The 60,948-nt window shown below is 33.9% G+C and overlaps 3 protein-coding genes across 3 annotated transcripts; 1 reads left to right on the top strand and 2 right to left on the bottom strand.

The window, feature by feature from the left end:
- Nucleotides 1-1,476: 1,476 nt before the first annotated feature.
- Nucleotides 1,477-2,211, bottom strand: LOC123905230. The gene has a single exon (XM_045954851.1). The coding sequence runs from the start codon at nucleotides 2,209-2,211 to the stop codon at nucleotides 1,477-1,479; it is 735 nt and encodes a 244-aa protein (XP_045810807.1).
- Nucleotides 2,212-16,123: 13,912 nt separating this feature from the next.
- On the top strand, nucleotides 16,124-21,504 carry LOC123905228. Its single transcript, XM_045954850.1, has 2 exons — nucleotides 16,124-20,055; nucleotides 21,468-21,504. The coding sequence occupies exons 1-2, from the start codon at nucleotides 16,124-16,126 to the stop codon at nucleotides 21,502-21,504; spliced, it is 3,969 nt and encodes a 1,322-aa protein (XP_045810806.1).
- Nucleotides 21,505-42,538: 21,034 nt separating this feature from the next.
- On the bottom strand, nucleotides 42,539-44,476 carry LOC123909611 (E3 ubiquitin-protein ligase BOI). Its single transcript, XM_045960484.1, has 3 exons — nucleotides 43,834-44,476; nucleotides 43,398-43,738; nucleotides 42,539-43,306 (listed from the first exon to the last, which is right to left on the bottom strand). Exons 1-3 carry the CDS (start codon nucleotides 43,925-43,927, stop codon nucleotides 42,776-42,778), a joined length of 966 nt encoding a protein of 321 aa, XP_045816440.1. The 5' UTR covers nucleotides 43,928-44,476; the 3' UTR covers nucleotides 42,539-42,775.
- Nucleotides 44,477-60,948: the final 16,472 nt, after the last annotated feature.

Here is a 60,948-nt window from a genome sequence, read left to right as displayed (position 1 = left end):
TATAAACTAACCTTTTAACAATCAACAAACTTATAACTTAATTTTACCAAAGAGAGTCTAATGACATATGCTAACATTTTCTGACTAATAAATTTATTTATTTACTCCTACTTATTTCTTTAATAGCAATATTTTGCTTCTTTAACTAATTTAGACTGTGAGTACACAAAATTAATTTAGAATGATTAAAAAAGTTAATTAATTGTACCAATTTTTATTAGTTAATTTTTGTGATTAAATTTAATTTGTTAATAAGTTATGCAATATTTTAAAGTTAAATGTATTTTTGTCCATAAAAAGAATTTTTTATATTTTGAAATGTTTATTTTTTTATTTCCAACTGATGACAGTCAATTATTTGATGTTTTTAGTAGTAATTTAGGGTAGTTCTGATAGCAATTGAAGCCAAAAAACAAGCAAATACCTGAAAAAGTGAAGTTACTTGGCCCAAAAGCAAGAAAAGTGAAAAAAGTAGCAAAAAAGGGCAAAAACGTAATAAACAGCGCAATTCATCGTACCTACGATGAGATCCAGCGTGGCGCGATGAGAAGGCGGTTTAAATTGAAAATAATCTGCAACAAATCTTTACCATCGTACCACGATGACTTGTGTCATCGTGGCACGATGAAAGACGGTTAAAGAAAGCATAAAATCTGGAGAAGATCTTCTACCGTACCACGATATGATCTATCGTGGCCACGATGAGGCAAAATTACACGCCATCGTGGCCATGATGGGTGCGATGGACGCGCGGAAAAAGTTCAAACCCAGCTGAAAAAGTATAAATAGAGTCTTCCTCATTCACTATTATTCATTCAGAAATCACTCAACAATAGTGATATTCAAAAGAGTTATGAGAACTCTAAGGAAGAGACGGGGAGGGCCAAGGAACTGCAAGGCCAATAAGGTTTTTTTCTTTGTTGTCTTTGTAGTTTATTTTTCCTAGGTTAGGTGGAGTCGATGAACTTCCTTACGAATGCTTGATTTTGTATAATTTTGGTATAAATTCAGTTGTTCCTATTGAAACTCTTTTATTGTCTGGTTTTTATATATATTTTAATAATGATCACTATAGAATAAAATCTAAGGAGCTAGTGGATATCGGATAGGAAACGAAGCTAGTTATCCCGAACGAATGACAGTGTGCTAAGGTCCAACATGAGACCATTAAATTCAGTATATGAGGTCTTAGTATAGGATTAAAAGCTTAGTCTAGAACGATAAATTCTGTCTGAAGTAAGAGTTAAGACTAGTTTGAGGAACACATGACAGCTTGAGCCTTAAGGGTAATGATACCAAAGTTTAAATGAGTAAGTGGAACAAATGTGCAGAATTGACTTCTATATTGTAATAGCCTCCCTCAAACTCATAGTAACAGAATTTTTAGTATGAGTTTGGAAAACAAAGGACCAAACAGAAGGCAAGAACAGCGGTTATTTCAACATCCACAATTATGCAGAACTGACTTCTAATATATCACTGACATAGGAAAGTTCCACCGGGATCGAAAGGGAAGAGTGAGATTGAATCGAAAATTGACATAATAGAGAGCATAGTAGCAGAACTGGAAATCACTGACATAATTCCACCGGGATCAAAATCGACGATGCACTCATCATGTAGTTCGAAAAGCCAAACCTGGTTGTTGATTGTTGTGCTACTGATTTGTTGTTTCTGTTTTCCGACGTAGAACCAAGAAGCGAAAGGCCTTATGGTCGAAACGTCGTAAACAGACCGTAACGGAACTCTACCTTTGACCTGATTCTCTGATTGCTTGATTTCTGCAGAAACGCGAAATTCAGATTCGTTGTGGTTCAATCCCTTGATTGCTTCAGAAGCCACAACTTCAGAATCAAGATTCTTCGATTTCTCGTCGTCTTCCGAAGCGGAAAACTCAGATTCTTGGAACGCAGATTCCTCGACAATGCTGCAACATGAATCCGCAAGAATACATGTTATCTTGCCAATCTTGATGGAAAATCCATCAATTGTTGGCTTGATTGGAGTGATCAAAGGAGATTGAATGGTAGTAAAATCTGAATTCCCGAAATTGCCGAAAATGATGTGATTGCAGAGGGTTGAAGGTTGAATTTCTGATGCAGAAACCTCCATAGCTGCATCACGAGAAAGATCTTCGTCTTTCTCAATGGCTGAATCGAAATCGGCAGCGGAATCTTCGTCTTCATCCCTTGGGTATCGCTCTGATACCATGTTATGAATCATGGAATCGAAGGGATAAAGATCATAGATGTCGGCAAGATAGAGTGCATAAGAGTATTCATGAGGAAGATACTCATAGAAATTCATATTGAATGAATATAGATTGATAAAGAATGAGTAAAATGTACAATAAAGTAGCTTATTTATAGGACAATTTGGAGTAACTAACTCCCTAACTAACTTTCTAACCTCCTAACTAACTTGGTAACCTATCAACTAACTCTAGTTGATTAACTAACTATCTATATTCTTAACAACCCTCCAAAAGGCTCCAACCATCAAAGAAATATTTTGGCATCATCCTTCATTTGACTGGATTAAATGTAACTTAAATGATGCAGCTATTGGTAATACATTGCTGCTTCTTGTGGTATTTTTTATTTAAAAATAATAATGTTGAGTACTTTGAATAATTTTGCAAATCATTTACCTCGTTCGTCCTATATATAAGAAAAATTATGTTTTTTAAATTTATTGTAAATTTAATGTATTTAGACTACAATATTGTCTAGATATATTAACTTTTCAATAAATCTAAAAAAACAAATTTTTTTATATATATATATATAGAACTGAAAAAAATAGTAGACAATATGAATACTTTTCATGGGGTGCAGAGCTCGGGGGCATGCTATATGTTGTTCTTCTTAGCTATTGAGCTACCCTATGCTAAAGGCCGTAAAACAAACTTTGGCTAGAAACAAAATTGGTGGCTATGGCATTTAACTCAACTTCACTACTAGTTTCTTGGATGCTAAGAAATCGATGGCTAAACTACATTCAGATCACGAAAAATATGTTAGAATATTTTCCAATATTATGTGGGCTGCAATCAATTGTAAGTTTTGGTTTTAATAAAAACGGGTTGATGTTGTTGTGATCCATTTGATGATGCTTAAGCCCGATAATTATGATCAGTAATAATGGGCTTGAACACTAATTCTGATTTGTGTAGAAACAAAGTGTAGGCCCAACTCTAGAGTCCATGATGGGTGGTACTAGGGTTGTGATCTTATATAAGATTGGCTAGGTCCCCTTTGCCATCACGTACAAACACAGTAAGCTCATTTGTTGTCTTCCCCATCAAAGATCTCAAGGACTGGAGCATGTGATTAGGCAAAGGAAGACCTTGTCTAGTATATCGATGTTTTCGATATTGGTGCGCTTCCGGTAACGATGGTTTGTGATTATGATTATAAAGTAAGTGTGTTCTAATTTCATATAATATATCGATCTCTAAATTATTAATTATTACAAAATATTTATTTAATTATTTGTCATTTTTTTTAAAGTAATCATTGTGCTGATAAATTGGATAATTTTGGGTTACATGTTGGATCCCCCTCATGAAGGGATGAGGATTCACTGCTATCCAATTTTGGTGCAGTTTCTGCATTTAACACACAAAACAATATTTTTATTATTTTGGTTGAAAATCTGTTTTCTCTCCCATGACAAATTTTTCTTTGTCCTTTCACATGTTATATGGAATGCACCGAACTGCATGATTTAAAACTGCAGCAAATCCAATTCCCTCATGAAGTAATACATGATTTTTTCATAAACAAATTGGAGTACTCCCTTGTTTTAAATTCTTTTAATTTGGCTATATATTCCCCATTTTCTTCTTTGGATTCCTTTTTTATTAAAAATAAATAAAAATAAAATCCTTTAATATGTTGTTTGTCCAAATAGGATTTAAATTAAGTCGGTTGAATTTTGCATGGATTTATTTTGTTTTAAATATTCAAAAGATTCAAGTCTAACTTGTCACCTAACTTGGCATGTAATTTAAGGCGGATTCTAGGGTGGGAGAGTAAGATAGGTCTCCCACCGTGGGCAAGTCATGTGAACCGTCGGATGAGAAATCTTATGATACACCAACTGTACGTTAATGTTTTTTCTCTTTCACTTTCTCATCAATCACGGTTCTGCAATCCTTGCTCTTTCTCAACGCCATTTTTTTCTCCCTTTACCTCCAAATCAAAAAACTTTCACCTTTAAAATTTTGGTGTTTTAAAGTTTTTTTTTTATCTATAAAATCTAAAGGCTTATTATTTATTAATTAACATACAAAATTGTTAGAATCTAAAACAAAAATGTGTGTTGTATTTTTTTTCTTTTCTCAAAAACTTTATAAATATTTAAATTGTTGAAGGTTTTTTATACTTCAGATCTAACCCAAATAAACCCATCAAATTGTTTGAGGGTTTCAGTTTTCCTTGCTAATTTGAATGAAATTAATAGGAGGTTAAATAGATAGATTTGTGTATAATAAAAGTAATTAAAGAGGATTTGGTTTGTGAGGTAGAAGAAAGGAATGAGAGACACAATTTGAAAACACAACAATGAGTCAATGAGAGAGATGATGGAAAGAGAGAGAGAAAAAATAGTAAAATATAAAATACAGGTGGTGCATCATAAGATTTCTCATCCGACGGTTCACATGACTTGCCCATGGTGGGAGACCTATCTTACTCTCCCACCTTAGAATCCGCCGTAATTTAATAGCTATTTAAAGAAGTGAAATTTTACCAATCTCTATTTACGTTCAAGTCTAACTTGTTATCTACTTATAGTTATAGTTATTCTTTTTCTCTTTCTTCTTTTCCTTTTTTTTTTTGTTAGTTATTTTTTTCTAATACAGTATTTATTTAACAAGTGAGTTTGTACGGCCTTTTTTCTTATTAAATTTTAAACTATAATGACATGAACCTACTATTGACTCTTGACTATATATTTATTTGATATAAGATTATTTAATATAAAAGTGTTTGTAAATTAACTCATGTAGCTTGTAAGAGTGGTTGTAGAGGTGGAGACATATAAAATTAATTTCAACTTCATGAATATCGTTTATCTCACCTCTCTCCATTCAGAATGAAATCATAAAAAATGAATGGAAGATTTGCTATTTCACTTTCTAAAATGTTTTATATCCAGTAAAAGAATTCTTAGATTGTAAGTTTTTTTTGGTCAAGTAATATTGTAACTTGTAAGCCTTTAAAAACTGTATATATATATTGACAATTTTTAATTTTTTAATCAATAGATGAAGTGATTGCTGCAATATTTTCATATCCAACTTTTATAATGAAAGTGCTCAATTTAATATTATCTTAGTACTACACCTATATAGACATATACTGACAATTTTTTATTATCATTCATATAAAATTTTCACCGTCGTTAGTGATATTAATCTTTGTCGGGGAATCGATGAGACATACAAGGTGAATTCTCTCATTTGTATCAATCTTTTTCATATACATGAATCAAGAATTGAATCTCATACTAGATACTTAAGGGGATTAAGATCCTTACCACTTTGAACAATTTTAAATACACACTTTTAATTATATTTCACCATTATATTATGTCACATCGTTATTTATTTCTCTAAAAGACCTAGACAATTTTGAGCAACAACCCTACTCACACTCAATCTAATATTCATGCTTTTCCAATTGAAACCATCCACATTTATTTTAGTCACGGGTATAGATCGGCTGATAGTGAACAAAATTTATAAAGTTTGAATAATTGAACACCTTGACTAAGCAAACAACTGTGATAGTTGAATTTTGCTTCACACCCTTCATGATTCACTATTTAGATAAATAATGGAGTATGTTGACATGGTTTTTATATTGTTTTCGTTAAGAAAGGTCACCCTTGAACTTAGTCCTTTTAAAGGTTACCCTTCATTAAGAGATCTAAGTTCAATTTTATTGGTCAAACCAATTGTATTATGCTGAGTCAAAGGTCATACTCGACATTGTATCTGACCTGAATTCAAAAGGACTAACTTGATAGACCCAATTCAAAAGTTTATGTTTAACAAACATAATATTTTCCTTCTACAATATTATCACGTACTATCAACAAATTGTCTTTATTAATGGACTAAAATCACTCATATCATTGATGAATAGTGCGTAATCATCTCCTCTTCATCAATGACCAAATGCTTCATGCCAAACATATAAATATTCCTTCTCATGAAGGACAATTAGGTATGCAATTTTTACCCTAAAACTCTCGCTTCATGTTCTTATTACCGAGTTGAACGTTAAAATGCTTGCAAGTACCTCCGCCACCAATTTCAATTTTAACGGTTCATTGCTCGTTGTTGGCCATCGGTTCTTATCACTTCAGATCACCAACAAAATAAAACATGAATAGAACAAAAATTTATATTGTATACTTTGTTAAAATATTTTTTACTTTTATTTTAAAAATCTGTGTTATTAATTTTTTTTTTTAAGAGTGTTATTTTCTTTCGTTAAGTAGAATAATGACCATACTGGTACTAAAAAAAATAATGACCATAATTGGACCACTTACGTGAGTAGTTGAAAAAATTCGAATTTTAATTTCAACCTTTACATATTATAGTGTTCTTATCAACTAAATTATGTCTATGGAAATTCATTTGTATTAATTTTACTTGTCAAAAAGGAAAAAAAATAAATTGAAGTTGATAATATAATATGATTAGACTAGCTGCAATGGGTGTTGAGAGGGGGTGTTTTAAACATGCAAAACCACTGCAATGGGTGTTTAAACAGGTGTTGAAATTGAGTTGGAGGAGAGAGGAGATTAAACCCTCCAACAGAGTTTAATGCCTGCAGAATGGCCCACACAGGGACACGCGTCCCGTTGCAATTTGGTCTTCTTCAGGCGCGTGGCATGCACGCGCGACAAGGGAGAGTGGCGCGCAGAATGGAAAGAGAGAGAAGGCAGCTTTGGATAAGGGGCGCCACGTGGCGTCTCCTGATTGGTTCGGTTGGATTTTTATCCATTTAATACTTTAAACTCAATTATTTCGGTCCAAATTAATTTTTTATTTTTTTATTTTTATATCAAAATTCATGATTTTTTTTTCTCTATAAATAGAGACTTGGTTCATTTCATTTGGACACAGAAAAAAAAATCATATTTTTCATCATCTTAATCTCATTATTACCTTTCTATTAGTGTTTAATTTGAAGTTAATTGTCTTTTTTGAGTGAAATGGATCCCAACAATGGTTTAAACACTCAAAACTCTTCTAATCTTCCATTTAACCAAAATCCCAACAATTACCAAAATCCCAACAATTATCAAAATCCACACTCGACCGAGGTGTTACCCGCTTTTGCGGATCATGTGCGTGCTAGATCGGAGTTCCATGATGCAAATGTTCATCATCAATTGCAAGCAGATCTAGTGAAGCACATATGGAATAAGTTTGGAATGTTGCGTGATTAAGAAGATTTGTATCGTAATAATTACGTTATTTGTGTGTTGTATTGTATTTTAAATTATTCGCATTGTAATAATTACGTTATTTATGTGTTTTTATTATAATTGTAACCGGGAGTTTAATTAATTATAATTGATAATTAATTTTAATCGATTATTTTTATCGTATAATTGTAATTTAATATTAATCGATAATTATAATTTTATGTAAAATGATAAAAACATAAATATAAATTTAAATAAGAATATGAAATAAAAAGTGGTGGGGTAGATAAAGTGGTGGGGTAGAGTGTTTAAAACAAAAACTATTGGAGTGGTAAAAGTTGAATGAGATGTTGAGGTATTATGTGGAAGAGAGAGAAGATGATGTGGAGGGTGTTTTAAACACCCACCATTGCACTTAGTCTTACAGTTGTTTTGACATAAAGAAAACTATATATCTTTAATAGATTAAAATCTATTTTTTTGGTTGCTTTTAAACTAATTTTTCTAAAGAAAGAAACATTGAAAAATATTAATCCTTTTGGAATTAAAAATAAATTCAAATGTATTCAGCCTATATTTTGTATGAAATACATTCGATTTTTTTATTTTAATTCTTGTTGCTCATACTTTATTCAAAAGAGGTGCTATATATCATTTTCAATTTAATTAATTAATCAGTGTGATTTACTACAAAAAATATGAACTTCAAATCACATCAAAGCAACGGTCCAAATAAACGAGGTAACAAAGGAGCAATAAATAATGTTGAAAAATCATCGACAAATGTCAATGGTGGAGATGGTACGAAAGTGTAGTCACGCGCTATGAATGCAAGTAGAAAATGTTAACCCAAACAACTACCCAGTAGTGCAAGTTGGCTGAGTTTGGGTCCAAAACCAAAACCCACGGTTCCGCTTTTTCACTGAACCTAACCTTGCTTCTCACTCCAGTTCCATGACATCACTGTCATTGATTTCATTAACTTTTTTCAGATTCTTTTGTCGTTTTCCTTTCTTAAAAACTCCAATGTGGGTCCCATTTCTCAAATCGTTGGGCCATACCAAGACTGACAACATAATCATGGTGATGGCGTGTTCTTTTCTTTTGTCAATTTTAAATTGGCTCATGTTACATCTAAAATTAAAAGGATGTTGTTGTTTTAAGTAACCTAAAATTAAAAGGAGAATGTTAACATGTGCATATATGGCACATGTTAAGGTAATAAAAATAGAAAGAAAAATGTTAACTTGTGCCCTAAGAGCACATGTTAAGGAGATAAATATGAAAATATTCTCTTGAAAATTGTGTATTCAACTTCTTAAACATTAAATACTCCCTCCGATCCTTTTTATAAGGAACACTTAGGACAAAAAATTTGGTCCTTTTTATAAGAAACTTTGACCAATTTTCAAATGTTTTAAATGTTCAATTTCACTTATGCCCTTATTTATTATGAGAGAGAATTTAAAAATAAGTAAGTTAGTTGAATAAAGAGTAATTAAATAAGGGTATACATGGAATAAATTTAAATTTATAAGAGTATTAAATGGAGTAGTATTCCTCCGTCTCATTTTAAATGACATTTTTTTGACTTTGATTTGTCCTAAAATAAATGACTTATACAACTTTCAAAGTCATTTTTTCCAATTTCACCATTTATGTGGGCCCCTGTTTATGTGTGACATACTCAACCAATTTAATCATTACTACTAGTAATGAAAAATGTAAGGGCAGTTTAGTAATCGTACAACTCTCTTTTTTATTTATGCATTTTTCTTAAAGTGTGTGAAATGGTCAAATAAGTCATTTAAAATGGTATGGAGGGAGTATAACTTTTAAAAGAATCGTAAAAAAAAAAATTTAAAAGATTTTTTTTTAAGTATTAAGTTGTTTATTATGTGTCATTGGAAGATATGGTAGATTGGTCTTTATGGAATAACCATAATAAGTGAATGTGAAACGGTACCAAGTTCGCGCAAAGTGAATGTGTGGCGCGTGCAACATACAACTGGATTGAATGGGACTGTTTACGCTGATTCAAGGTAACAGGGACATTGTCAATATAGTGTAGCAGCGCGCCTCTTCTACTGTTGCTATGCGCCCAAAACTGATGCATTGGCCGATAGCGGCCAGATTACGACATGTTAAAGTGCAATGTTGATGCCAGTTTTTTCACTAGTATAGGTTCGTTGGGATGGGGCTTGTATGTGCGGGATTGTCATGGTCATTACATCAGTGCCAGTAGTGGTTGGACTCAAACAACATTCACAACAATCGAAGGCGAACCTATGCCGTTATTTCAAGTTTGTCGTGAATCAGTTGCACAAGGATGGACCAAAGTGATGTTTGAAAGTGGTTATGAAATAACTGTTGATTCTTTACATTCAGATATTAGTGGTATATCTAAATTTAGCTTTATGGTTTCTTCTATTAAGTTGTTATTAAGGTTCATTTTAGCTTTAAGGTTTTAGTAAGCGTTTAGCAAATGTGGCAGTTCACTCTTTAGCTAACGGCACCTATGTCGTGGGCTAGCCACAATAATTTTAATTTTGTTCCTCGTTGTATTTAGAACATTATTATTAATGAAATGAGTTTAACTTGTTTATGTAAAAAAAAAAAGAAATACAAAAGAATTTAATATTTAAAAAACATAATGGATAAATTTAAAAGAACATTACTACATTTATATTTTTAACATGTACATTTAAAATACTTGTTAACATTTTATTTTTAGCAAAAAAAAAAAGAAGAAAGAAAGACATTTTCCTTTAAAATTTGTGTCGATGATTTTTTTTTTACTAAAAAAAAAACTATTAGAGTGAATTTGTCAAAAATGTTAGTGTGTTTGCAGCAAGTAAGCTCTTTAGCAAGCTAGGCACGCGTGTGAGCCAACTGCAGCTGCTAGGCCTGCGCGCGCGTTGGTTACTTAAGGGCCAAGTTAGTTGGTTTGAGTTAGTTAGATTGTTGTTAGTTTGTTGTAACCACTTTGCAATTACTATATAAGGTCTTGCCTATGAGTAATGAAGACGAGAGATTGCATTTGCTTTAACATTTGGTATCAGAGCCTGGTTGAAGATTCCATGGCGGAATCAAACAATTACCTGCAACCATCAATCCTTAGATTTGATGGACACTATGATCATTGGTCAATGCTTATGGAAAACCTGCTGAGATCCAAAGAATATTGGAATCTCATTGAAGATGGTGTGTTTGTTGCTCCTGCTGGGGCATCACAAGAACAAATTCAACGTGCACATGAGAGCAAATTGAATGATTTGAAGGCGAAGAACTTCTTGTTTCAAGCAATTGATAGATCAATACTTGAAACCATTCTTGCAAGAGGCACAGCTAAAGAAATATGGGACTCAATGCGACAGAAGTATCAAGGATCCACCAAAGTGAAGAGAGCACAACTTCAGGCTTTGAGGAAGGAATTTGAAACCCTCAATATGAAGATTGGTGAATCCATTGAAGAGTATTTTTCAAGAACTCTGTGCATTGCCAATAAGATGAGTAGTCATGGTGAGACTGTGACACAGTCTATGATTGTTGAAAAGATCTTGAGATCTTTAACATCTAGATTCAACTATGTTGCTTGTTCAATAGAGGAATCTAATGATACAACAACCATGACAGTTGATGAGTTGCAGAGCAGCTTACTTGTTCAAGAACAAAGAATGAAGAGTCAGAAAGATGAGCAAGAACAGATCCTCAAGGTCTCTAATGGTGGAAGAGGCTACAATGGTGGTAGAGGTGAGGGTTCTTACAGCATAGGTCGTGGTAGGGCCAGAGGAAGAGGGGGAAGAGGTGCTAGCATTAATAAAGAATCAGTAGAATGCTATAAATGTCACAAACTTGGTCACTATCAAGCTGATTGCCCAAGCTGGGAAGAAGATCATGCCAACTATGCACAATTTGATGAAACAAAAGAAATTCTTTTGATGGCTCAAGAAACTGCAGTCAACAATTCAATAGAGTCTGATGATAAGCTGGAATTGTGGTTCTTGGATTCAGGTTGTAGCAATCACATGGTGGGAAACAATAACTGGTTGTTTGATTATGATGACACATTCAAAGACTCAGTGAAATTGGGTGATGACTCAAAAATGGTTGTTGAAGGTAAGGGTAATTTGAAGCTGTACATTAAAGGTTTTGTTCAAACTCTCACAAGTGTGTATTATCTGCCTGGATTGAAGAACAATCTATTGAGTATTGGTCAACTGCAGCAGAAGAATTTGACAATTATATTCAAAGATGATACCTGCAAAGTGTTTCATGATGAAAAGGGGTTAATCATGGCCACAACAATGACTTTCAATAGAATGTTTGTGATCAAAGCACCTGTTATAGTCCCTCAATGTATGAAGATTTCAGGAGTTGATGACTCTACCCTGTGGCATCAGAGATATGGCCACTTGAGCTTCAAAGGTATGAATGTATTGACTCAAAAGCAAATGGTTATTGGCTTGCCTAAGTTGAAGGAATCAAATGAAAAATGCACAAACTGTATGAAAGGCAAACAACAGAAGCAATCTGCACCTAAAAAGAGTTCATGGAGAGCTAGCACAAAGTTAGAACTGGTTCATTCTGATATTTGTGGACCAATCAATCCTGAGTCAAATGGAAAGAAAAGATACTTTATCACCTTTACAGATGACTTGAGCAGAAAGACATGGATTTATTTCATGAATGAGAAGTCAGAGGCCCTAACCATGTTTAAAAAGTTCAAAGCATTAGTTGAGAATGAATGTAAGCAAGCCATTCAATGCTTCAGAACAGATAGGGGAGGTGAATATACTTCTTCAGATTTCAATGAATTCTGTGATGCTCATGGTATAAGAAGACAGCTTACAGCAGCTTACACTCCACATCAGAATGGAGTATCTGAGAGGAAGAATAGAACCATTATGAATATGGTTAGATGTATGCTCAGTGAAAAGAATGTTCCAAAAAATTTCTGGCCTGAAGCTGTGAATTGGGCTGCTCACATACTCAACAGATCTCCTACATTTGCAGTGAAAGATGTAACTCCTGAAGAAGCTTGGAGTGGAATCAAACCATCTGTAAGTCATTTCAAGGTATTTGGGTGTATTGCTTATGTACATGTTCCAGACAATTTGAGGAAAAAGCTAGATGATAAAACTACAGTCTGCATTCACTTAGGCATAAGTGAAGAATCTAAGGCTTACAAGCTTTATGATCTAATTAAGAAGAGAATTGCTGTCAGCAAAGATGTTAAGTTTGTTGAGAGCAAACAATGGAATTGGAATGATAAAAATACTGAGAATTCCAACAAGAATAAGCAGATAATTGACTGTGATGATATTGAAACCCCTTCAACAAGTAATCAAAATGAAGCAGGCAATGATGCTGAAGAACAAGCCAGCAATTCTCAGAGTGAAGATATGGATTTAGTTGTGACTGATTCAGAAGAGGAAGATGGTAATGATGAAAATCCATTGGGCAAGAGAGTTTCAAAGAGGCCTGATTACTTGAATGATTATGAAACAGGTGACATTGAGAGTGGAGAAAGTAGTAGCAGTCAAGCTTTCTTCAGTCCAAGTGAAGATCCTATTACATACAATGATGCAGCAAAGCATGATGTATGGAAGCAAGCCATGGATACTGAAATTACAGCTATTGAAAGTAATGACACATGGGAATTAACACATCTTCCTCCTGGAGCCAAGAAAATTGTAGTCAAATGGATCTATAAAACAAAGTATAATGAGCAAGGAAAGATAAACAAGTACAAAGCAAGACTAGTGGCAAAGGGATATACTCAGCAGCAGGGTATTGATTACAATGAAGTCTTTGCTCTTGTGGCTAGATGGGACACCATAAGAACTATTTTAGCTATAGCTGCAGCTAGAAACTGGTGTGTCTATCAACTTGATGTGAAAAGTGCTTTCCTACATGGTGAGCTAGATGAGGAAGTGTATGTAGAACAGCCTTTAGGCTATCAGAAAGCAGGAAAAGATATGGTATACAAGTTAAAAAAATCTCTCTATGGACTGAAGCAAGCCCCTAAAGCTTGGTATAGCAAAATAGAAGCCTACTTTTGCAGGGAAGGTTTCATGAAGTGTGCTCATGAACACACTCTCTTTGTAAAGAAAGAAGTAGAAAGTAAAGTAATCATTGTGAGTTTGTATGTTGATGATCTGATCTTTACTGGTAATGACCAAAAACTGTTTGATGAATTCAAAATATCCATGGAAAAGAACTTTGCTATGACTGATTTGGGAAGAATGAGGTACTTCCTTGGAGTTGAAGTAAAGCAGACCAAAGAAGGTATTTTCATGTCCCAACAAAAGTATGCTTGTGAAATTCTCAAGAGGTTCAACATGGAAAACTGTAATGGTGTGTGCAATCCAATTGTGCCAGGCAACAAATTGGTTAAAGATGAAGATGGAGTAGCTTGTGATGCTACAAATTACAAACAGACGACTGGATGTCTGATGTATATGCTTGCTACTAGACCAGATTTGGCTTTTTCAGTCTGCTTAGTTGCAAGGTTTATGGAGAGGCCTACAGAGATCCATGTTGCTGCAGTCAAGAGAATCCTCAGGTACGTGAAGGGCACCATTAGCTATGGTCTGTGGTATGAAAAGGGAAATGGTGAAGAATTATCTGGCTGGTCAGATTCTGATTTTGCAGGTGATTTAGATGATAGAAAAAGCACATCTGGTTATGTGTTTATGATTGGTTCAAAAGTAGTGTCATGGTCCTCAAAGAAGCAACCAATTGTAACACTATCCACCACTGAGGCAGAGTTCATAGCAGCAGCCAACTGTGCTTGTCAAGCCATTTGGTTGTCTAGGCTTCTTGCTCACATCTGTGCAGGCAAAGAGGAATGCATCACCATATACTGTGATAATAGCTCTTCAATTAAGCTGTCAAGGAATCCAGTGATGCATGGAAGAAGCAAGCACATAGATGTCAGGTTTCATTTTCTTAGGGATCTAACCAAGGATGGGAAGGTTCAACTGCTGCATTGGTCATCCTTTGAGCAAGTTGCTGATATCATGACTAAGGCTTTGAGCCTTGATGCTTTTTGCAGGTTCAGAGATGTGTTAGGCCTGTGTAAGATTGAAGATGTAAACTGAATCTTTGTATAGAATGCAGTTTAGGAGAGGCATTGTTAGTGTGTGTGCAGCAAGTAAGCTCTTTAGCAAGCTAGGCACGCGTGTGAGCCAACTGCAGCTGCTAGGCCTGCGCGCGCGTTGGTTACTTAAGGGCCAAGTTAGTTGGTTTGAGTTAGTTAGATTGTTGTTAGTTTGTTGTAACCACTTTGCAAGTACTATATAAGGTCTTGCCTATGAGTAATGAAGACGAGAGATTGCATTTGCTTTAACAAAAAATGTATAGTAGTTCTACGTACATCTATTGAGACATTGATATGCAAGAGAATTTGTCAAACTCTTTTTTTTTTTTTTTAATATTAAGTAAGATAGTAGATATGATTTCAATTTTAGGGTGAATTAGTAGGAGTGTCCAATTTTAAGTTTCAATCTCTACCAATTTTATATTTATAGAAGTCATCTCAGTAATTCAGTTAATGTTTACCTATTCTAATATTGAATGTTTAAGCACTTCTATGAGTTTTACGACTTTCACTATCTTTATCAATATTATTGACATAATCTAGTTCTAAAAATAAATAGAAAATTGAATGTTAAAAATAAAGATAGAAAAAAATAAAAAAATAAAGATAGAACTTTAATAATGTTACATATTTACTCATATATATTTTTATTATAATTTATTCAGGTTTGCAGGTCACCCATGCAGTGGCGACTCCAGAAATAATATTAAGCCTGGACACAATGTTAACCACAAAGCACAAATATTTATTGGTTTAAGGTTTTCGGATCGGAGTTCAACTAAATCATACTGTTTTTAACTATATATATATATACTCAAATTATAATCAAAGTAATTAATTTTAAAATTTAATCTAAATATTTGATTCATAATAACTATACAAATAAAAGTCATAAACTCCCCACAATCCTACATATGAAAGAAAGTAGAATTACAACATATTTGAGATTAACACAAAAGCAATCAAACATATTTTTTTAGTATTTTGTGTTATATATAAGTGGACTGGGCAATGGGCTTAAGGACATAACCAGCAAGCCCAATGAATATCAGAAGGAGAATAGGCCCAAATCAAGTAAATCCTAAATACCCATTAGGCGACACGAAGCCCAGGGCGTGATTAACGATAGCGAGGCAACGCCCAGAAGTTGAATCCCGTATTATTATAAATATATTTTCCTTCCCTGTGTTAGCAACTGACTTGGGAAGGAAGAAACCAACTTCCCGCAACCGCCATAGCTTGGAGACCAAGGTTTTCATCCCTATTTTCACGCTATACCACCGAAGAAGATGCTAAGGACCGGATTTTTAGGAACCCTAGCTTGGAGAAGAAGACTGAGCGGTCTATAAATAGCTTCACACTTTCATTTTGGAGGGGAAGGGATTTCTGACTTATAAAATTCCCAGGGTTGTTGGGATTGAACCAAGTGTAACCACATCATTTAATCAATAATACAAACCCCTTTGAGTTTTTACCAGAACATTTTGGCGCCCACCGTGGGGCTGCGGTAAAATCATTTGATCCCAGCCTATCACAGCAACTAGACGAAAAATCAAACATCTCCACATGGCTGGAGAACATGGAAACAACGATAATTCTAGCGTTAACACCTTGCAAGCCGCCGTCGTAGAAATTCGGCGTTTGCAGACCCAGATCGCGGCCATCGAAGCCGAAAGAACACATGAGAAAGAAAAAGCGAAAATGATTTCAGAAGAGGAGGAAGGAGAGAACATCATGGATGTACAGCCTTTGGCACAGCATTTATGGGATACCCAAATTACGGAAGCAATCAAGGTTCCTCACCTTCCTACCTTTGATGGGAAAACTGACCCTCGAGAGCATCTGATGGCAATTGGAACACAAACCGCCATAATCAATGCTCCGGAACACCTGAAATGTAAACTACTAGCCGGCACCTTCAAGGATGTAGCCTTGCGTTGGTATATGAACCTTCCAAGGAATTCAATAGAAAGCTACGCGGATTTTCACAAAAAATTCGTTCGCCAGTTCGCCGGATCGAAACACGTGAAAGTCACATCAACTAGCCTATTCTCCATTCGCCAAAACCACGGCGAATCGTTGCGTAGTTTTCTAGCCAGATTCAGCGAGGCCACCATCAAGGTCTCAAATCCAAACCAGGAGATGTTCGTGGCGGCCTTCCATAATGGGCTAAGAGCAGGACATTTCAACGAATCCTTAGCCCAAAAACCAGCCTCATCAATGCAGGAGGTAAACAAGAGAGCGGAGTGTTACATAAAGGGCGAAGAAAGCAACGCCGAGAAAAGGCAAAGAGACGCCAAGGAGAAGGAATATGTAGGCCGTGCTACTAGAGCCCCAGAACACCCGCGACCAAAAACGGGAAGTCATCAAGGAAACACATGGCAAAGGCACCATGGTAAGCCCTACCATCAACCGCCAAGGAGAGAGTTCAGGAATCACCCCGCCGAGGAAGAGTTTACGCCATTAAATGCTTCAAAAGTGTACGTGTTAAACGAAATTCTGGCCAGTGGTTTGGCAAATCTCCCCCCAAAAAGAGCCAACAATATCCCCTTGGGACTCAACGACAACGCCTGGTGCGCCTACCATAGGTGCAGAGGTCATTCTACGGAAAAGTGCTTCCGCCTAAGAGATTTGATTGAAGAACTGATTAAAAGCGGACACCTCCGAAGGTTCATTGACGATGCAGCGCAAGGCCGAGTCGTCGTGCCAAAAATCCCCAGGCAAGAGCCACGAGATACTCAGGGGCCAAGTAAAGAGCCTCCAAAGGAGAGGATCTCTGTGAATACAATAGCGGGGGGGTTCTCAGGAGGAGGTGAGTCAAGCTCAGCAAGGAAAAGATATGTGCGTCGAGCCATCTCAGAGATATATCTCGTGAGACAACCCCAACCACTCGACGTTCCGGATTTGGCATTTACTGCAAGGGATGGCCTGGAGGTAGCGCCCCATGACGATGACCCTTTAGTAATACAAGTCCAAATCCTGAACTGCGATGTAAAGAGAGTACTAATTGATTCAGGGAGTTCAGCAGACATCATGTACTGGGAAGCTTTCAAGGCCATGCAATTAGCGGAAGAGCAATTGCAGCCGTACGCAGGAGCTCTAGTTGGGTTTTCCGGAGAACAGGTAGACGTGATGGGCTACGCCTCACTACTCACTACCTTCGGAGAGGGAAGTAACGCCAAGACCATCAAAGTGCGATATTTGGTAGTCAAAACTCCGTTCACCTCCTACAACATTATCATAGGAAGACCTGCTTTCAACACCTTAGGGGCGGCCATGTCCACTCTGTACCTAGCAATTCAATACCCTCTCGATAACGGAGGAGTAGGAACAGTTAGAGGCGATCAGATCCTCGCCAAAAAATGTTACGAGTCCAGCTTAAAGATACGGCATCGAGCATCCAATACAAATGGAGCATCCGAAAGAAGACAAGCCACAGTTCCGGGTGGCATAAACATCATTGAAAATTCAGACATGGATCCAAGGGAAGAATTTCAAGATAAAAGGGTGAGCCCTATAGAAGACCTGGAGCAAGTTCAAATCGGCGATCACCCACACCAAACAACCAGTTTAGGAGCGGCATTGCCCAATGAGGAGAGAAGAAGAATCATCAAAATCTTGAAGGACAACGCTGACCTATTTGCATGGAAACCCTCAGATATGCCAGGGATAGATGAAGGGGTGATAACACATAAACTATCAATATCACCCAACACAAAACCAGTCTCCCAAAGAAAAAGAAAGGTTGGGGAGGAAAGGCGAGCTGCAATAGCGGAAGAAGTGGAGAAACTAAAGGAGGCTGGATTCATTGAAGAAATAAAATACCCCTCGTGGTTGGCAAACATCGTCATGGTGAAAAAGGCCAACGGAAAATGGAGGATGTGCGTGGATTTTACGGATCTAAATAAGGCATGTCCCAAAGACCCATATCCTTTGCCCAACATAGACAGGTTGATTGACGGCGCTTCAGGATGCAAGATGTTGAGTTTCATGGACGCCTACTCAGGGTATAATCAAATAAAGATGAACCCCACAGATGCCTGCCATACAGCCTTTATGTCGAATACCTGCAATTATTTTTACAACGTTATGCCTTTCGGGTTGAAGAACGCAGGAGCAACATACCAAAGGTTGATGGACAGGGTTTTCTCCGAGCAAATAGAAAAGAACTTAGAGGTATACATTGACGATATGGTAGTGAAAACTCCCGAAGGAAATCGCCATGACGAAGATCTTTTGGACATCCTGGGATCAGTAAGAAAGTACAACATGAGGTTAAACCCAGCGAAATGTTCCTTCGGGGTGCAAGCAGGAAAATTCCTAGGTTTCATGCTCACCAGCAGAGGAATAGAAGCTAATCCAGAAAAATGTCGAGCTATCATAGACATGAGAAGTCCTACATCTGTGAAAGAGGTCCAAACTTTGACAGGCAGAATAGCGGCATTATCCAGATTCTTATCATGCGCGGGCGAAAAAGGCTTCCACTTCTTCACATCCCTTAGGAAAAATGAAAGATTCTCCTGGACGCCCGAATGTGAAGAAGCCTTCAGACAATTAAAGGAATTTTTAGCATCGCCGCCCATCTTGACACGCCCATTACCAGGTAATACCCTTTACCTTTATCTTGCAGTTTCTGACAGAGCCTTAAGTTCAGCTCTGGTTCAGGAAGTGGAGGGCGAAGAAAAGCCTATATATTTTGTAAGTAGAACCCTTAGAGGAGCAGAAACAAGATATCAGAGGATAGAGAGGTTATCTCTTGCGGTGGTTGTCACAGCTAGAAAATTAAGACAATACTTTCAAAGCCACAAGATAGTTGTTAGAACAGATTACCCTATCAAGAACGTCCTCAGAAAGCCAGACCTAGCAGGAAGGATGGTAGCATGGTCCGTCGAATTGTCAGAATTTGATATCACTTTCTCGCCTAGAGGGGCCATCAAATCGCAAAGACTGGCTGACTTTGTATTAGAAATGTCTACCCCGCCAACAACTGAGAAAGCTGCGACTTGGACCCTCTCAGTAGACGGAGCCTCCAACGTACGGGGAAGTGGAGCCGGAGTAGTGTTGGAAGGACCAGATGGCGTTATGATAGAACAATCATTACGTTTCGCCTTCAAAGCCAGCAACAACCAGGCTGAATACGAAGCCTTGATGGCGGGAATGAAGTTAGCAAAAGACATGGAAGTGAAGGAGTTAAAAGCCATGAGTGATTCCCAACTGGTAACCAACCAAGTGTCAGGAAAGTTTCAGACGAAAGAGCCACAGTTAATCAAATACGTGGAGGGAGTGCAAAGTCTAGCTAAACACTTCGACTCGTTCGAATTAGTTTATGTTCCTCGCGAACAAAACATGAGAGCAGATCTACTATCAAAACTGGCGAGTACGAAAAAACCAGGAAGCCATAGGACCGTTATTCAAGAAACGATCAAAACTCCCAGTATTGGCGGAGAAGATTTGATGATGGTGATAGAGGAAGAAGAATGGAGATCGCCCATTATCCGGTACCTCCAAAAGGATGAACTCCCAAAAGAAAGGGAAAAGGCGTTCAAATTGAAGAAGATGGCGGCATGGTATTCTATGGTAGGGGATAGGCTATACAAAAGGGGATTTGCATCCCCTCTCCTCCTATGCGTCAGCAATGAAGAAGCAAAACACATTATGTCTGAAGTGCATGAGGGTTCATGTGGCAGCCATATCGGTTCAAGGGCTTTAGCAGGAAAAATATTAAGGGCAGGTTTTTACTGGCCGGATATACACGATGACACCGCCATGTATGTGAGAAACTGTGATAAATGCCAAAGACACGCTAATTTACATCACATGCCTGGAGAGCCATTGAAATCAGTATTATCCCCATGGCCTTTTTTCATGTGGGGGTGGATATTGTTGGTCCATTTCCAGTTGGCTACAAACAAGCGCGATGGATCATCGTCGCTGTTGATTATTTTACAAAATGGATTGAACCAGAGCCAGTATCTAGTATCTCGGCGGAACAGGTCAAGATTTTTTATTGGAAAAAAATCATCTGCAGGTTCGGCTTGCCTAAGTACATCGTGTCCGATAACGGCACTCAGTTCGCCAGCGAAAAGGTCGTGGAATTCTGTTGAAGCAAAGGAATCAAAAACACCTTTATATCAGTGGAGCACCCACAAGCTAACGGACAGGCCGAATCAGCAAACAAGGTTATATTAAGGGCATTGAAAAGGAGGCTAGATAGCAAAGGCGAGGCTTGGGTAGCCCACATCTCGCCCATCCTGTGGTCCTATCACACCACCCCCCAATCCTCGACGGGAGAAGCACCATTTACAATGGTCTATGGTTCAGATGCAATGATCCCGGTGGAAATAAATCCTCCCAGTTGGCGCAGAGAAACCATAACGCAGGAGGAGAACGATAGAGCTTTGGAAGAGAACCTAGACATGATCGAGGAAAGAAGAGAGAGAGCGCACTTCAGAGAATTCGCCATAAAGCAAAGGGCCGCTAGGCGTTATAATACGAGAGTCAAACAAAGAAGTTTTCAAGAAGGCGATCTAGTGTTGAAAAGACCCATGGGAAAGGATAAAGGAGGGAAGTTTGCGGCAAACTGGGAAGGCCCCTTTCGGGTGCAAGAAGCCTTTGAAGGAGGAGCATATCGTTTAGAGACTATGGAAGGAAGAACCCTCCCCAGGACGTGGAACATAGCAAACTTGAAGTTCTACTACAGCTAGTTACGGAGCATCACGCCACCGATGGAAGAATAAGTAAATTCATTCCTTTTCAGCACTATTTTAATGATGTATAAGAACCATTTTCATTAATAAATAAAAACAGTGAGACACTCTTTTCCCTTGTGCAAACTAGGGTTTTTATCGAGGCTCATTGAATTTCAAAATTTTAGTAGTTTTTACTTTATTACACATGTTTTCTTACACAGTCAAAACATTTACGTCAATCAAGGTCAACCTGATTAAGTTATGAACTCTGAATAAACTAAGAAATTAAATCAGGGTTGAGAGGCCTTGGCGTCACCCGTAGGGGGCGTCAGAAACAGAAATTAAATCAGGGTTGAGAGGCCTTGGCGTCACCCGTAGGGGGCGTCAGAAACAGAAATTAAATCAGGGTTGAGAGGCCTTGGCGTCACCCGTAGGGGGCGTCAGAAACAGAAATTAAATCAGGGTTGAGAGGCCTTGGCGTCACCCGTAGGGGGCGTCAGAAACAGAAATTAAATCAGGGTTGAGAGGCCTTGGCGTCACCCGTAGGGGACGTCAGAAACAGAAATTAAATCAGGGTTGAGAGGCCTTGGCGTCACCCGTAGGGGGCGTCAGAAACAGAAATTAAATCAAGGTTGAAAGGCCTTGGCGTCACCCGTAGGGGACGTCAAGAACAGAAATTAAAACAAGGTTGAAAGGCCCTGGCGTCACCCGTAGGGGACGTCAAAAACAGAAAATAAAACAAGGTTGAAAGGCCCTGGCGTCACCCGTAGGGGACGTCAAAAAACAGAAACTAAAACAAGGTTGAATGGCCCTGGCGTCACCCGTAGGGGACGTCAAAAACAGAAAATAAAACAAGGTTGAAAGGCCCTGGCGTCACCCGTAGGGGGCGTCAAAAACAGAAAGTACACAGCGAGGAAAGGCAAGATTATCAACATCACCATAAGGAAAAGCTTGCACGCACTCAAAGCAAGGCGACATACCGCCATATCAGCCACAATCAACAGGTATAAATTTAATCTCAAACAGCTCACAATTATGTTAAAATGTCAAAGACATCACAGGTGTAAGGGAAAAAGTTTCCGAAGCAAGAACGGTAGGAGGCGTTATCTAATAGCGTAATATCAAAATAATCCACAAAGTTATGAAGAAAAAATTTGATGGCGAATAAAGAAATTAATAAAGGACCCAACAAAGGGCAAATTGTTCAAAGCCACAAAAGGGCATACAAAATAGTTACAAAAAGCCACAGAAGGGCAAGAACAAAGTCATTACAATAAAGGGAAAAGAAGTCATTCACTGAGGAGGAACATAAGGGACGAGCTTTCCATCAACTATCTGCTTCATTGCATCGGCCTCGCCTAGGCGCTCAGCATCCAAATCAGGAAAGAGCAACTTAACCTGCTCGATCGCAAAGGCGAAGCCTTCATCATATTGGTTGGCTGCACAGAGTTGAAGCTCATTGATGTCGTTCTCCAACCTAGCCTTCTCATCAGCTAAGGTCCCAACAGACAGTACCGCCTCATCCTTCTCCTTGGAAAGCTTAGAAAGTTTCTCATCCTGGGCAGCAGCATTCTCCTTAAGCTTGGTCTCAGAAGCGGCATAGCTTTCTTTAATCTTGGCCAGCTTCTCCTCATACTCTTTCCTCAACCTCTCCGCCTCGCCTTCATGTTCTTCCTTCAGCTTCTTAATGTCTGCCTCCAGCTTGGTCTTGGTCTCAGTATACCTCTTCTCAATATCAGCAAGGTTATCATCAACGGTCTTCACCTTCTGCTTCGCCTCTTGGACCTCTTGTTCTTGGCGATTTGTCAGCAAGTAGTTGAGAAGAGTGCCTTTAACCTCGTACTCCAAAGCCTTCTTCCTCAAGTCCTCAGTAGAAGTGTTGGTAAAGCGAGTCATATCGCCAACCATAGTCACCCCCCTTTCAATGAATTCGAAAGGATCAAAAGAGCTCCAAGTAAGGGAAGCACCGGCGTCGGGGTCTTGAGAAGAACTGGAAGCCACGCCTTTGCCTTTGGAGGCGTCCTTGGCAGTTTGAGTGGTACTCTCAACCCTCTGCTTTTTGGGAGGAGGAGGAGCAACACCCTCGGTTTCCTTTGCTCCAGAAGCTGTTTTCCCCGGGATCTCGACACGGATCCGCCCCTCGTGCTTCTTCTTACTTCGCCCTTCTTTTGCAGCAGCTTCCTCCACTTGTAGCTGCTTCAACGGGTCGACCACAGTAACGGCAGGATTGGCCTTCTGCTGGCGAGCTTTTGCCAAAAACACCAATCTCTCCTCATTAGAAATAGTCCTCATTCTCTCTGCAAAAATAAAAGAGACAAAGAAACACAAGTTAGCAATAAGGCGAGATCAACATTAAACAGAAGTAGAAAAATACCAAAATCAGTACTTACGTAAATACTCTGTCAGGGCTTTACTATTACCCTCACACCTAAGAATGTCAGCGGTATCCATGAGAGCGTAAGAATCAAGAAAGTTGACAGTATCTTGTTCAAAATCACTCAAGGCCTCAAAGACGGCTCCCTTGATAAGCCTAGGGTTATCGGTCCAGTAGAAAGGAAATAGAGGATCTTCTACTTCATCATACATCAGATCCGGGAGCTGATCGCCACCGCGAACCCGAAAGAAAGAATTCTTAAAGTTCTTAAAGTTGGAGGCATAAAGACTCAGGAGGCGACGGTTAGGTTGACTGCTTAGGGAAACCAAAGTCTGAGGTTTTAAGTTTTTTATGTGGTAGAATGAGAAAAAGACGCCAATTGAGGGTGCCAGTTCAAAACCTAAGCACATCACCTCAAAGGCTTTTACAAAGGCCCAACTATTAGGATGAAGTTGGGTAGGGGCGACATTAAGAACCCTCAACACTTCCGCCTCAAAGGAAGTGAAAGGCAACCAGATGTTGAGAGGTTGAATCACGCTAGTGTAAAGATAAAAATAATCGGGCGGGGTGTCATTCTTGGAAAACACGAACTCATCTTCTCTGACAGGTTCGGTTATAATCAAATCTTCACGAGAAGGGGAGTCAGAGAGTTTGACAGCTTTCCTAAAGCTCCTCACCATTTCCACACTAGTATACTTTGAAGAAACTTCCATGGTGACGGGAGTATAACCAGCAACAACCAGATCTCGACAAGGATTCTTCCGCTTTCCTGTGAAAGAGGAAGGGGAGATTATGACGCAATCACTACTACTACTATCACTATCACTATCACTACTACTACTCCCAACATCAAAACCCCATAATTCCGAGTAAAACCCTCGGCTATTAAGAACGCCGTTAGCCCTAGTATAGTGGGCGCGAACTTGTTGCGCCCATTCGAGATAACTAGGAGAAGAAATAGGAACCCTCCCCTCATTGTCATCTAACTCCCTCAAAATAACCATATTTTTAAACCTAATCAGAAAATTAGGGTTCCTACTCAAGACAGACCAAATCGGCGAAAAGGAGTAAGGTATAAAAGTAGAATACCTTAAGAAATTGACAAAGCTTGGAGCAATAAACTGGAAGCGTCCTGACACGAAGCGTTGAACAAAGGCTTGCTGGAGGATCGAAGAAGGGTATGTGAAAGAGAATACTGAGTTGCGAGAAGAAATAAGTAAAGGGAAAAAGAAACGGAAATACTACTTATAAAGAGGGAAACCTTTTCGGCTGGTTGAAGTCCAGAAGTTGAAGCAGGAAGTATCGCACGCGTCGTCGGATTAAATACGTGTCAAAAGCGTGTATCCCGAGAGTAAACTTTGGAAGATTTATCGTCAAATAGTTATTATCCTAAAAGGCGAAGTTGAAGTCGCCAAATTACTACCTCGAAGCACAACGCGCCTCAAGAATGACCACGCCAAGAGTACAAACCTCGCCCTTTTAAGGCGTAACAGAAGTTAAAAGGGAAAACGCCCAAAAGGAAAAGATTCAAGATTAAGGAGAAAGCAAAACACAGGAACAACAAATTCAGTCCTAGACCAAAAAAAAAGAGATCTTTATTAATTTTGAAAAATAAAGGTACAATGATAGAAAGCAAAATTACAAAGAAAAACTAGTCCTAAAATCCTATCACTCGGATTCCGAATCCTTCTGCACAGGCTCAGGAAGCGTCATCTTGGATTCCACGGTAATCCGGGATCCATCTTCTTCACCCGACGAAGAAGCACGAGAAGAAAGCTCGGGAGGAACATACGTCTCCAGAAACGAAACGTAATCCCCATCAGCGCTACCAGAATCAGAGGTATCTGAGGAAAGAATGATAACCTCCACCTTTTTGACCTCTTTAGCCCTTCGGGAACGAGTGGAGTTCGAAGTGGTTATCTCCACCTTTTTCTTCCTTCGCTGAGATTGAGGCTTCTCAGCAATGGGTGCTTTAGCATTTTTCCTTTCCATCGTGAGGATTCAGAACAAGTTGATGAAAATGTGAGTTTAGTGTTTGATATTTATAGCCGATTATGCTTAACCCTAGCATCGTTATTAACGGTCATAATTAATGCTTGGACGTTCATAACCACTTTGGTTTGACCGTCTCAAAAAGCGTAATCTTTATATTTCCAAGAGGTCAAGATTTGACCCACTTAAGTTATCGAAAACTGCAAAAAGGAGGCGATACTAGCATAAACAAAAGAACAACACATAATGGAAGGGAAATTGCTTAAAATTCAAATTACCACAAGGGAAATACAACGAAAACAAAGATACGAAAAGAAAACAACAATAGTCTCAAAATACAGAAGCAAAATTACAAACACTAGAAAGAAAAGCACAAATGGAAAGATGAGCAAACAAAGACTTCATGGCACGGTAGAGCTCCCTAATTCACCAGCATCGGCAACGGCGATACGGTGCATTTCCTCCAATGCCCGTTTCACCCTCTTCGCCTTCACCATGTTTTCTTCAACAGGCTTCAGATCCTCTCTCAGCTCGCTCTGCTTGTCCAAAAGGTCCACCAAAGAATGGCGCCTGAAAATCAACTTAGCAACATCATCCCTAATCTCGCCTTGAAGAGCCCTCTTCCTCTTCACAAGCGGCTTCATCTCCTTGTTCAGCATCGCCAAACGATCGTCCACTCTCCGCTCCTCGTTAAAGCATATTCCTAAGATTTCCTCCTGCACACCCATGGTCTCTTTCGTGATCTCTATCTGGCTATCAACAGCTTCAGTAACTTCGAAATGGCATTCCTTGACATTCTCCACAGCAATCACAAAGGAGGCACTATCTTTTAACTCCTTTTCCAGGCGCAAGACACTATCGAGAAAGCGCTTCTCCTCCTTGGTCAATCTCCAGCAGTAGTCGTTAAGCTCCTTGATGAATTCCGAAAATTCACCAAAATCCTCCATCAGGTCTTCGGTACTTATGGTCAGCATACGACGGAGTCGCTTGATAACGGGAGAAGCGGGAGATTGACCGCATTCAAAGGGAGGATTTTTAGGAGACATAACTTTGAAAAGAAGTCTCAAAATTCAGCAGGCAAGAAAGGATGAGTTGATCAGGGCACCGGATGCTTCATTTATAGATAAAAAATCTCATCGTGGCAGCAGTAAGTGGGGAGACGGTTGATGAATATTGCACACGAACAGAGGAACGTGCGCCAGAAAGTGGGAGAGGACGTGATAAAAATTATTTCGCGCCATAATATTGAGAGGGAAAATTCGAATCACATTTAAGCACTTCACTCCTTTGGACTTCGTACTTGGGGGGCTGTGGACTGGGCAATGGGCTTAAGGACATAACCAGCAAGCCCAATGAATATCAGAAGGAGAATAGGCCCAAATCAAGTAAATCCTAAATACCCATTAGGCGACACGAAGCCCAGGGCGTGATTAACGATAGCGAGGCAACGCCCAGAAGTTGAATCCCGTATTATTATAAATATCTTTTCCTTCCCTGTGTTAGCAACTGACTTGGGAAGGAAGAAACCAACTTCCCGCAACCGCCATAGCTTGGAGACCAAGGTTTTCATCCCTATTTTCACGCTATACCACCGAAGAAGATGCTAAGGACCGGATTTTTAGGAACCCTAGCTTGGAGAAGAAGATTGAGCGGTCTATAAATAGCTTCACACTTTCATTTTGGAGGGGAAGGGATTTCTGACTTATAAAATTCCCAGGGTTGTTGGGATTGAACCAAGTGTAACCACATCATTTAATCAATAATACAAACCCCTTTGAGTTTTTACCAGAACAATAAGCATTAGTAAAAAATTAAAATCAAAGAAAAACAATAATAATACATTTTTTTACTAGTTTTACTATATATAAAAAGGAAACCAAGTTGATATTTTTAGTATTTTTGATAAAGAAAACAAAGAAATAAATATATTTTTGGAATTTTTAATAATGTTTATAAACAAATAAAATAAAATAAAATGAAATAAAAAAACAAAAGGGTAAAAATTAAAGGGGTATCTAAGAATTGAACCCAGACCCTCTTAAATATTCAACCATATGCAAGACCACCAAGCCAACACACACATGATGTTTCATGTACAGCTTAACTTGTAAATATATTAAACTACCTTTTGTTACTCAACCTCATGCTCAGCATCACCAAAACCTCAAAATTCGTTTTTTTTTATTCTTGCACCAAATTGGACATGTAAATATACAATTTTGCTCAAAATTTCATGGGGATTATTAATATAAACTTAAATTTTATTAATTCTTACTCAAACATTCGAATTTTCATATCAAAATAAGAACCCTAAAAAACTAAAATTATATGTCGAGCCTGGGCACGTGCCAGGCAAGCCGGGCGGTAAAATCGCCCCTGCACCCGTGACTCATTCAGGCTAGCCTATAATTTAACGGGTGAGTTAAAAAAACCGGAAAAAATTCGGGCTGGAATTTTAAGACCCAAACTTGGATAAAATTCGAATTGACCCATTCGAGCAAACCGATTTTGATAGTTTTAACTATATATGTTAGAGAACTACAGTATACTCCCTCCGTCCTAAAATAAATGACTTATTTGATAAGTGTTAAATATCAGTGATTTTACCCATATATTCTAAGCACTTATTGACTTATTTTATAAGCAATTTGATGTAGATACGGTAAAAATATACTTACTTTTATACTTCAACATTTGACAACCTTCACGTTTACCAATCCACAACTTTAATCATTAATATATTAAATTATCAATTATTAAAAATAATAAAAATTAGTATATATTTTGAAATACTCATCGAAACAAATCAAACAACATCTCATATGTTAATATTTACATATACATATTAACATAAAATACAGTCAAAGGGAATTATTCATAGTAGACAAAGTAAAAAATATACTCCCTCCGTCCCATTTTATAAGAATTCATTTGACTAAATGCACTATCATATATCTTATTTTGAATGTATTTTTATAAAAATATATAAATGTAAATATAATCATATAAGATCTTGTTTGTTTTGTTTCGACGAATATTTTCAAAATATCAAATTTCTATAATTTTTACTAATACATAATTAAAAATATTCGTAATCAAAATTAAGTATTGGTGTGCGTGCAATGATCAATTAGTCCTTATATTTTGAGATGGAGGAATAATCATTTATTTTGGGACGGAAAGGATATTTAGTAATTTTACCTCAAAATTTGGATGATAAAAATTTCTTTAACATTTGTTTTTTAATATAGAATTTATATGGGTCATGCTAACTAGTGCCCCCGGAGCACTAGTTAAGGATACAAAACAAGCAATTTTTGCATTGGAAATGATACTTTTTATACTTTACGAACATTGACTACACAAGTTTCAATATAATTTTACTATAATTAGTATCCTTAACTAATGCCCCGGAGGCACTAGTTAGCATTTTCCAATTTATATTTGAAACCTTAGACCATCTCCAATGGTGTAGTACCTATTAGGTACTCATGGTACTTATTCGGTACTACCATTGGAGCACAACACATTTTAGTACCTAATAGGTACCACTTCTAATATAAGAACTCTCTCTCTTCTTTTTATGGGACCCACTTTATTTAATATATTCAAAAAAATTTAATTTGGCAATATTATTTTAAATTAAATTTCAAATTTTAATGATGTGGAGTTATTGATGGGACCCATTTTAGAACTTTTTAAGAAATGCTCCATTGGAGGGGTTGAGTACCTATTAGGTACTATTATTAAAAAAATAATAAATTGATGATGTGTCTATGTGGGACCATTTAAGTACTTAAAAATGGAGTGCTCCATTGTGAATGTTCTTAGAGCATAAGTTAACAATTTTTTTAATTAAAAAAAAATTATGCTCTTCTTGGGATTTGTTAGCATTATTATATGGTGAATGAAAGTGATGAAATAAACATAGTTGATTTTCCCAATGACTTGGTGTTATGTGTTCACCTTTGAGGCTTCGACACGGTCTACTCTAACCTATGCCACTCACTGCTAACGTTTTAACGCGTGTAATCAACGTGGCTTTTGCTGACATGCATTGCTATTCATTTTTTGCCACGTGGTTTTAACTTAACGGAGAGACGGAATTTTTTATTCTTATTTTTCCGTTTTCGTTAACGTCAGACTCAACGATTTCTGTTTCCCTTATTGGTAGCAAATCAGGAGTAACAGAGACGCCGATACGACGATCCTCTGCTGCGAGGAATATTTTTGTCGATGCATGCATTGACTGGTTGACTCATTCAAGAACCGTTGGATTTTTTTTATTAATTTCTTTCTTCAACTTTTTATCGTCCTTATAGTTATTGAAAAACAACGATGAATTGGTTCAACAATTCAAGTGTATTAAGTATGTAATTAGGATTTTGACTTCTGATTCTTGTGTATGAAAAAATTCAGTTGTGAATTCCAAAGTTCTATATAGATTGTTAAAGACATTTTTTTTTATCTTACCTTACCAGAACGGATGTGGTCGGTGGTTGTGTTTCTCTCCAATATAGTTGTCTAGTGGGGAGAGGGTTGTACCCGCAAACATCCTAACGCTCAAGTCTGTTTTTTTTGCGTGGAGTGAAGTTTTAGAGTAAGAATGAATAATAATACACGATTTTTTTATATGAGAAGAGTGTATATAATCCCAATGCGGAGTCAAGACCATAAATGTCACGAAGGGTATGATGTCATCACCATTAATGTTTGTCAGAATAACGGCTGAAAAGTTATAATTGACTGTAAATGTCAATCATTATAATGTCGGTCGTTATAGGTGCGCCAACTTCTGTAAGCATTGAGCAGAGATGCTTCGACTTGGGCTAAAGCACTTGTTGGCTCGAGCTTGACGCCTAAGTGGACCAAGCCAGCACCAAATTGGACGTAGGTTCTGTTTAGAACAATATTTTACAGCCTTTTTGTCTTAAAATTACTTAAAAATCTCTCGTGGGACATTGTTCAAGCTCGATTAATCAATTTCAATAACGTAATATACGATGTTTTATATTTTTTACAAGATTTATTAATTTTAATTTTTTTGAATCATTTTTTATTTATAATTGTAAAGTCATAACTAATGGAAATTAATAATTAATAAATTAAATTATTCGATTATTTTACTTCATCGTCATAATCAAAGTATTGAGATGCATTTCATATGCAAATATTCTTTTGTCCCGTGAAAGCCGGTGAAACTAAAACACAAGAAAGTATATAAACTTTGATGGTAATAGGAAAACTACCGTCTACTTATTATTTTTCTTTTTGGTACAATACCGTCTACTTATTTTTTTGCTAGTATTACAATTTATTTATTTTTACCATTTTATTCATTCATCATGTTGTTTCACTGGACTAAATCTCAGTATTTAAATACAGATGGGTCAGTGGTTGGTTTAGACTCAGCCTAAGGTCCAACAATTGAGGAACTCATCATCCTTTTATGCGTCAAACTCGGTTCAACCAGGCGCTGTCTCAAAGTTGCGTCCTCCTATTCAAGGGTCAACAAAGTCAGCCACAAGTAACGACCGACTTCGAAATAATTGACATTTATTGGCAATTATGATTTCTCAGCCATTATTTCAACAACTATTGCTGGCGAGGACGACATTAATGGTCTTGGCTTCGCGCTAGAGACTATATAAACACTTCTCGTGTATAAGGGACATATGCAATATTTTCTATCTCTAAAAATCCTTCACAAATAAACTGAGTTGAGCGTCGAAGTGACTGTAATGTAGATGACAACCACCGACTACGTTGATTCTGCTCAAGTAAGATCAGTGGTAGAGCTAGGAAACAATGCGCCATGCAATGGTATTTTGCGAGATAGCAATGGTTGTTTTCTTGTTGCTTTTGCTTCAAGGTTGAAACAAACATGTTCCGGTTCTTGAAGTAGAGCTATAATAAGGGGTATTTTATGGTCTTAAGTTGGCTTGGGAAAAATGTTTTCACAAAATAAAAATTTACTCCGACTCTTTGGGAGTGAACAAGTTATTCAAAGATGGATGTCTCCTTACTCATTCTCATCGTACTCTTATGGAGAATATTCACAGGTTCATCAACATTCAAGTTCCATTGAATGAGTGCATGTTCTTCTCCTCTAAGAAGCTAATCAAGTTGTGGATCGAATGGCGAAACATGGACTATATCCCTTAATATTTTTTGAAATGCATATCTAAAAATTAATGTCACCGTATTATTTGTTTTTATTTTATTTTATACTACTATTTTTTTTGATGAAATATATTATATATATATGTGGAGAGACACCATAAAAAGGAAAAATATAAAGGATAAAGCTAACTTTAAAGTTGGTTTGTTGAGTGACTTGGGTCCATTAACCTGCGCTTAGGAATATATAGGGAGAATATATATTGCTTATGATTTCTTCTCAATTCAATTATTGCTTAACATGTGCTAGTCATTTAGTGCATGCTATATAGCCTACAAAGTGAATTTCAAAGTAGTATATAATAAACTTCTTATATTCATATTGTCTCAATTTAATAATTCACTTAGAAATCTTCTTCTTTTTGTGTTAATAACTTAAAAAATATTAAAATCTTTTTATCCATAAAGAAATTATGATTTTCTTTTTGTGTGGGGTGGGAGATGGGGGTGTGTGAAATATATAAGTTTTCGTTTTTATTTGCCAATTATTTTGTTTAGGCCAATTTAATAATTTTTGTCATTATAATTTTTTTGGGTATGCTTTTACTTCTACCAAGCCCACCAAACTAGTAAGCCGTGTTAATCTATATGGAAATTGCTACCTAAACACCTTTGTTTACTACTCACAACTACGTCCTTTTCCCCTCATAACAACATCCCTTTCCTAAAAGATGCTAGAGAGGGAGGATGGGAGTTGAGATTTATGAGAGGAATGATGATTATAGTAAATGGAGGAGGTGTGGTTTTAGAAGAATGAAGTAGTATTTTGCAATGTTTTAAATATTGAAATTGAGATCAAACCAGCTAGACTTTCAATCATAGTTTATATTTGCTCAATCGGTAACAACGATTAAATTATTATTTTTTTAAATAAATAAAATGAGAATTTGGTGGAACCAATCTTATGTTGGAAACATACTCTCATTGGCAACATACACCAAAGAGATACTCTGAATTGGTTACACCGGTCTTCAAGAACCATGGTCCCCTTGGACTCAAGAGTAATGATTTTGTTTGGTGGAATTCTATCTCCTCTTGTGTCTCTGATTTTCTTTTAACCGCAATAGGTTAAGACTTCCTGATTTTCATTTGTGTTGATGTATTTTTAGGGTTCTTTCTTTTATTCGCTCTACACTCTTTTTTCCTTCCACGTGATTTAATCCTATCGGGTTTTTCATATAAGGTTTTTAACGAGATATATGTTGTTTATGCCTTAGATATTTATATTGGGTATTGGCCTAATTCCTCGATAGTTACAATCTCTCGTCTTTTTATTTTAATTAAATTTTAAAAGGCATCTATACCGTTTATTTAAAAAAAAAAATGACACGTCTTAACTTCTCAATTCATAAATAGTAGGATACATTTTTTGAATTAATCTCCAACCAACAACACTTCCTCCTACCTTGTTGCTTCTCAAAGTGTTTGCAACAACTTTAGATTCTACATGAATTATTTAAGTCTCTTTGTCAAAAGATTGCAAGGTCAATTATGAAACTCTAGAGTCAATTTTTTAGTATATTGTTATCCTTCTAACTTTGATTTTCCATGATATTATAAAAAATGTAGGTCAACAACCGCCATAAATCACAATATTGACTGGTTTTTGATTTTGTTTGAAATCTTTTAAATACACTTGATTTTAGATTAAAAATTGCTAATCAAATGTGTTCAACTTGTTGATAAAAGTCAAATATGTCCAAGGAGCTAGAGAGGCACTACCTTATGAAAATCACATATACTTGATGAATTGAAGAGCCACTGACTGGTCTTCGGTCACTTGTACACCTAATAAATTTCTTATAGTCTCTGCAAAGGTGTTACTACATTTTAGAAGTTACGGACAATGAAATTTCTTCAACAAGAAAAAAATTCAATACAAATATGTCACCTCTGCAAATTAATTGGTCCGTAAATGTCACAGAAAATGATACCAAAATGAAATACAGCTAGCTACCTACCTAACAAGAAAGAAAGGAAGGGTGGAAAAAAAATTGTACTACACAACTTGCTATTTACACCCCTTATATTGATATTGAGAGTACCCTATTAATCAACCATACCCATAATAACGTTGTGATTTTACAAATCTTTTTTGCTCAACGCTCCACTGACATTACCTACAATTTATGTGTCATCAAGGGGCCCCTTTTTAATTTAGATTCTCAACTGCATATATGTATTTCATGTTTTGTTGTAAAAAGTGATTTTCTTATTGAATTTGTACATCAATAATTGTCTATGATCTTTATTACTACCATGCTGCATTATTAATCCTTAGATATGGACCAATACCATGTGATGTGATGTGATGCCAGGGGAAGTCTTTCTTAACATTGCATGGTAGTGTGGTACCATCTATATTTGGAGGATTTGATCCACCTAAATATGTGTTACGGATAGACCTAAAAATGCCATAAAATCATAAATGTCATCTTAATATTCAGGACAAGATTGATGTGCCCTTTTTTAGCCTATCATCTTAATTACTATCGTTTGAAATAAGGGTACAACCACAATTGGCCCTGATATTTGACTTGCATAGGTTAGTAATTGGTTCATGAATGCTTACCGTATTACTTAAGTTTTTCTCAGGGATCACAAACACCACCTGTGTTAGGAATTATGTAATGAGGAAAGTTTCGACCCAAAAGATAAGTCTAATAAGTGGGAGATTTTCATGGCTTAAGTATTACATTGAATACTTTGATATACTTTATGTGGGACTCGTAACATTGTCACACCCTTTAAGAGCCGGCGTTCACTATAATTTTCTTTTCGGTGGCACTGGCCCGATGGTAGGTCTTTCTTTTCGGTGGCTTCACTCACCTATCGGTATTCAGCGAAACACCTTAAGCCAACATATTGGTAGCCCTTTCCGTGACCTAACTCTCAATGAAAACACCAAATGTTAGGACTTGAGCCATGAGGAGAGCCCAACCCAAAAAACTAATTCAATAGGTGGGAGGGCCTCATATTGAGCAGTTTGGTATACTCGATGCGGGACTCATAACAACCTGCCCAACGTTTGTGGAGCCTGAAATTCAACTCAAAATTGATAAGACGGATTAAAATTTAATCTTTTGTCTCTTATAATTGGGTTGAGATCCTTTGCTGTGACATTTTTTTTTACAGTGAGATCTCAATTACTTATTACGTTTACTGTCCACAGTCAAATTCAATTGGATAGGATTTGCATGATTGAGATTGAGGATTTTCGCGGGCAACAATCCTTGTCCCTTATAATCTAATTGCAATTGGTTGTAACCATTGCATACATTTTGGAAGAAATTATAGTCTATTGGCCTAGTCTACTCGTTATGAGTCTATTATGGTCGATCACAAGGAAATGTTATTAGGCCACTTGTATAGTCGACTCTTTAAAAAAATTAAAAATGCATTTTTCAACACAAAATTTTGATATTTTTAGTTCTTTAACAAATGCCCTAACACTTGTTAACATGACCATCAAATAAAATTTACAAATGTGTTTATAAGTGAAATAATTGACCGTGATCACATCACAAACATATGTTTCGTAAAAGTTGAATTAAATTTAACTTATATTATAAACTAGTATTAAGAGATCTATTGATGAGGTCACTAAAACCACACTCAAGATATCCACATTGAATAAATTATAACTTAAATAATCTTCATCTTGAATTTTGTAACAATTAATTAATTAGGTCTAATGCAAATTAAAACTAACAAAGCAAGAAAATTATACAAATACTACATATTAGCAATTGCAACATTATTACATTGGTTGAGTGCAAGAACATTGATTAATGAATCACAACTACAAGAGTATGACTTCTGTGTGGTCTAATTTCAATTTATTATATCCACCCTTATATGTTGAATTGTTGATCCACCCTCAAATCCACAAATTCATGTGCATCCAATAATTGTTAATTGACTTTAAATTTACTGCACCCCCAAATTATGTTACTAGTACGTTCTGTAATTGGTGATGAGTCTGTAGTTGGTTGCTGGTGTGAAGTTTGTGTCAACAAATTTAATTTAGCACTTGTCAACATTTGATATTTCTCACCTTCCTCTGCACACTCTGCAGTGACTAATAATAGTAATACTTGTGTTGTTTACTAGTTATGGTCACACAAGTCAAAAATAGGGGGACCAAGGAAAAAAAATATTGAAATGGCCTTATTAACTTATGTCGGTGTAAAACCAAGAAATACTACGTTGCAAGAATTGTCAAATGGTTGAGTTGTTCAGTTGAGTGTGAATTGAGGGAAATTGAAGGTTCCAAGTGATGCAACACTCCTTGCTTTTTCAAGAAATTTCTAGGTCTCTTCTGTTCTGTCACATTACTTGAACACTACAGCAAGTTTTCCTATTTAACAATTGACCCATTTAACTCATATAAATAACTGTAGTTTTTGTCCCTTATTTTCATCCTTTTACAAAATTAGTCCCACTATTTTAAAATTTTACAGTTTAAGTCCCTCGATCAAATATTTTGTTTAAAATTTAATGGTGTGATATATTTCTACGACGTAATATACTAGTATATGATCTAATGATGAGAAAATATTAACATGGATGAAATTGTAAAAAAAAAGAAGGTGGTATTAGAACTCTCACCATGATTGGTGGTGGAGTAGACTAATGGATCCTAGTGAATATATACTCTCTTCAGTCCTTATTATAAAAAAATGTTTATTTTTTAAATTCATAGAATGTTTGATCTATCTATACATAATTGGTGGTGGAGTAGGCCGATGAATCCTAGTGAATACTTAAGTGAGTGGTTTATCACTCTTCAATAATGACCGAGCTAAATAAAAAATATATAAGAGTTTTTCATTTTTTTTTTTAAAGAGGAGTTACTCATATTTTAAATACTTTAAGATTTTGAGTTAAGATTTAATGTGATCAAATTCATGTTGTTACTAGCAACACATCCATGAACATTCAAAACTAATAAAAACGGCTTATTTCATTGGTTTTGGGAGTTCTTTGGTGGGTGGCACATCGCTTATATAAGAGTCACGATTTCCTACTGTGTAATGTTCACGTAGTTTCACACAATAATAATTCCGAGTTGTTAATTTAAAATTGGACGGTCTAGATTATTTCAATAGTAAAATAATCTTAACAGTCAGTTCAGGTCGGACGGTTAAGAACTCTAATTGGATATACAATTCCCTTACATGAGGTGACTAGAAATTACATGAGATCGTGCATTTGATAACCTGGCCACAGAAGTGTTGCATATGTGAATATGTATCGATAATGATTTCGTTTAATTCTTTATTCTCTATGGATCCCTTCTCCTTGAAAGCTTTGATCTTATTACTTTATTATAATTTTCTATATTAACAATTTGTTGCTTCTCTGGTTCCTATACCACCTTCTCTATAATGTGTGATTTAGTCACATTCATCAATTAGAAGAAAAATCTTGAAAGCTTTAATTATCTAATCAAAAAAGAAACTTTCTTAACAATGCTTTTCAATAAGGTGTGGTTTTGATCTATTAACTTTTTTACCCACAAACAACCAACAATTTAGACTTTATTTACATGTTACTATTACCAAAATAATTACAAGATCGTGATGTACTTTTTTTTTTCCATCTTCCGTGATTTCATTTTCTTGTTACAAAATAAATTGGTTTTGTTTCTTTTCGTAAAATTTAATAGGAAAAATACATACACTGATTGATACATAATATATAGTACTATAGTATATAATTAATTCACAGGAGGTGGAAGAAATTGAGCACGGTCACGTGGTGACAATCTGATAATAGTACATGCCTACATGGTATCTAAATACATAACCATAACCACCCAGTTAATACTATATATATTAATTAATTAAAGAAATTGGATGGAATAGGCCTAAGCTAAGCTGATCCAATCTGTTTTTGACCACGTATATTGTGTTTAGCCTTCTAATAATAGCACCTTGTGTTTTGTTATAGACAAATATTAGTATTAGTTGATTCAATGTTGATTGACGCTGAATTTAGATGAGATGATCATAATTTGATCCTTGCACCAGATCGATAGGAGGCTGAAACCAGATTAGCCGGTTCAATGAACTAGAGACCGGTGATTTTTTGGAGAAAGAAAAAAGCCTCGTAAGTAATCGAGAGAAGCCTATAGACAAGGAGTATATAATAACGTTGGTCTCACATGTCTTTGTCTTGAATTAGGCTAAAGAAGTGTTATATATATGTTTGTTTGTATCCAATTTGAGGTTCCACGTTTTTTGTTGATTAAATTTACAGGGAAATACTTCACATCAGATGATGAAGTCGAGACTTGTCCAATTCTCCCATTTTTGTTTGGTCATTATTTTCTTTCTTGATTCTTTCCTTTTCCTTTCACACATGACATAACACAAAAAATGGTTTTTATTTTGATTGCCAATATTTAAAAGTTTAATTGCATTACCAATAATGAATTGGTCCAAGAAATAAGTGTCTTGGTTCTCTTAAGTATATGGTTAGTGGTTCAATTCCCGGCTATGGAGAAAATTCAGTTGGGAGGAAAGAACCCGCATTGTTTGCCCCACATATTTTTCGACGGAGATTAATCAGTGACAACGGTGAAAATTTCGTACCAGTATCAATGGAAAAATTAGGCAAAAGAATAACTAATTTTCTTGTAAGAAAAAAATGAAGTATCTAAAAATAAACAAACAAATTTAAATAGTGAGTCCATATAAAAGTCCAATGTAATTGATCGAGTTTATATTCTTCTTAAGAAAACTATGTTGGAAGTTGGAACAAATTAATGAACTATTTTGTTTAATTTCTGCAGACCTTGCACTGCATATAGTACTAGTATCATTTATGTTAAAGATCGTCGTGATATGAGGATGGATGACAATTTTCTTGGAAATCACTTGAACCGACTCTGTTATAGCAGTATCTTATAAACAATTAGGTGAACATAAAATCAATTATTCAGCTGCTTCATTTCGAAGGTCAATAATTTTGAATTCTGATTGAAAACGTTGATCTTCAGAGGAACTGTATAAACAACTGAAAATAAAATTTACATTGGAATCAGTGGAAGTATGCTTGGAGCCGAAGGTTGGAATCCGAGCATTGAAAATGATCAGTGACATAAAAGGATGAGACCTGTAGAAAATGTTCAAGTTAGTATAAGCTTGAGGTGGAGGTGGAGGTTAGAGTAATGTCTGCCTTTGGAGGTGGTAAAAGGCTGTATATATAGGTCAATGAATGTGATATTGGACCGATGGATGTGACATTGAACTTCGTTCAACCTAAAAGTCTGATCCAAAACAATATGTATTATTATTTTTTTGGAATGGCAAATAAAAAATATTTTAACTATTTGATTGACTTGCGAAGACCGTAGCTTACTCCAATGATATTTGGAATAGTTATTCTCCTTAACCTAGTCTCATGTTGATGGCTGATATTATGGACGTCACTCGTATGCAAGCTTAGTTTTTCTTCCTCTTATTCTTGTGTTGTTTGTTTTTATTTTCCTCAGAAAAAAGAATGTATTAACTATGCTATTTTTTTCTTTCAAATTCAAATAAAGAATGTTTATAAGGTCCCAATTTTATAGAAACCAAAAACATATTTAACCTTAATATATTCGACTTAAGGAGCGATTAATCCAAAAGACACCAATCTAAGCCCATTTGTGAGGGTGTGCATATAAAGTCAAAATTTTGTTTTGCTCTATATGGATTGATCCAATATAGGAAGTGGCATCAGGAGGATTCGAACATGATACTTTAAGAGGAGCAAAAACCTTCAAGTGTCTCTTTTATTAGTCATTGTGATGCTCAAATATATTTTTAGGTAGATCAAGTGCTCATAAAATTACTAAAAGTGGACACTAATGATGTATTTACAATTTTAATATCTTTTTTACATATCAATATGATAGCGACTTACACTTCGAAGAACTAAAATGGTGGGTTGCCCTTTCTTTTCAATTTTAACCAATGTATAGGATTCTAGTATTGAAATATACATGGAAAAAAAAACAAGAGAGTTTTATTATAGGATTCATTTGCTTATGTTTAGATTAATTTGATATGACTGAGAATGAATTGGTCAAAATAGTCAGAAGTCTGACATTTGACTTCTACGTATGTAAGAAATCAGTCAGAAGTAAAATATCCAACTTATATATATCTTTGTATTTTCTGATTGAGATTGGTCATCGTTATACAATAGATACTTTGAATTTATATAATGATAAAAAAAATAATACTAATTGAATATGACTTCAAGATTTATTTTTTTTTAAAATCATCAAGACATGATTTTTTTTTTTGATAGAGAAAGCCATGATTTTCAAACAATAAATAATTAAATTATGTTTTTTTATGTAATTAAATTATGTTATTACTAGTATTATTTTATTTTTCAGAAAACGAAACATACACTACCGTCTACCACTATCATCATTGTTATTATATTTTGACAGAAATATTAAATAAAAAAATAGTTTAATTGATATGCATCGACGGTGCAAAATAGTTTTACACGATCGTCCAATAAACATCCACCATTTTGCCATGTCATATCAAGAAAGTGGGGTGATGTGGCGGAAAACATGAATGATATTGATTGACAGTGTAAAGTTATTTTATACCGTCGGTGTATATAAATTAAAGAGTTTAATTGCTGTGCACCGTCGGTGTAAATTTTTTTTACACATACATCCAATGACGCGTTGCCACATCATTTAATGAATGTGACACATCATGTGTTTTTAATGACCATACATGATGTGTCTGTATATTATTGGACGCATGTGCAAAATATCTTTACACCGACGGTGTAAATATTTTATACCGTCGGTGTATATAAATTAAATTCTAAATTAAATCCATAAAAAAAATCTTCTATTCTGTAAAATATGCACACAGGTCTTTTAGAATAAAAATGGACGCAGGGGTGTGAACAACGAAGGGATGGGTCAATATTTTCTGTACGTGTTCTCCAAACTACATGGGCCTTCAAGTTTCTGATGGATTTAAGATTCGATAGTTTCTCTTCCCACCCTTCAAGTTTCTTTTCTATCTCCAAAAACCACAGAAAACTTCGGTAAATAGAACCCAATGATTATTTAGTGTAAAATTTACACTAGAAAAAACTTCGGTAAATAGAAACCGAAACTTTCTACATGTTTTTGGGAGTTGAAAAAAATTGTGGGGTGGGAAGACAAACTTTCTTAAGATTCTTTTGTTGCAAGTCAATATTTACATGACTGTTCTACCAAAAAAATATATATTTACATGACTGTTAAATTATGTGAAGCAAATCACCATTATTTATTTTTATTTTTTTCCTATAGCCACTACAAAGATTCCCTCCAATTTCCTATTTATAAAGGAATCACTGACCTTTTCGCGCAAATCTCGTCGAATCCAAAAATCATCATTAGGGAATATTTTCGGCAAATTTTAATTCTCATAGAAATAAATGGATCTACAATAAATGTTCAAGAATTCGTCATTGACGATCTTTTGTTGAATGCAAATTGTGATCCTCGATGAGATCAACGGATTCACAATGAATGCTCGAAAGTCCGCAACGACAATTCTCGTTTATGCCTGTCATGAACACCCAACAAACGTGTCCTAGAACACACTCATCGCAGATAGTTGACACATAGGCATCTACCGTGCATTAAGGCTCCTCAGCCGTTTTCCGACAACCGTTGATGACATTAATATGCCCATCATTTGCCTTGGCCCGGAGCCAGAGGATATATATACTTCTCTCATGTAGAGGAGTCATGTACATTCTGCTATACTTTTAAAACCTTACCCCCTCTTACTAACTTGAGTGTCAGAGCACCTGCAGATACAAAATCTCCCTCCCATTCACCGAAACGAAAGGGGAACACTGCCGGATACAATCAATTCTGACCCCAGTAAGATCAAATCATAACAGTATACTCTAATACTCTAATTAATAGAATATCAATAACAAATCTCTTACCTTCATATCAAACAATACCACCACAAATTCAAAATTCAAATCACCACCAAATACAAACACTTTTTTCATATCATTGTAACACATATATTTATTTATTTTACTTTATTCCAAAAGATCATGTGTCCCATAAAAGACCATTCACCCAAGAAAACAAAATGCCCTTCCCACTAACTATAGTGAAATCAAAATCAAAATTCAAATCAACATAACTTAATGTTCCCCGGTTGCATTGGACGGTGACCTGGTCCCTAAATGCCAACATTAAGATTCGTCACGTTAACATATTTTCCTATACATCATTTAACTTTCTCCTTTATCTTTACATATCCACAGTAACAAAAATCACACAAATTATATACCCCTAACTGAATAATCTTAATTCTCAATATGTGCAACTTTATTATTATAATGTTAATAATATATAAACAAACAAACACAAAAGCATCTCAAAATTTAAAGATATGTATTCTTTTGCCACTTACCTGCCTGAGACGTATTCCAATTTCCCACCGTTTGGACCACCCCTATAACAAAGAAGATTCCATTGGAAAATCTTATTGAAGCAAATGTTCATATATATCCCAATTACATCTACAAAAAATTACCAACAAACAAACAAAACAATCCTTGCGCCACAAGCATCCTACTTAAAAGAAGGCTAAGTTAACAAGGCATTTCAAAATTATGCAAGAATATTACATCAACATAGAGACAACTATATAATAACACTAAGCATTTAGAAATGGCATCAAAATCAAGTTCAATAATTTATAAAACAAAAGAATAAAAATATTAATTCAATAGAATAAAATTTCCAAAAGATTGAAGAACCCAACAACAAAAAAATGCCACTATCCATGTGGCCATGTACATCCATCCATCCATCGCCTAGGTCATTTTCCTTTTCTTTCAAAATCCAAAAAACAAAAAACTATTTATAATTATTTTATTTTTTTGGCTCTGCCAATTTCTGATGAACATGCATCATGTGATTATGAAATGAAACCACTAAGATAGATAAATCTCAACGGTTGAATTTTTAACGGTGAGACAAACGGGGCAAACACGGAAATGTGTGTCGCATTCGTTACAAACACATAAGTGACGACACGGCAACACAACAACCGAAGCAACCCGTTTTTCACAACCTTTACATTTAGGACCCGAAATAACAACCCGATCCGGATCAATATAACCCGATTCCGCATCTTCAGCTTGACCTTCAACACCTAATGCGCACGATAGCCCACATCCTTCTTCTCCTCTATTTTCTACGCCACCGTTCATCATAGCATGATGCAGTTGGTTTTGAAGAGATATAGCTGTTGCTTCTTGTTCTTTAGCTTTTGCTTGCCAAAGTTGCGCTTCTGTTCTAAGATGCGCCGCGCGTGATTCTAATTCCATGTTTCTGCGCGTAGCTTTTTCTAAATCCATTTCTTTTTCTCTTAATCTACGCGCCACCGTTTCCTCTGCTGTTTTTATAATCGCTCTATAGTTTCTCTGTCTTTTTTCCTCTAATGTCCGTTGCAGCTCTTCTCCCTAATAAAAAAAAATCATTTTTTTAAACCAAAAATAAATAAAAAATGAAATTTTGATAATGGGAAAATTTATAAAGAAAACAAATTTCTACCTGGGCTTGAAGGAATTGGTCTATTTCATCTTTTTGTTGCTTGATTTGTGAAGATAAGCCATGAGATAATAGAGATAGAAATTGAGATGAGTGAAACCCATTTTGTTGTTGTTGTTGTTGAAATTGTAGTCTTTGTTGTTGTTGTTGTTGATCGCCAAAGGATAAACCTAAACCGGTTGAGACAATGTTTTGATGTTGTTGATGATGTTGTTGTTGGTTATGGAGTTGAGTGAGGTCTATGAGATGAGGAGAGTGAGATTGTAAAGAGAAAGGATTCATAATGTTGTGAGAAGATTGTATAACCCCTGTTTCTCTTCCTCTTTTTCGAGAATTATTAGTACCTATTTAATCAAAAAATCAAATTTTTTAGTATTAGATTATACTATAAGAAACAAAAAAAAAAAAAAAAGAGGTTATTATGAAAGAAAAAAGATACCTGGAGTGTTGAATAAGATGATATTGGATTGATCAGGTTGTGGTTGTAATGAATATTCATGTACATTGGATGGGTATTGAGCTTGAACAGCCATTGAATATAAAGGGGGGTAAGAGATAGAAATATAGGAGGTGTATGTATGTATGGGGAAATTGTAATGGTAGAAGAAGAAGAAGAAACAAACAAGGTGGGAAATAGATGAAGGAATTAAAGGAAGAGTACTAGTGAATAATAATAAATATATAAATAATAATGAATCACAAAACGCATAAGAAGAATGAATGAAATCAATGCCTTTATGTACCAAGCAAAGACGGACTCTTCAATATTAGAGAAGACCAAAAAAAAAAAAAAAAGAATAATGAGAGAATGGAACAGAACAAGAATTAAGGAACGGTGGCACCACCACTAGTACTATGTTTGTTGTTTCTTATAGCTCATTGTTTTCACCCACTTTGTGTTGTTTTTTTGAAAATAGAGGTTGGAGATAGATGAGAATGAGTCCAAGAGAGAGAGAGAGAGAGACACCTTATAATTTCTTTCTTTGCTTCTCTTCTTCGCGTGGAGCAGCTAACTTTTCTTTTCTTTACAAACAACAACTACTGTCCCCTTCTTCATTCATTATTTTTATTGTTTTTCCTTACACCTATTTTTATTTTTTTCTCAATAATATCCTATTACAATAAATATTTTCTAATTTTAGTTTATTTACTTGCTTTTTACTTATTCTTATTCAACTATCTATAAATAAATATTTGCTTTAAATATTGAGCTAATTCTAATATAAAACATATTTTTAAATTATATTTTTAAACAAGAAACGAGTTTTATACAATTCTAAACAGAAATATAAATCATAAATCATACGTTTTAATGATATTTTATTTTAAATATAAATTTTTTAAAAGATATTTAAACATATTATTTTTTAATGTGAATGAATATGCATAACACGTTATATAAAAGCGACAATAAAGTCATTGAGGCATTGATGAGTGGCTGTTACGAGATGCGACACATCAATATGGTGGAGGCGTTAGACTTCCTAAGAATATGATAATAGTTGTTATCATGTGAGAGGAGATGATCCATCATTCTAGATGAAGATTTTTGTTGTCGGACCTTTGTACCTCTAAGATCGAGTCGATAAAACGAACATTGACTTTAGACTAGCCCAAAACAAATTCAATTCATCTAAATTTAAAGATGATTGAGTTTAATTTCTAACTTCATATGTGACTCAGGAAACTTACATCAAATAATTTATTAGTCAGAGTTCAATCTTTAAGATGAATTATTGAAATATTTATGATTCAAACTTTAACTTCTGCATATAACAACGTCTCTATAAACTGAACTAAATTTTTATTTTTATTTTTTTAAATTTATTTTAACAATGGCATAAGGACACATAAATATTAAGTTTTGTTTTTATTTTATTAGGAAGGCTTGCGTGGATTAGTGTGTGAATGAAGGAGGCGTTGGTAAATGGGTGATGTATTGTTGTTGTTGGGTTGTGCAGTTTTCTGCCGCTGGAGGAATTGTTTGTTTCTATATATACCCCATGCGTCTTGCGCCAGCTTTGCTTTCTTCACACCCCCCCTTTTTTTTTTTCCTTGTTTTGCTTTCATCATTTTCTAAATCAGACGAATATTAATTAGTATTTGTTTTTTAGTCACGCACACATAAAATGTATTATTACTAGTTAAATAATAATTTATAATCACTCGATATCCCCGTATCAGATTTTTTTTTTTATTACCTCTTGGATAATTGAGAGGTTCCTGAACTTATCAGAAAAAAGATGCACTCCCACGTGGAAAATAATATTTCTCTATTCATCCAAATTTAATATATTAATTTTTTTTAACCTTTTTGTAAAAAAAAGTCATTGACTTATGCCACCTAGATAAGTGTTTTCAAATTTTTTCACCATCACCAAAGTTACTATCGATATTTTTTTGTTCATATCGTCTGCATTAAAGTTTTATATTTTAAATATTTTTATCACGACATCTCCTAGGGGTTTTTTAAGTAATAATATTAATAAATAAATTTTTGTTTTCCTTTGATGGTAAGTATACTTTTACAAAATTTTGTAATTTTTTATTCCAAATAATAGTTAATGCAAGCCGAAAGTTTTGATTAATTTTCTTAATACATGTTTGGTAAACTAAGAAATTTAATAAAACACCCTTTCCTCTAATTTAGTTAGCTTTTTAACTTTCTTAAAATTTATTTATGCTAGGTTGAGTGTTCAAACCTATAATTATAACATGTTACCAAAGAAAACCTAACACCATAATAATAACAGCTGCGTGAATTCTTATCATAGAAAGTGATGAATAAATCAAATCATTTCCGATCTAATTGCAGTATTGTATGAGCTAATATTGATTGATTACACTCTTTCTTTTCTAATTTTTTTTCCTTCTTGGAATGGATTTCATCTATGACTATTTCAATTAGCCAAAAACTAACGTATCAAAGTTAAATCCGATGGGTAACATACATCAGTGATAGGAGAAACTTTCAAACCCGAAATAATTTATAGCTTTAACAAAATTGACTATTTTAACTTTTTTAACAAAAAACAAACCATGACTATTTTGGCTTAAACGTTTTACATCCGTTTACAATTTTTCATTTATTAATTGATATACATGCATCTTATCATGTATAAATAAAAGTTGTAACAAAAAAAAAAGTATAAATAAATTGCTTTCCCAAAACAAATAAGATATTTTTAGTGATTCTTATTTTCTTAAGAGTTATAATAAGGCATCGGGGGAAAGAAGGTTATGAAAGGTTAATTAGGATCGGATATTCCTAAATAAAAAAACTACTAATCAAATAAGGATGAAAATTTCCGTAAAAAAAGAAAAAATAAGGATGAAAAATAATTTTATATTTATATTCAATGAAAATTTATATGCTATATAAATATAAATCATATCCATGAAAATAAAAAATTATTCGTCAAACAGGTGGTCACACCGACGGTGAAAATTGAGCTCAAACTCTTATAGAGTATATACCATTAACAACTTTTGTTGACCGAATTTTTTTTTCTTCTTAATTTATCAAAGAGGGGGTGATTTCAGGTCAAATCTTGACCTAAAATCACCCCTCCAAATTGTTTTTTCTTTCTCGTTGTTAAATAAGTGTGATTTTTCACATATTTGTTTGGTTTTGTGTTATTTGTTATCCCGTCCTTGTGCGGTGTATTCTGTTGTGCCGTCTCTGTGCGGTGTATTTTGTTTTCCCGTCTTTGTGCGGTGTTCATTTGTTTCAGGTTGAAGGATTAGATCCGATCAAGTACAAATCTATCCAATGTCGACTTTTGTGTCATCAACGCTGCAGATCTGGGGGCATGGACATTCCAGACACTTCAATATAGTCATATATGTAGGCTTATGTAATTTGCCGTTTTATGCTATTAACATGGATGCTGTGAGTTTGTTTGCAGATTCATCCTTTTTGTTTTTAGCAAATTTGAATTTGTATTACATCGATGTACTCTATCAGTTTGAATGAATGAATATCCTTTATTTTTAGTAAAAAAAAAAAAACTTTTGTTGACCGTTTTATTTAATATATACATGCGGGCGAATAACTTTTAATATTTTTATAAGTATAAAAAATCTTAATATTTTAATTTTTTTTATAAACTTAATATTTTTTATATTTAAAATTCATTGACCGATTTTATTTAATATTTATACGGGCGAGTAACTCTTAATAATTTTTTACATTTAAAAAAATCTTATTATTTCTAGTAATAATAAAAGGGATCATAGAAATAGCATGCCAAACTTTAAACAAAATTAGGTTTTAATCGGCTTTTGAAAGAAAATTAACATTCGTGAATTCAAACCTCGCCAAACTAAATGAATTTGTTGATTATTAATTATGAGAACAAATCTTTTATATTATAAGCTTGTATACACAAGCAAACTCTAAACCCTAATTTGTTTTCTCTGTTTTCCCTTCATTTTATATATCTTGTAATTTTTATTAAAAAATAATACAATTTTGTCTTGACTAGGATTCAAACCCGCAACATTTTAGTGGGTGACAATATTTCCAACCACTATGACAAATATACCAATTGTGATTAAAATTATGTGCAATAATTGATAAGCACCATCAATTTTAAAAGTATATCATATCAAAATTATTGTTGACTATATTATTCATCACGAAATATTTTTATGTCTTTCCTGATTAATGATTTTTTTCTACCGGATCATAAATTTAGAGAATAATTATCATGTGAGATTTGGAAAGTTATTATCACGTGTAATTTGAAAAGTTATTATAAACTCAATTCTGCTAAATCAATTTTTTTTGCAATACAACCAAACACAACCATAGTCATGTCACTAATCACATTCATTATTTTGTTTTTAACATTGCAGATTTAATATTAACCGATGATCAATTGATACAATATGCACTAGCAGACCAATTGTGATTTAAATTATGTCCACAAAGTGTTAAGCTCCATCAACTTTCATAGGAAAGATTTCATACGACAATTAAACACCATCAATTTTCATTGCACAATTTAAACAATTAAAACCGATAATCTCTTATATTATAAGCTTACTAACATAAGCTAACCCTAAACCAAATTTTTTTCCCCTCTCATTTTCTCTTTCTTTTTATTGCAGTTTTATATTAAAAAAATACAGATTTGTCATCGAACCTGCATCCCTTACTTACAATAAAACCTTTCAACCGCTAAAACATGTGCTTCAATTATGAAAGAATTTAGGAATCCTAATATGTTAAACCTGTTTTCAATAAATTTGAACGGCGAAATTAATCACAATTTTTATTTATTTATGGATGTCTACTTAAGTTTATGTTCTTGATTATGTCTTTAATTTTTTTTAACCTTTAATTATCATCAATTTTTTAACCTTTAGTTATCAACAATTTTTTTTAATAAGTAAACAAGACGATGGGGTTCCAAAATTATTTAAAAAATATATAAAATATAAAATAAGCACATAAACAAATATAGAATAATCAGTCAATGAAATTTCCTATACTACTCTTATTGAAAATGCTCTTAGAACTTTTGTATTTTATTTTTTATTGTTACATATTACACCTAATTAGACTCATGCACCGCATGGGTCAAAGTTCTAGTTATAATAGATATCACGCAAACACTATTACTCCAAACATGCATCTTGTGAAAGTATAAATCCTATGAACATCAATGGTTGTTAACGAGTAATTGTAGATCTTCACCGGGTAATATTAATACTTCGTGACTTTGAAGCTTTTATGACATGGGGGTTAGCATGAAAAAAGAAAAAGGGACATTGGTAGGTCAAATTCCAAGCAACTATAAACTACTACTATGGAAAATTCTATGGTGCAGCCCCTTATTTGGACTGTTTTGGTGCAGTCTTAATCTGACCAATGAGAATGAAATATTGACTAACTTTAAATTATATGGTACAAACCACTTATATGGTACCTACCATGTATCTTTATATCAAATAATATTTCAACTAAGTCCATATCATATTAAAAGTTATAAAACTACCCCAATATTTAAATTGTTTTTTATTTTAATTGTGATTGTAAAAAAAAAAAAAAAGTCAGTTTCTTCTTTTGAAGTTTTATGGCTTTCTACGATATCAAAAAAAAAAAAAAGGAAAAGAAATTGAAACTTCTCTGTTCATCATCACCTGCTTTCATCTCTAAGTCTCAAAATTACTGAAATTGAAACTTCTCTGTTCATCACCTGTGTTCATCCATGCGCTCATCATCACTAAAATTGAAATTCCTTTGTTCATCATTTGTGTTCATCATTGTTTTCGCGAACGGAACTCCATTCAACGGCGAGATTGGAAAAGAAGTTTGTGTGTGGTCTATCGAAAAGACAATTGCTAAGGTAAATACGAAACTGAAATAATGTTTGTTATATTTATGTGTAATTATTTATTAAGAATTAATTTAATTTCAATTTGGGAATTAGGGTTTATGCTTTAATTTGTTTTCTGTATATAATTTGTTGTCTTTATATAAATTTGATTTCAATTGGGAGCCGGGAATATGTTTAAATAGATAGCTGCTCTTGTGGTTGGTCAAGTTGTGTGGTGTTTTGTCTCCTAGGTGAAGTTGCATCATTGTTCTTTCTTGGGGAGGTGATTGTTGCTCATGTTATGTGTTGCTTGGTGTGAGGTGCCCCTGATTTATTTTTCTGTCGTTCCTGGCCTGTAGGAGTTTGGCGGCTGCTGTGGTGCTCTTTATGTAGCTTGTTGGTTGGTTTTGGAGTCTGTAGGCTGCTCTTATTATGCTTCTGTTGACACTCTGTTAGCTTCTTTTCAATTTGGGATTTAGAGTTTTCAATTTGGTCAAATATTGATGCAAGAAAGAAAATGGATGTCGAGGCTTATCACATATATTATTTAGGGATTTACGCATGATATTTTTTTAATTGAAATATTGATGGTTTTTTTAGGGATGATTTTTTTTAATTGAAATAAAATTTGTTTTTTTGTTTGTAATTTGTAAATGAATATTTACTTGATGGAGGACTTATATGCAATAAATAAAAGTTTGTTAAAAAAAAGGATTCATCATAGACTTGCGCTGATGTGAGAATTAAAATGAACTTTATTGGTTAAAAAAAAAGGACTGCACCACAAAACAGTCCAAAAAGAGAATGTACCATAGAATCTCTCATTATTTATACTTAGGGCCAAAATCCATTTGAGAGCTAATAAATGTATAATTGTTTCATTAAAAACTCTCTTGAGCTTAACTCAGTTAACAGAGACATTGCATTATATATGTAGGGGATCGGAGTTCGAACATCAGTCATCTCATTTATCTATCTTAAAAGTAAAAATTCTAGCGATTAGACTCCTTGACAAAAAAAATACTTATAAGATTCACAGAAAAAAATTAAATAAAAAAAATATTATACAACATAGATTAAACTAAAGATAGGAGTACTAATACGTTCTTTGAGAAAACAACAAAGATATAACATTAGATAATTGTAAAATTAATTTTGCACATAGACGGTTCATAGTCTTTGAGTATTAGCTTAATCATTAGGGTTTTCCAAATATGTTATTTCTAGATAAGATGATGATGTGCTAAATAGTTGATTTTCTTGATGGAGTACATAAATTGATGGAATGCATATCGATTCCGCGATTGATGTTTTAAAATTAGAGACCGGAACATTGGTTTTCATTTCTTAATTTTCATGTTTAGAAATTAGAATGATTTCTAATTTGGTATTAGGTAGTACTACCTATATATATTATTCAAAAAATATTAGGTGCTACCTATCTAGGTAGTCATAAAATTAGTTGTATTATAATTGAAGGTTAGCAAGTAGTAAATCTACAAAGGAAAAGATTGAAGGCTGTATTTGGTGATCTTCCCCAAAAATCAAGTAGGAAATCTAACTTTTATTTAATGTAGGAGAGTGACAAAGAAATAGAGAAGCCACAAAAAAAGAGATGTGAAAGAGTGTTTGCAATAGCATCACGCAATTTGTCTTTCCTTAGGTCCACCAAGAGGGTCGGCTAGCACCCCTTACACTCCCTCTCTTTTTCTCAATATTATTTTTTTATTTTTAAAAAAGTTCATGCAAATAATATTTTCTAGACAAAAAAATCCATTATTATTAGCCATTTTAAATTTATTATTCATAAACATAGAGCTCAATACATGTAAACGAAAACATCGAGTTCAGATGGTTAATGAATTTCTCTAGAACGAATTATTTGAAAGAACTCGAGCTCGATATCTAGTGAAAACAAATTATTAGCTAAATTTTACTTATTTTATGGTTGAACTTTAAATTACCGAGTCTCATTCTGTTGAAAACCAAAAAGTTAATACTAAAAATATTAAATTATTTCTTTCTTTTATTTATACTTTTTTCTAATTTATGTGAATTGGTCAATGAGTTAATTTGCGACCGAATGAATATTTTTTTTTAACAAGACCAAATGAATATTAAACGTAGGAGAAAGTAAGGACACATGTTAAGGTATTTAATAGAAAAAATTAATTTCAAAAGTTGTGTGTTCAATTTTTTTAAAATCAAAATCTTATTTTTTTTAATATAAATTTTTTATTTTTTAGTTCATTTAATATGTGTCATTAGGACACTTGTTCGTAAGACTCTTAAATGAAACATATTAACTAATACCCTTGAGATATTGATTAAAGAAATCAAATATATTAAAATTATCTTCGAACTTATATAATTAATATTTTTAAAATATAAAAAATGATATTTTTGATACAAAATTTATTCTTTTATTTTTCATATAAGCAAAATATAGGAGTTACATGTATATATATATATATATATATATATATATATATATATATATATATATATATATATATATATATATATATATATATATATATATATATATATATATATATATATATCAGGGGCGTCTCCGAGTTTTAGAAGACTCTGTGCAAAATATAAAAATGGCCCCTTCATAAAAAAAATATAATTTTAAAAAAATTGTTGATTTAAATTGCATATAATATAAAAAAATCATTCTTATAAATATATAAATTACCAATATTAAATCAATTGCATTAAATTAAATGGAATAAGAAATACAAAATAATTATCTTTGTATATAACGTCAAAAAGGAACATCCCAATCTAAGATCAAATTGTATGCAAAGATTAATAAAATGGACTAGAACTATATTTACGATTATAGATAACTAATCTATTGATACATATGATATTTTATGAACATTAACAATATATAACTATTATTTTAGGGCCTAAAAATTAATCTATTAATATACATTTGATATTTTATAGGTATAAATAATATATAAGTAATATTATAGAACCTCAGAATTTTGAGTTGAGGCCCTCAAAATTTTGAGGCCCGATGCTATCGCACACCTCGCACATGTGTGCGAGACGCCTCTGATATATATATATATATATATATATATATATATATATATATATATATATATATATATATATATATATCTTTGTAGTTATGGAATCAATGCGAGAGGATGCGGGTCAAACGGGATTGTTTCCTACAGAAAAAATTGAAGCTTTGCTGCTGAGCGATATCAGAGAAGAGTACGTACGTACGTACGTATATAGTATACGCAATATCCATCATCATGCTCATGCATATGTCCCCATGAAAAAGCTCTGTTTTTTGTTTTGGTTTTGGTTTTGGTCTCGAACGCTGATGAACTTGTTCTTGGGGTTTGTATTAAAAAATAAGTATATATTGGAAAAGCAATTCATCGATATCACCTACTACTACAATTTTATTTATTTATTTTATGTCTGCCCCAGCTCCTGTGTTTCGATCTTCAACATCATTGTATCAGTAGAGTATATATAAGTTTATTAAAATTTTGACTAGTAAAATAGTATATGATGTGTTATCAGTACCCTTCCCTGGTTAAGGATATGTATTTTTAGCTATGAAATATGGACAATTCTAATTTTAAAAATATAGAATGCATATGCCCGGATTTGCGTAAGTAATGGACCGGAGAGATGATGACAGCATACATAGCATAATATAATTATAATGGACCGGAGAGATCCATATCCTTTAAGATTTGTCTGAATAGTTCAATATGTATGTCGGAGATTGATGCATCATGTCTGATATATATAGAAATACGTCTAATCTAAGAGATACTAGTATTTTCTTTTATAAGAAAATTGTTAGTAAATTAGTATAATGTTATGATAGTTTTTCTCTTGTTAGTAACCCTGGATCTGCAACTTCTTAACTCTTAGCTCAACTAATCTATCATCTCATCCCATAAGATACTAGTATTTGTTTTTTCTCAATTTTTTTCTTTTTTAACAGTGTGTTAATAAAATGCAAGCTAAATTAGCTGAGACTTAAACGTATTTGGGTGAGACAGTTGGATGAAGTTTGAAATGGAATCAAATAAAAGCAAAGCAACGAGGACTAATGAGTAGTGGTCTGGTCCATTTGAAAGTGAAGAGATAGATAGATAATTAAAATGGTGAAAAAATAGGTACTACAGAGTTTGAAATATTAAAGGAAATGTCAGTGTAAAATAAGGAAAGTTGGTGATGATATAATTTATTTATGAGGCAGCACAGCAGCGTGTAAATTGTTAGTACAGATTTCGTTTCTGATGATAATGGCAGTCACAAGGAGTATCAGCTGAGACCTGACAAATTGGTGATGGGAATAGGAAATTAAAGAAAAGAAACAAACAAGGCAAATAAAATAGGACTAGACTCGTCAGTAGTAAATAAGGAAAGTTACAAACAACATCAATCAAATATGTGGGGAACAACTGCTTCTGTGGTTTAGTTTGGTGGGTGGGTCAATATCTCTTTATTTCTCTTACACATTCTGTCACACACACATACCATTTCACCAGATTAAGATTTTCTCTGTTGGTAAAAACATTTAATATGAAAATATTATGAATGATCAAGATTTGCTGCAAGCTCATCTCCCTCAACATAAACCCAATCCAATTCACTCAATGCATATATATTGCATCTTCATTAGTGTATATATTTGGATCTTCATCATCCCCTAGTGGTAGAATGGTGTTAATTGTGCATTCTCATGTATTTATCTTGGTCTATTATATGTTGTTAATGATATTAATCGGTGGATGAATGACTGAGATTAGCGCAAGATGAGAAACATCAGAGATGTTTGAAGAAAATCTTGATTCATTATACGAATTTATTAGTACTTTTATTAAGAATTTCAATTCCTTAATATCGCATAATACTCAGAATATCAATTGTCGTTCAATAATCAAGACCAGATTACAAGAAATAATACAAAATTTCTTGTTTATTTAACTTATAAATAAAATATATTAGTTGAATATGGATTATTTGATCTATATCGACGATCATCGATATCCTAACAATGTGAATGTTGAGAATTTTTTGATGCAAAATGTTATGGACCAGACTTTTGGGCTAGATCAAGTCTAATTCCACACCAAATCCATTGGTCCAATATCACCTCCATTGGCCTGTAAAACCAACCATTCTCAACCTCACAAGGTTTGCACAACTTTAACTTCTATACCTCTACTTTAAGTTTATACTGACTTGGACGTCAAAATATTATGCATGCATGTACCCCTTTTGACATGGCTGGTCGTCTGCAACGCTTAGATTCCAACCTCCAGCTCGGAACAATCCTTTCACCAGCCCACCGCTGTGAGTTCTCTACTCTCTTTTATCTCTTCAAATAAAATTTGAGTTATGTAGTTACAAACACGAAGGAAGCAAAATATATTGCTTTAGCTTTTTGTATATGTATTGCAAGAAAAGAGTTTGTGGCAAGGCAACCAAAAATGGCCACAAACCATTAAAAGAACCCACAAAATAGAAGTTTGTGACTGATCCAAACAATAGTCCAATCACGTAAAGAAGATTTATATTCTAATTAATAACAATAAAATATATTTTAACTTTTTAAAATGAATAATTCTTCTAATATTTTTTGAAACAAATCCATCGATCAATTATTTTCTCATATTGTATATTCTCTAAGAGATTATTCTCAATTACTATTAATGCCAAGCCTTTTAGTTTTTTATTTTTAATTTTACAATTTGGTATATTGCAAATAAGACTTCAACAATTTCAATTTTAAAAACTTCTTTTTAAAAAATTTCTTTCTACAAACACAACTTTCACTACACTACCCATTATCCAGTTGGAAAAAAAAAAACACAATAAGCATGATTAAGTAATTATAATTTACCCCAAAAAATAATTATTATAACATAATGTCTGATGATATACATTGTGTGGTCATTATTTCTATTTTCTGTGGGTAGTCAAACATTGCTATAATCTTTTTTGATTTATATATATGATTATAATATTGTTATTCTAATCATAAATCAATAAATTTATTTGAGTTGCATTACATAAAGTTGTATTGGCGTTTACAAACATATTTTATAGTCACACCGTAAGCCCCAAGCCACTAATTAAGGCTTTTTTGGTTAAACATGATGAGCATATAGTAGTACTAATTTACTATATAGATAAATTAATCATATATCGGGATCGATGATGAGCTAGCTAGATTGGCAATCACAAAAATTTAATTTCTCAACTCTCAAATGTTTCTTGGTGAAGAAAACAAATTATGTCACACATTATATAAAGAAATAATTAATAAAATTCATGATAAAAAACACGTAGAGGAGAAAGCGACTTTGTATAGCTACTACCTACACGGAAAGGATTATTATGAATTATGATGCAAAACCAACCATTTGATTTATCAATAGAAGACAACAAAGAGTTCTATCTTTTGATGGTTTGGTTGTAGGATTATAGCTAGATAGCAATCAAAAAGTTAAGCTACCTTTTCATTGTAACCACTAGTGAGAGCACAAGGCATGACCCATCACCCTTTTGTAATAGTTTTGTGTTCTCACTAATTAAAAGCAAAAAAATTTACCATAATTAGTGACCAGTTATTAAGATTTTTTTTTTCACCACCACCAGTATCTGGTTTATTGAACGATCTAATCTAATTCAAGAGTCAGTTCTAATATCAAGTGGTTCTAGCCCCCTTTCCGATCGTAATTGTGGGGATCGAACTGTGATCCTCTCTACTAAATCTAGCGTCAATCACCACTAGACCAACTAACGATTAATCAATTATTAAGAGTTTTTGTCTCTTTCTAATTAAGATTTTTCAATCTTGATCATATATATATTTGGGGACCATGTAGATAGGTAAGGCATGAGGTGGTGGCAAGGGAAGATTGACAAGGAGAGAATCAATAAAGAAGGCTATATACCACGGGTTGGCATTCTTTGAAACGAATGTTAATTATGATTATTGGCTCATTATATTGACTTTGGATGCAAACAAAGGAAGTTGCTATTGCCTTTCAAAGCTGAGGTGCCAAATGAATATATGTGTATATATAATTTCAACAATATATATCCCTACTTTAAGCTCCTTTTGTTGAAAAATAATAGAGAAAAAAAAAACTTTTGAATTATCGGTTCATGTATAGCTTTAACTTTCATTCTAGGTACTCTAGAAATATTTGAATTATGATCATTTTTATCACACCTAATTATAATGGATTAAGCCACAAGTAAATGCGATTTTTTTTTGGTAGACAAGTAAATGTGAACTTTAATTTCAAAGAGTATAGCTTGGAAGAAAATATAAATCAAACTATGTGATATCATGAAATAGATGGTAGTAGTATATACGTCTTGGATGCTCCTTTTTGCACCACCTATATAAGTTTGGATTAATATTGTGTACGATGAATTTAATTTTAATTTTAATTTTTTTACAATGGAGCTTATGATCGAATCAAGACTTCTAGTATATTATCTAAATCTCTCACCACTAAACCAAACTTAGTGTTTTAGGATGATCGACCCAACAAATTTATAAGCTTAAAACAACTTGCATTTCATATGAAAATAAATTTATAAGTTGTCTCTTATAAATTTAAAATTGAATTGTGTATCTTGTGTTCGAGTATATTAGAGGATGATTTTAGCTAACCTAAAGTACGAGATTGGTTTGCTTCATGCTTGAGCCAACCTTAGATTTTTATCATGATACTATTGTTCAAGATTTCCATTGCTACAAAAGGATGAAAACCATTCTTCTCTAAACCTAATATGAAGAACATTAAAACGCCAAACAAAATATTTTTCTAAAGAGTATACATGTAAGGAATTTATGTTCGAAAATGCTATTTATAGTAAAACACCGCATATCGGAAATTTCACGATGATACGAGCAAATACCATCTCTCCACCTTTGAGTCCGGGACAATTTTTTCTCGCTTGATATAGCACTTCTCATTTATGTTAAGGCCAAATAAAATTTAGATAAAATAAAATAGGCCAAAATGCTGTAGTATTATATTTCCAATGAATTTTATTCAACGGTAAGGAAAACAAACTATATAATTTGATTTGGATGTAGTATTTACAAAACTAACTTTATTTCACATGTTAATCTATACTTATGCATCTAATTTTTTTTAGTAGTCCAGTGACTAGAAATTACATCTTGTGAATAAATGAAGTGCCTAAGGTTCGAACTCAGCTCCTACATAATATTTTATAAGAATTGATATTTTATCTTTAGAAGTAAAATTTCTAACTTTTTAAGCTATGTGCAAACATTAATTTGTGATTTTTACCTCCAAATGTGATATTTACCCTTAAATTTAATTAAAATTACCCAAATCAGTATAGATCATAAGACAAAACCATGTGGCACTTTGCCACTTAACATGAGATAATTATATTAGTAACTAGTGATTATATATATATTTGGGATTTTTCTTGCCCTATTTTTTGTTGTTGCAATAATTGTAAGCTTCACTGGAATTGTTTTGACCAAATACCAATGGCATCGGAAAGGCCTGAATCACAGCCATAATAGAACAACCAATTAACAATTATAGAGAAACCGTAACATGCATAACCAATAGTCCAAGACCCTATGATTCTTAATTGGATGTACACACATGTAAGTCACCTTTTAAAAAGAGGAATATATAAGCCAAACCATCCCCAAAAAATGACGCTCTCGATCTACTTAATCACAGCAAGGTCTTAGCAAAATTAATGATATACTACTAGGGGATTTTTTTATGTCTTTGTTTTTAAATTTGATCCAATTGGCAAATCACATCTTCCATGTGATATTCTTAGCTTTTTCCATCCTTATCACCAACATAATCATACTTATAATATGACATGAACCAATTAATCTGAAATTGGTTAAGTTTAGAATACTTCCAAGTGGAAAGAATTTAAGCTGCATAGTGCTGGAGAATGACTATAATTAGAATTATTTCCACCACATATTACCTAACTTTTTTATCGTTCAGTTATAATACTACAGTTCTCGATGGACTCTGATGATTAAAAGTTTTGACTGTAATTCTGACTAAAAATTATTACACTCAAAAATTGAATTCAAATTTTTCTAAATTATTCATTTTTAATGAAATTTATTAACCATTTGAGCTGAATTATTTGGCTGATATTACCTTACATTTGTTAGAAGTAAAATAAATCACATTAGGTTGATTGATGAGCACTTCCCACTTTGGTCAAGCACATAATGAATAGAGAAATCTTATGATAGAATCATTGCCTAAAAAAAATAAAAATCATTGCTATCACAAAAGAGATGAGATCATTGAGCATGAAAATTGGATTAATTCAATCAAAATAGACTTTATTTATCTCACGACTGAATTTTGAAATGTTGGGCCTCTTCCCTTAAAAACTAGGGTAAATTAATACAAAAAAAGTAAATAAAAAATTGGATTAGTTCTATAAATAAATTAACAAAATATGATGTTGAAATGAGGATGTATGGTTATTGAAACTTAATAGTGACCAAATTGTTTTAAGGGGGAGGAAAATATGCTTCAGTGTTAATTGCACCGGATTAGAAGTATTGAACGATGGAACCGAATTCCCAACCCTGCCTAGTATTCTTCTTTTCTTGAGCTCTGTTTGGTAAGATTAAGCTATAAATTAGTTTATAGCTGATAAGCTAGCTGATAGCTGAATAGCTAGATTATAGTTGATAGTTGAAAAACTAGCTGATTGAAATTAAAGTGTTTGGTAAAATTAACTTTTTAAATGATTGATAAATATAAAAAAACATTTATATGTAGTGGGTAGTTTATTTTATAAAAAATAATAAAATTAAATTAAAGGTTACAAATGGAAAAAACCATAAAAAGCTATAAGCTATAAGCTCAAACGCTACTTGAAATAGCATCTCAAAAAAAGCTATAAGCTCGTGACAAAAGCTTTTTAGCAAACACTTTTATTTTTTTCAAACAAACTTATAAGCTAGTCCAATAAACTATAAGCTAGCTTATTGGACTTACCAAACATACCCTTGGAATTCTATTATTATTATTAGTGGTACCTCGGTTCCTAAATATACTACATAGTAATATATTTTTGAGAAATTTCACTGTTTCTGTTTATAAACTTATTATTAATTTTTAAGCAAATTATTACCATACAAAAATAATCTAATTACTTATGGTTCCATATATTTTCGATCATTTTTTTTAAGAATTATTCTTATTTATTATCATAAAATTAAATGTAAATTGCATTTAATTTGCTTTTTTCAATAAACACTAACAAATACTTCTATCTCAATTTTTCAATCGCTCATAGAGTATTTCACACAAAATATTTTCATGGGGAATGAAGGAAGGATTAACATTTTAACTTATAAATAGAGTTTCATTCAAGATATTTTCATCCGGGTGAAGAATGCTGAAATGAACAAAAACGTTAGATTTTTAAATAACAAACTGTATTTTTGCATATTTTATATTTTTATACAATCGATATTTAACATGTGAAAAACTAAAATTAGAAAAGCGGAGGATCCATAAAGAAATTTCTTTTTTTGTTTTTTTTTTTTTTGACGCAGGGAAATGGATTTTTATCAGCCCATAATTTTGCATGTCTGCACGATTGTGCATTTTCTATCCACACCTGTACATTGATGTTTTCTGTAAAATAGTCATTCTAAAAGTCTTTTTTATCTATCAAAAAATATACCCTATATAAATAATAAAGGAAAATGTTAAATAGTGCACCCAGTGCACTAGTTAAACATACAAAAAAAGAAATTTTGTCTTAAAAGTTGTGCATTCAATGCATTGAAAGTGTAAAAAATTGTTTTTATCAACATTAACTTTATGATTTATTTCTATTTTTAGTATGCTTAATAAGTGCACCGGATGCATCGTTTAACATGACCCAAATATAAATTGTATAAAAAAAATTCAAAATAAAATAAAACTTTGTACTAAAAATATATTTGTAAATCATATCTTTTATATTATAAGCTTGTATACATAAGCAAACTCTAAACCCTAATTTGCTTTCCCCGTTTTCCCTCCATTTTATTAAGCAATTTTTATTAAAAAATAATACAATTTTGTCTTGACTAGGATTCGAACTCACAACCCTTCAGTGCAAGGCAATATTTTCAACCACTATGCCAAGTATATCAATTGTAATTAAAATTATGTACA

This window comes from Trifolium pratense, linkage group LG2, assembly GCF_020283565.1.
Source record: "Trifolium pratense cultivar HEN17-A07 linkage group LG2, ARS_RC_1.1, whole genome shotgun sequence".
Lineage (NCBI taxonomy): Eukaryota > Viridiplantae > Streptophyta > Magnoliopsida > Fabales > Fabaceae > Trifolium > Trifolium pratense.
The sequence above is the reverse complement of the archived record's forward strand: the minus strand, read 5'-3'. Positions and strand labels throughout refer to the sequence as shown.

What these genes read in the sequence shown, in the direction of transcription:
- LOC123905230 (XM_045954851.1), bottom strand. Translation starts at nt 2,211, where the DNA reads ATGGTATCAGAGCGATACCCAAGGGATGAAGACGAAGATTCCGCTGCC.
- LOC123905228 (XM_045954850.1), top strand. Translation starts at nt 16,124, where the DNA reads ATGGCTGGAGAACATGGAAACAACGATAATTCTAGCGTTAACACCTTG. An exon ending in TGGAGATCGCCCATTATCCG is followed by an intron (nt 20,056 to 21,467) that starts GTACCTCCAAAA and finishes TTTCTTACACAG; the next exon opens with TCAAAACATTTACGTCAATC.
- LOC123909611 (XM_045960484.1), bottom strand. Translation starts at nt 43,927, where the DNA reads ATGGCTGTTCAAGCTCAATACCCATCCAATGTACATGAATATTCATTA. An exon ending in CATCTTATTCAACACTCCAG is followed by an intron (nt 43,739 to 43,833) that starts GTATCTTTTTTC and finishes TTGATTAAATAG; the next exon opens with GTACTAATAATTCTCGAAAA. An exon ending in ACCAATTCCTTCAAGCCCAG is followed by an intron (nt 43,307 to 43,397) that starts GTAGAAATTTGT and finishes TTTTTTTATTAG; the next exon opens with GGAGAAGAGCTGCAACGGAC.